Below are 72089 nucleotides of genomic sequence, written 5' to 3' on the forward strand. Positions count from 1 at the left end.
AACCATGGAAATTAAAACAAAATAAAACTCCTCATGGTATAGTATAAAAAACACATTTAATACACGCATAAAAGAAGGGGGGAAAAGCCTCCGTACCAGAAATATGAGATGTCAAATCACAGAAATATCATGAAATGCAGAAGGAACCCGGGTATGCACTGCCGCTGATAACCATCTGTACCTGGCTGGTAGGTGGCGAGTCTCTCCCCTTTCACTTCTCCAACATGTTCCGACACCTTAGGGTATCTTTATCAAGGTTTTTATTTATTTCCATATAAACTTTACAGAGGATCCATTGAGGTCATTCACACTACAAAGAATAAAATAACATAACAACTGGATCACACACAATCGGAACAAGTTTGGCGCAAAATATAATCACCCTTTTCCTTTTATATGTTTGTATGCTATGCCTGTCCATTCAGGAGCTAATAATTGTGCTTAACCACTTAACTGGTAGCGTCAGATCACATGCGACCGCACCGCCCCACTGTGTCCCCCAGTTTTTGACAAGGAGATCCGTTCTGCAGATGTGCATAATATAATATTTAAATATTTTTTAAAAAACTTATAAAAGTAGAAAAAACAACTATGTGAACGGATTTAAGGGAAGAATCGTCAGCTAAGTGGTTAAAAGAAGCAAGTTAGATTCATTCATGCACCCTGCACTTCTATTACAGGCCCTCCCTGTTGTAGAAAAGTGTGCAAAACTTGTTTCTGATTAACAATGGGAGTGGGTAGTATGTGGGTTATGTGTGAGTGACTTGTGCAGTGCTGGATTACCAAACAGGCAGAGTAGGCACCAGCCTATGGGCTCCATGCCTTTTAGGAGCCCTGCGACAACGTACCTAAATAATATTGATTTGATCCATAGTTGCCAACATCTTGGCTGCTGACTCCGGGAGAGAGCGGCCAGATCGGCTCAGCTGGGGGGTGGTACGGAGGTGTGACTTGTCAAAGGGGCAGGTTGGAGGCGTAACACTATAAAGGAAGGGGGTGGGGTGGGGGGGTGGCCACATTCACGTCATTGTAGCCACACACCCCGCTCTGCAATGCTGAGATTATCGTCATTATGGCTACGATGGCACGATTCATCTAGAAGCGCATGATCGACTGCCCGGACTGCCCACTTTACTTGTGAAATGGGCGGCCGGTATGGGAGTGCCTCTGAATTTGGGAGAGTTGCCTGTTTTTCCGGGGGCCCGGGATGGCCATCTGATTTACTGGAACCTCCCAGCCATTCCGGGAGAGCAGGCAAGTATGATTGGATCTTGAACAAAAATTAAGCTTTCTTAAATTGTTTCCAAGAGATAGAAAAAATGAATCAACTCAAAGAAACAAAAACTTACAGTATTTTCTCTATAGAGTCTTTAATGTATCAACAGTGGCGGATCTTGCCACGGGCAAGCAGTACTTTTGCCCGGGGCGCCGCCTTCCGGAGGGCGCTGGCGCCATCCGGAGGGCGCCGCACCGTGGCAAGATCCGCCACTGCTGCCCGCTGTGTCCCCGTCCGCCTCCGCTGCCCGCTGCCGTCCCCGTCCCCGTCCGCCTCCTGAAGGGAACTAGACGCTATGCGTCTAGTTTCCCTTCCTGGAGAGTAACTTTGCTGAGCGGTGCGCGATGACGTCATCGCGCACCGCACAGCAAAGGTCCTCTCTACGAAGGGAACTAGACGCATAGCGTCTAGTTTCCCTTCGTGGAGAGGACCTTTTGCTGTGCGGTGCGCGGTGACGTCATCGCGCACCGCTCAGCATTCAAGCGGCGCTTTTAATGTACAGGGGGCGTAATTGACCACGCCCCCTGTATTAGGCCACGCCCCATTTCCTGCCCGGGGCGCAGAGCGCCCTTGAACCGGCCCTGTGTATCAATGTAATGTACCCATAACAACTTCATAAACCAAAGACATCAGATTCACATTACAGTTTGTCTCTTAAAAACTCATCTTCTGTCAGCTGTCAGTTCTAACTACAGTATGAACGTGAAATGTACAGTAGTGATGGTCATCTCCATCTAGCGGCCGACGTCGGACGTGCACACAACTAATCACATGCTTTTTCATTTCATTATAGGTTGTAGCATAGAGTGAGTGTAAGGAATGCGTGGAGTGACAGTGCAGAGTTAACATAGCGTATCTCTATTGTTTGGGGGCAGGGGCAATTGCAGGATTTATTGGGTGGGGGGATTTCTGTATGTATGTTTTTCGACAGACAGAGGGCTTCAACTTGTTTATACAGCCTTACAGCCAACAATAGCCATTGCTGGTGTACTCCTGCGATGCTTCGCGTCGGAAATCTAGTTACTGCATTTTTATCAAGACCAGTGGCGGTATTTAAACTGCTAGCTGTCCTCATAAGCTATTGCCATGTCAGAACATTTAAAAAAAAAGCATTTTCCATTTTTTATTTTTTTTTAATATATTAAATTGTTTTTTTCTTTAGCAATGTTTATTTTTCTCATTTTGTAATTCTCAAAATATAAGAAAAAAATTGTTGGCGCTGTCCAATTTAAAAGAGGAATAAGAGTAGGAAAACAGTGGAAGAAAAAGTATAGGGGTGGGAGAATGTACGCCAATAATGCTATTGCAAACACTGTCTCAATAAATAATTTATCTACTTTTTTTAGGTCATTTTATATAGATAGATATTATTGCAAATAACTGACGTGGAAACTGCAGATCACCACGCGCCATTGATGTGAGTGGTGAACATTGGCTACGAAGATACGTCTCCATCTCTGAAATTTTTTGGCATATCAAGGGGGGTTTCTGGGTACTGGCCGTCATTGTGTAGCAGGGCCAGAGCCACAATGAGGCAATTGCATGATCACCCCCACCAGCACGCCCACTTTACCACTGAGCCGACATGGTTACTCCCTCCCAGAGGGAACAACCAGGAAGTCGGCAAGTATGGCAGGGACTGATGTAATGTTGGACGTATTTTACGTAAAATGCACAGGCGTGAAAAAAACAGCTAAAAAATACATATGACACGCAGCTTGCAGACCTGGACATTACTGAACATTTTGCTTCACGCCAGGATGAAATAGTAACAAATGCATACCGCCCAACATGACCTTCTCCAGGAGGGACAAAATGTTCTGCTCCTGGACTTTTCTCTTAATTTATGATTGCAGACACCTGGTTCGAACAGATTAATGGATAAGAAAGGTGTTTCAGCACAGGTGATGGCAATCATAAATTAAGAGGTAAGTCCAGGAGCAGAGAATTCTGTCCCTCCTGGAGAGAGTCATGTTGGGAACAGTGGTGCAAGTAGAAAATATGTCTTATAGGTTCTTAGTGCGCGCGCCAAAAAAATGGGTGTGGCCAAATGGTACGTGGGCGTGGCCAATGAAAATGGGGGCGTAATACACATATAGGGGGGGGGCAGATACACATATGACCCTAATAGTGCCAGATACACGTTGCCCCACAGTGCCAGATATACATTGCCCCAGAGTGCCAGATACACAAATGCCCGCACAGTGCCAGATACACAAATGCCCCCACAGTACCAGATACACAAATGCCCCCTCAGTGCCAGATATACATTGCCCCACAGTGTCAGATACGCATTGCCCCAGAGCGCCAGATACACAAATGCCCCCACAGTGCCAGATACACAAATGCCCCCACAGTGCCAGGTACACAAATGCCCCCACAGTACCAGATATACGTTGCCCCACAGTGGCAGATACACAAATGCCCCCACAATGTCATATATACCTTGCCGTACAGTGGCAGATACACAAATGCCCCCACAGTGCCAGATATACATTGCCCCAGAGTGCCAGATATACATTGGCCCACAGTGCCAGATACACAAATGCCCCCACAGTGCCAGATATATATCGCCCCACAGTGCCAGATATACAAATGCCCCCACAGTGCCAGATACACAAATGCCCCCAGAGTGCCAGATATACATTGCCCCAGAGTGCCAGATATACATTGCCCCACAGTGCCAGATACACAAATACCCCCACAATGCCAGATATGCTTTGCCCCAGAGTGCCCCCCTCCCCTGCTCACCGCTGCCTCTGTTGCTGAATCCCGCTGGCTGCTATGTGAGGGGAGGAGAGTGCAGCGCCTCTCCTACCCCTCAATGCTCGTGAAGTCCGGTCTCCGCAGCTTCGGCGGCGGGTATCTCAAATGAGGCGCCGGTTCGTTAGCCAGTCAGAGCTCGAGGACTGGCAGCCAATCGGGAGCCGCATCTGCTGGTCCATGAGCTCTGATTGGCTAGCAAACCGGTGTCTTATTGAGATCATCCCCCGCCGCCGCAGCCACCCGAGTGGAGACCGGACATCACAGAGAATTGAGGGGTAGGAGAGGCGCTGCGCTCTCCTCCCCTCACATAGCAGCCAGCGAGATGCAGGTATGGTGGACGGCCTGGCGGTACGGCGTACCGGCAGGGAATTTCTTACCGGTACACCGTACTTCCCCGTACCGCTATACTTGCAGCACTTGTTGGGAGGTATGCAAATGCTTCCACTGTTCTGTCACTAAAGGTGCATACACACGGCATACCTCCCAACTGTCCCGATTTTCGCGGGACTGTCCCTTTTTTTGGGACTGCCCCGCTGTCCCACCAGTGGGACGCAGAGTCCCGCGGTGGGGGTGGGGGGGCAGTTGGGAGGCTCCGGCATTCCCTGCTCTGCTTAGCAGAGCAGCGGTGTATAGACCCTGTGAGCATGTGCATAGCGTCTGTTCAGTGGAGACAGAAGGAGAGGGGGCATGCCAGCAGCTCACAGAGTGCTGGGCATGCCTGCTCAGTGACGAAAACGGGGCATAACTCGCGAGTGCGGCCCCTCCAATGAAGCTTGCTGACGTTTTTCGCTGCACAGCGATCAGCTCAAAAGTCGGCAAAACTGCGCATGCGTATGCACTGCAAAGTGCAGCCGCGTCGTACAGGTACAAAGCGGATCGTTGCTGAGCGATGGATTTAACGAAGAATCCATTCACACAGCCGATCACAAGGAGATTGACAAGAAGAGGGCGTTTGTGGGTGGCAACTGACCATTTTCTGGACTGTTTGGAAAATGCAGGCGTGTCCAAGCGTTTGCAGGGTGGGTGTCTGACATCAGTTCTGGGACCAAAAAGACTGAAATGATCGCAGCGGCTGAGTAAGTCCAGAGCTACTCAGATACTGCACAAAATGTTATTGCAGAGCTCGGCTGCAAAGCCGTTCGCACACTTGCAAAGTGAAAATACACTCTCCCGTGGGCGGCGACTATGCGTTTGCACGGCTGCTAAAAGTAGCTAGCGAGCGATCAACTCGGAATGAGGGCCCATGTGCACTGCAGGTGTGGCAGATATAACATTTGCAGAGAAAGTTATGCTGGCCATACACTTGTGCGATGCCCCGTGATGCGACATCGCGGGGCATCGCACCTGAACTGCCAAAGTGATTACCATGCGATCATGCGATAGATCGCATGGTAATCACGTGATGGGCACGTCACCGCCGAGTTAGAGTGGCCTCTGGCCGCTCCCGGCGGGTGCCCATCGCACATCGCAGTGCGATATACCTCATGTGCTTTCAAAACCACATGCGATCGCGATGCGACAAATATTAAGTGCAGCACATAATATCTTGAGACGCGATATTCAACCGGCGTGCCCGCGCATCGCGTCTCAAGGTACTATAATATGCATACAATCCTTCGATTTCTCTCACAGATGTGGTCGAAATCGAAGGATAGCACCGATTATCTCATAAGTGTATGGGCACCATTAGATTTGGGTGGGTTATTTTGTTTCTGTGCAGAGTAAATACTGACTGCTTTATTTTTACACTGCAATTTAGATTTCAGTTTGAACACACCCCACCCAAATCTAACTCTCACTGCACATGTTATATCTGCCCCCCCTGCAGTGCACATGGGAGGTAATTCCAAATTGATCGCAGCAGGATTTTTGATACAATTGGGCAAAACCATGTGCACTGCATGCAGGGTAGGGGGGGGGGGGCAGATATAACGTGCAGAAAGAGTTAGATTTGGGTGGGTTATTTTATTTCTGTACAGGGTAAATACTGGCTGCTTTATTTTTACACTGCAAATTAGATTGCAGATTGAACACACCACACCCAAATCTAACTCTCTCTGCACATGTTATATCTGCCTCCCCTGCAGTGCACATGGTTTTGCCCAATTGCTAACAAAAATCCTGCTGCAATCAACTTGGAATTACCCCCATGGTTTTGCCCAACTGCTAACAAATTTGCTGCTACGATCAGGTTTGAATTACCCTTATGGACTATTATTATTATTATTATCCTTTATTTATATGGCGCCACAAGGGTTCCACAGCGCCCAATTACAGAGTACATAAATAATCAAACAGGAAAACAGCAATTTACAGTTGATGACAGTATAGGACAAGTACAGGGTAAATAAACATAGTTACATCAGCAGATGACACTGGAATAAGTATCAGGTGACAGAAGACTGCTGGATGTGGTACAGTTGAAGATTATTAAAGTACGACAAAGAATAAGCACATGAGGGAAGAGGGCCCTGCTCGTGAGAGTTTACAATCTAAAGGGGAGGGGTAGACAGACAGGGGTGACACAGATGGGGTACATAGAGAACGTGGAACAGAGGCTTATAGACTAAAAAGGCCATATCGGTAGAAAACACATACCTCCCAGGGGCAAACGCAGGATTTTTAGGAGGGGGTTTCCGTACATGTTTTATCTATCTAACATAGGGATACGTTTAATTTGCCGGCTGTCGGGATCCCGGCGATCAGGATACTGATGTTGGAATCCCGAAAGCCAACAATGCCGCTAGCCGGAATCCCGGTGCAACAGGGCTATTCCCACTCCTGGTGTCCACGACACACATAGAGAGGGAATAGATGCTGTGGCGATCGCAGTTAGATACCGAGCCTGCGTGACGAGTGCAGCGAGCCCGCAAGTGGACTCTATAAATCATACTGACCCGTTAATATACATATATCTTTAATAGATAGCCCTGCTCACACACATACATAACCCTGCTGCACTTAGTCTCAGCCTTCCCCACACATGTATGAGCATCACCCTGCACTCAGTCTCAGCCCTCCCCACACATGTATGTGCATCACCCTGCACTCAGTCACAGCCCTCCCCACACATGTATGTGCATCACCCTGCACTCAGTCACAGCCTTCCCCACACATGTATGTGCATCACCCTGCACTCAGTCTCAGCCCTCTCCACACATGTATGTGCATCACCCTGCACTCAGTCTCAGCCCTCCCCACACATGTATGTGCATCACCCTGCACTCAGTCACAGCCCTCCCCACACATGTATGTGCATCACCCTGCACTCAGTCACAGCCCTCCCCACATATGTATGTGCATCACCCTGCACTCAGTCACAGCCCTCCTCACACATGTATGTGCATCACCCTGCACTCAGTCTCATCCCTCCTCACACATGTATGTGCATCACCCTGCACTCAGTCACAGCCCTCCCCACACATGTATGTGCATCAGTGCCGTAACTAGGTATTTTAGCGCTGTGTGCAAGAAATGGCATTGGCTCCCCCCCATGTAAGACAGGAGCAGTGCGCGCCGCAGGCGCAAGAAAAATATATAGGGGCGTGGCTTCGCAGGGAAGAGGCGTGGCCACAAAATAATACCAATTCATACTACTGTGCATAGTAGTCTCCATTATTCAAATTACGCTGCACAGTAGTGCCACTATACCAAGTAGAGCCCCTTTTACACATTACGGCAGTCAGCGTCCCCCTTTTTACACATTATGGCAGACGGCGTGCCTTTTTACACATTATGGCAGACAGCGTCCCCTTTTTTACACATTAGAGCAGACAGCGTCCCCCTTTTTACACATTACGGCAGACAGCATCCCCTTTTTTACACATTACGGCAGACAGCGTCCTCCTTGTTACACATTACGGCAGACAGCGTCCCCCTTATTACACATTACGGCAGACAGCGTCCCCTTTTTGTACACATTATGGCAGACAGCATCCCCCTTTTTACACATTACGGCAGACAGCGTCCCCCTTTTTACACATTACGGCAGACAGCGTCCCCCTTATTACACATTACAGCAGACAGCATCCCCTGTTTTACATATTACGGCAGACAGCGTCCCCCTTATTACACATTACGGCAGACAGCGTCCCCTTTTTGTACACATTATGGCAGACAGCGTCCCCCTTTTTACACATTACGGCAGACAGCGTCCCCCTTTTTACACATTACGGCAGATGGCGTGCCTTTTTACACATTACGGCAGACAGCATCCCCCTTTTTACACATTACAGCAGAAAGCGTCCCCCTTTTTACACATTGCGGCAGACAGCATCCCCCTTTTTACACATTACGGCAGACAGCGTCCCCCTTATTACACATTACGGCAGACAGCGTCCCCCTTATTACACATTACAGCAGACAGCGTCCCCTTTTTGTACACATTATGGCAGACAGCGTCCCCTTTTTACACATTACGGCAGACAGCGTCCCCTTTTTACACATTACAGCAGACAGCGTCCCCTTTTTGTACACATTATGGCAGACAGCGTCCCCTTTTTACACATTACGGCAGACAGCGTCCCCTTTTTACACATTACGGCAGACAGCGTCCCCCTTATTACACATTACGGCAGACAGCGTCCCCTTTTTGTACACATTATGGCAGACAGCGTCCCCCTTTTTACACATTACGTCAGACAGTGTCCCCCTTTTTACACATTACGGCAGACAGCGTCCCCCTTATTACACATTACGGCAGACAGCGTCCCCCGTTTTACACATTACGGCAGACAGCGTCCCCCGTTTTACACATTACGGCAGACAGCGTCCCCCATATTACACATTACGGCAGACAGCGTCCCCCTTATTACACATTACAGCAGACAGTGTCCCCCTTATTACACATTACGGCAGACAGTCCCCCTTATTACACATTACGGCAGACAGCGTCCCCCTTATTACACATTACGGCAGACAGCGTCCCCCTTATTACACATTACTGCAGACAGCGTCCCCTTTTTACACATTACGGCAGCCAGTCCCCCTTTTTACACATTGCGGCAGCCAGTCCCCCTTTTTACACATTGCGGCAGCCAGTCCCCCTTTTTACACATTGCGGCAGACAGACAAGAGAGAGAGAAAGAGAGACAGAAAGAGAGAGAGAGAGATATACTTACCATCTCTCCCGCTGGCAGTCAGGCTCCTCGTGCTGGCAGAGATCCCGGGCAGCCGCTGGGGAGAAGGAGGAGGAGGGAGGGGGACTTGAGCCGCAGCAGCGCTATGTCATTGGTAGCGGCGCCGCTGCAGCACTCCCCTCTCCTTCCATATTGGCTGGTCGCTGCTGAGAATGCTGGGATGAGGGACCCGCATCCCAGCATTCACCGCAGCGCCGGGCAGCCAATACAGAAGGAGAGGGAAGTGCTGCAGCGGCGCTGCTTTCAATGACATAGAGCTGCTGCGGCTCAAGTCCCCCTCCCTCCTCCTCCTTCTCTGCCTTCGGCGCTGCTCTCCCTCCAGCGCGGCGCACGGCATCCAGCAGAGGCGGCATGTAATGAATCAGTTTGACTCATTACATGCCGCTGGCCTTGCGCCCTCAGTGTAACTACATAGGTAGTTACGGCACTGATGTGCATCAACCTGCTGCACTCAGTCAGAGCCCTCCCCACACATGTATGTGTATCACCCTGCACTCAGTCACAGCTCGTGTGAGGAGCACTAGACGTGTAGCATCTAGTTTCCCTTCGTTGGGAGGCTCCTGACAGAATACAGTGCTCATCCCATCAGAGTATAATACAGTATGGAGTGCTCATTCCATCAGAGTATAATACAGTATGGAGTGCTCGTCCCATCAGAGTATAATATGGCATGCAGTGCTCATCCCATCAGAGTATAATACGGTATGGAGTGCTCATCCCATCAGAGTTTAATATGGCATGCAGTGCTCATCCCATCAGAGTATAATACGTATAATACGGCATGGAGTGCTCATCCTATTAGAGTATAATACGGCATGCAGTGCTCATCCCATCAGAGTATAATATAGTATGCAGTGCTCATCCCATCAGAGTATAAGGCAGGCACGCAGTGCTCATCCCATCAGCGTATAATACGGCATGCACTCAGTAGCGGATCTTGCTACGGGCACGCAGGATTTTTGCCAGGGGCGCCGCCTTCCGGTAGGCGCCGCTGCCATGGCAATATCCGCTACTGGTGCCGGTGCTGTGCAGTGTGCAATGAAGTCATCACCCACCCGCACTGCATTGTGGGAGCTGCACATAGATGCTAGAGGTCATAATTGACCTCTAGTGTCTATGCGATGCTATGGGAGAGACGTCATGACGTCTCTCCCATAGATCCGAGGAGCAGCACCGGCGGCCGCAGACGGAGGGCAGCAGCAATCGGAAAGTAGGAGCGGGGATTGTAAGTATTAATTATTATTTTTTTGTAAGCGGCGCAACTAGGGGGCACAACTCTATAGGGGGCTCAGTACTGGGGCAATACTACTGGGGGCACAACTCTACAGGGGGCACTACTGGGGGCAGTACTACTAAGGGCACAGCTACAGGGGCAGTAGCGGATCTTGCCACGGGCAAGCAGGACTTTTGCCCGGGGCGCCCCTTCCGGAGGGCGCCGGTGCCATCCGGAGGGCACTGCACCATGGCAAGATCCGCTGCTGCTGTGCCCCTCGCTGCCCCCCCGCTGTGAAGGGAACTAGACGTGTAGCATCTAGTTTCCCTTCGTGGAGAGGACCTTTACTGTGCGGTGCGCTATGACGTCATTGCGCACCGCACAGCAAAGGTCCTCTCCACGAAGGGCGTCTAGTTTCCCTTCGTGGAGAGGACCTTTGCTGTGCGGTGCGCGATGACGTCATCGCGCACCGCACATCATTTCAGCGGCGCTACTACTACTGTACAGGGGGCGTAACTGACCACGCCCCCTGTATGAAGCCACGCCCATATTGGCCACCCAGGGCGCTAGAAGCCCAAGAACCGGTCCTGACAAGGGGCATAACTGACCACGCCCCTTCTCCATTAAGCCACGCCCATATTGTTCGCCCTGGGCGCCACAAGGTATAGATCCAGCCCTGCATGCAGTGTTCATCCCATCACAGTATAAGGCAGACATGCAGTGCTCATCCCATCAGAGTAAAATACAGCATGCAGTGCTGCTCATCCCATCAGAGTACAAAGCAGGCATGCAGTGCTCATACCATCAGAGGATAAGGTAGGCATGCGGTGCTCATCCGATCAGAGTATAAGGTAGGCATGCAGTGATCAAAAGTGTAAAACAGTCATACAATTGCCAAAGTATAGAAAGAAATTCTGAGGCCTTGGGAAAGTGACCTGCATAAATGCCTATTTCACCAACAAAATGTCAGAATCTGTAGAGTTAAAGGAGCAAAAGTCCAACAAGTCCTGTGATTGGACACTGCTAGTGCTTCTTCCCACCCAGGTGAGGCTTGCTGTAATCAGCTGCTTAGAGGGTGAAGTGGTGCAGTATATAAAACAAATCAAAGAGGTCCAGAGAGGGCTTTGGAGAGTGTATTTGTGGAGTATGGCATTGTTTAACATGTTTGGTAAGTTTTGTGTTAATCTGTCCATTATTGAGGTAGAAATTGGTTTCATAAAATTATTGGTATGTATTTTCTACGTAGACTTGTGGGTTTTATTTGGGTCTATTTTGTGTATCTTGGTATAAATGTGCTTCTAAGGGACCTATTTATCAAGTGTTCTCCTCCAGTCCCCCACCACCACCTTCTGCTTCTTATGTTAAATTTATAAAATGAGGTAGAAATGGCAATTTCTACATAATGTTAAGAGTTGTTGCTATTTACTAATTACCCAATGCAGGAGATTTCACGGAAATAACTCCTGCAGAAGTTTAACTAGTGCTGCAAATCAGTCTCTATTATCAATGGGGACTATGGGGTTAATTCCAAGTTGATCGCAGCAGGAAATCTTTTAGCATTTGGGCAAAACCATGTGCACTGCAGGGGGGGCAGATATAACATGTGCAGAAAGTTAGATTTGGGTGGGTTATTTTGTTTCTGTGCAGGGTAAATACTGGCTGCTTTATTTTTACACTGCAATTTAGATTGCAGATTTAACTCCCCACACCCAAATCTATCTCTCTCTGCACATGTTATATCTGCTTCCCCTGCAGTGCACATGGTTTTGCCCAGCTGCTAAAAAATTTCCTTCTGCGATCAACTCAGAATTACCCCCCATGATCTGATCCTTCCCCTATGTATTGTGCAGTGTCAATTTCCCAGGAGAAGTCTTTCACAAATGTTGCTGCTAGCACTATCTCTGAGTTTACACTTCATACATAGTGGGGATATCTTACATTTTATAATTGGGTCTATTCATGACGCCGTGGAAAGTGTGGTGATGTTGCCCAAGAAACCTTTTCTAATTTGCATACTATACAATTGTATGGAGCAGCTGATTAGTTGCTATGGGTAACTTCTCCACAGGCTCACTTCTCCACCCCTTCTTTTTATTTTTTGCTTCATGAATAGAGTAGACCCCAAGTAGTTAAGGTACAGAAACCATTGCAAACAAAGGGCAGTATAATCTTTAGCAACTCTCCAGACTGTAACCAGCTTTTACAATATAGTTGAGAATTTATCATAGCTTGGAGAGTGATAAAGTACTGACCAGTCAGCTTTTAACTCCCCTCTTACAGGCTGTGTTTGAAAAGTGACAGCTAGTGTCTGGTACTTTCTCTCTATGAGCGTTGATAAATATCCCCTGAAGTTTCCCATTTGGGGCATCTGTTTATTTCTGCGCAAGATCTCAAAAGTGTTTTTAATTTATAGTTTATTCTGCCATGATGTGCCTCCCAACACTGGCAGTGAGCAGATCTGGACAGGGGGCACCCCTGTGTCACATGCAGGCCCAGCGCATATGCCGACTACGTGGCTGGGTTGAGCGCCAGACCTGTGAGGGCGCTGCTGAAATCGGCGTCGCTCTCTGCCACTCACTACCACCTGCCGCTGGCCGCTTACCGCCTGCCAGCCCAATAAAGCCGCCAACCCAGAATAATACTGCTCACTGCCCAGCTGTACCTCTGTGTGTGCGGTGCCTCCGGAGCGGAAGCTGGAGTTTAGAGTAGCTGGTGTCCAGCGCTGCCCTGACGAGAAGCAGTAGGGAAGAAGCTGTACGGGCTGCCTTCACCCAAGTGCTCCCTGGCCCACAGCTAGCTGGCCTCTCTGCAGCTCCCCCCTCCCAGCCCCAGGGTGCTCGGCAGGTCCGGCCACGGCAACACCTGCTTCACTAACATCACGGCCAGGACCGCAAGGACGTGACTGAGCACTTGGCCACGATCCTGCTTTCCCTCTGGATCTTGGAGTACACTCCCCAGCACAGCCGCGAGTTCAAGGTGAGGGACAGTCACAATTTGATTTGAGGGTTATAGTTCTATCCCAGTCCCTTGGGTTTGCCCTATTATAGCTAAAGTACAGGATCTCTGTGGAACTACTCATCCCAGCATGGACAATGCAAACTTCTGGCTGTGATTTGTAGTTCCACAACAGGTTGGGACCCACAAGTTACCTTTCCTATGAGTATACTTAATGTTGACTTCCAAAAAAGGTGATGCTGCCCCATATAGCATTGATTGCACTCACCCTAGGTGTGGTGTTGGCCCCTCTACAATAAGACCGGGTGATGGCCTTGTCTGATTTCTGTATGCTTCATGCAAAACATACAGGGTGTTGCAATGATGAATGGGTTATGGATGACTGTCGCTGGTTAACCTTCATTATATAAAACCATCTACAAGGGAACAATCCAATGGTTTCTCCCACGATGGTCAGCCCTGCTGTATTAATCACTGGGATGAGGGCAGGGCTGCATGGGTGCATTGTGGGGTGGAGCTAGACTGTCCCAACACCAAGCAGAAAAGAAAATGGGGGTGGGGGACTCTGTACTGTCAATGGTGTAGAACCATTGTGTCACTGTCAGAGCCGGCCATAGGTATAGGCAAACTAGGCAATTGCCTAGGGCATTTGATATGCCTAGGGGCATCAGAAGCTTCTGCTGATTAAAATGATATGCAGCATGCCTATATTCTGTGTGTAGCATTTCATATGCAGATACAGCCACAGTCTCACACAGTATATAGGCATGCTGCATATCAGTTTAATCAACAGAAGCTGCTTGTGCATCCTAGCCACATAGCAATGCAAATAAGATGCATTTTCATAAAAAATGATGCCCGGCGTTAGCATTGAGGCAAGATTTGATTGGATACATCTGTATCCAAGCAGAGGCAGAGGTCACAGTGTGAGTGCTGTGTGCATGTGAGTGGGTTGGTTGTGCATGGTAGTAGTGTTCGGAATATGTGTAAGGAGCATTATGTGTGTCATGTAAAACTGCATTAATGTGCAACATATGTGTAGGGGGCACTGTGTGTCATTATGTGTATAAGAGCATTAATAATGTACGGCATATGTGTAAGGGACATTATGTGTAAAAGGGCATTAATAAAGGTTGTCATAATGTGTAAGGAGCATTATGTTTATAAGGACATTAATAATGTGTGTCATATGTGTAAGGGGAATTATGTGTATAAATGCATTACTAATGTGTGGCATTGTGTATAAGGTGCTCTACTATGTGGCGTTGCGTATAGAAAGGGCACTACTGTGTCATCTATTGTGAATAAAGAGCAATATGGTGTGGTGTAATGTGAATAAGGAGCAATTCAGTGTGATGTAATGTGAATAAGGGGCTCTACTGTGAGGAGTAATGTTTAAGGTAAAGTGATACTACTGTGGGATGTAATATGAATTATGGACACTATCACATGATCAAATGTGAATAAAGGTGCAGTACTGTGTGGCGTAATTGGAATTGGGGTTACTATTGTGTGGCCATGCCTCTTGCCAGCAAAAATACACCCCTTTTTGGGCTGTGCGCCAAATGTGCAAACTGTTCCTATTTAAAATATAGGGGGTACAAACACCAAAATAAAGACTGCTATGGGTGAGGGGTGATGGTGCTGGGAAAGAGGTGCAAGGTCAGAGGCGGAACCAGCGGTGGTGCTAGGGGGCACCAGCCAAAATCTTGCCTAGGGCATCATATTGGTTAGGGCCGGCTCTGGTCACTGTCATCAATGGCAAAACAATCTTTCATTGGAGGTTAAGTGTATAACCATTTTTCTCTGACGTCCTAGTGGATGCTGGGAACTCCGTAAGGACCATGGGGAATAGACGGGCTCCGCAGGAGACTGGGTACTCCAAAAGAAAGATTAGGTACTATCTGGTGTGCACTGGCTCCTCCCTCTATGCCCCTCCTCCAGACCTCAGTTAGATTTCTGTGCCCGGCCGAGCTGGATGCACACTAGGGGCTCTCCTGAGCTCCTAGAAAGAAAGTATATGTTAGTTTTTTTATTTTACAGTGAGACCTGCTGGCAACAGGCTCACTGCAACGAGGGACTAAGGGGAGAAGTAGCGAACCTACCTGCTTGCAGCTAGCTTGGGCTTCTTAGGCTACTGGACACCATTAGCTCCAGAGGGATCGACCGCAGGACCCGTCCTTGGTGTTCGTTCCCGGAGCCGCGCCGCCGTCCCCCTTACAGAGCCAGAAGCATGAAGATGGTCCGGAAAATCGGCGGCAGAAGACTTAAGTCTTCACCAAGGTAGCGCACAGCACTGCAGCTGTGCGCCATTGCTCCTCATGCACACTTCACACTCCGGTCACTGAGGGTGCAGGGCGCTGGGGGGGGGGGCGCCCTGAGCAGCAATAAATACACCTTGGCTGGCAAAATAATCACAATATATAGCCCCAGAGGCTATATATGTGATAATTACCCCTGCCAGAATCCATAAAAAAGCGGGAGAAAAGACCGCGAAAAAGGGGCGGAGCTATCTCCCTCGGCACACTGGCGCCATTTTCTCTTCACAGTGTAGCTGGAAGACGGCTCTCCCCTGTAGTTTTCAGGCTCAAAGGGTTAAAAAGAGAGAGGGGGCACTAAATTTAGGCGCAATATTGTTTATACAAGCAGCTATTGGGGAAAATTCACTCAGTGATAGTGTTTATCCCATTCCCTACATTATATAGCGCTCTGGTGTGTGCTGGCATACTCTCTCTCTGTCTCCCAAAAGGGCTGTGTGGGGTCCTGTCCTCAGTCAGAGCATTCCCTGTGTGTGTGCGGTGTGTCGGTACGGCTGTGTCGACATGTTTGATGAGGAGGCTTATGTGGAGGCGGAGCAGATGCCGATAAATGGGATGTCGCCCCCTGTGGGCCGACACCAGAGTGGATGGATAGGTGGAAGGTATTAACCGACAGTGTCAACTCCTTACATAAAAGGCTGGATGACGTAACGGCTATGGGACAGCTGGCTTCTCAGCCTGCGCCTGCCCAGGCGTCTCAAAGGCCATCAGGGGCTCAAAAACGCCCGCTCCCTCAGATGGCAGACAAGATGTCGACACAGAGTCTGACTCCAGTGTCGACGAGGTTGAGACATGTACACAATCCACTAGGAACATCCGTTACATGATCCCGGCAATAAAAAATGTTACACATTTCTGACATTAACCCAAGTACCACTAAAAAAGGGTTTTATGTTAGAGGAGAAAAAGCAGGCAGTGTTTTGTTCCCCCATCCAATGAGTGAATGAAGTGTGAAAAAGCGTGGGTTCCCCCGATAAGAAACTGATAATTTCTAAAAAGTTACTGATGGCGTACCTTTTCCCGCCAGAGGATAAGTTACGCTGGGAGATATCCCCTAGGGTGGATAAGGCGCTCACACGTTTGTCAAAAAAGGTGGCACTGCCGTCTTAGGATACGGCCACTTTGAAGGTACCTGCTGATAAAAAGCAGGAGGCTATCCTGAAGTCTGTATTTACACATTCAGGTACTAGACTGAGACCGGCAGATAGTGCTGCTGCAGCGTGGTCTGTAACCCTGTCAAACAGGGATACTATTTTGCGAACATAAGACGTCTTATATATGAGGGATGCACAGAGGGATATTTTGCCGGCTGTCATCCAGAATTAATGCAATGTCCATTCTGTCAGGAGGGTATTAGAGACCCGACACTGGACAGGTGATGCTGACTTTAAAAGGCACATAGAGCCTTATAAGGGTGAGGAATTGTTTGGGGATGGTCTCTGGGACCTCGTATCCACAGCAACAGCTGGGAAGAAACATTTTTACCTCAGGTTTCCTCACAGCCTAAGAAAGCACTGTATTATCAGGTACAGTCCTTTCGGCTTCAGAAAAGCAAGCGGGTCAAAGGCGCTTCCTTTCTGCACAGAGACGAGGGAATCGGGGAAAAAGCTGCACCAGTCAGCCAGTTCCCAGAATCAAAATTCTTCCCCCACTTCCTTTGAGTCCACCGCATGACGCGGGGGCTCCACAGGAGGTACGGTGGGGGGCCGCCTCAAAAATTTCAGCGATCAGTGGGCTCGCTCACAGGTGGATCCCTGGATCCTTCAAGTAGTATCTCAGGGGTACAGGCTGGAATTCGAGGCGTCTCCCCCCCGCCGTTTCCTCAAATCTGCCTTGCCGACAACTCCCTCAGGCAGGGAGGCTGTGCTAGAGGCAATTCACAAGCTGTATTCCCAGCAGGTGATAGTCAAGGTGCCCCTACTTCAACAAGGACGGGGTTACTATTCCACACTGTTTGTGGTACCGAAACCGGATGGTTCGGTGAGACCCATTTTAAATTTGAAGTCCTTGAACACATACATAAAAAAATTCAAGTTCAAGATGGAATCGCTCAGGGCGGTTATTGCAAGCCTGGAGGAGGGGGATTACATGGTATCCCTGGACATCAAGGATGCTTACCTACATGTCCCCATTTACCATCCTCACCAGGAGTACCTCAGATTTGTGGTACAGGATTGCCATTACCAATTCCAAACACTGCCGTTTGGACTGTCCACGGCACCGAGTGTCTTTACCAAGGTAATGGCAGAAATGTTAATACTCCTTCGAAAAAAGGGAGTTTTTAATTATCCCGTACTTGGACGATCTCCTTATAAAGGCGAGGTCCATGGAGCAGTTGTTGGTCGGAGTAGCACTATCTCGGGAAGTGCTACAACAGCACGGATGGATTCTATACATTCCAAAGTCACAGCTGGTTCCTACCACACGCCTGCTGTTCCTGGGGATGGTTCTGGACACAGAACAGAAAAAAGTGTTTCTCCCGCGGGAGAAAGCCAAGGAGCTGTCATCTCTAGTCAGAGACCTCCTGAAACCAAAACAGGTATCGGTGCATCACTGCACACGAGTCCTGGGAAAATTGGTAGCTTCTTACGAAGCAAAATTCCATTCGGCAGGTTCCATGCAAGAACCTTTCAGTGGGACCTCTTGGACAAGTGGTCGGAATCGCATCTTCAGATGCATCGGCTGATACCCTGGTCCTTGGAGACAGGGTTATCTCTACTGTGGTGGCTGCAGAGTGCTCATCTTCAAGAGGGCCGAAGATTCGGCATACAGGACTGGGTCCTGGTAACCACGGATGCCAGCCTTCGAGGCTGGGGGGGCAGTCACACAGGGAAGAAATTTCCAAGGACTTTGGTCAAGTCAGGAGTCGTCCCTACACATAAATATTCTGGAACTGAGGGCCATTTACAATGCCCTAAGTCTGGCAAGGCCTCTGCTTCAAAACCAGCCGGTACTGATCCAATCAGACAACATCACGGCAGTCGCCCATGTAAACCGACAGGGCGGCATAAGAAGCAGGATGGCGATGGCAGAAGCCACAAGGATTCTCTGATGGGCGGAAAATCACGTCTTAGCACTGTCAGCAGTGTTCATTCCGGGAGTGCACAACTGGGAAGCAGACACGACCGACACCCGGGAGAGTGGGGACTTCATCCAGAAGTCTTCCAACTGTTGGTAAACCGCTGGGAAAGGCCACAGGTGGACATGATGGCGTCCCGCCTAAACAAAAAACTAGATATTGCGCCAGGTTAAGGGACCCTCAGGCAATAGCTGTGGACGCTCTAGTGACACCGTGGGTGTACCAGTCGGTTTATGTATTCCCTCCTCTGCCTCTCATACCAAAGGTACTGAGAATAATAAGAAAACGAGGAGTAAGAACGATACTCGTGGTTCCGGATGGGCCAAGAAGAGCTTGGTACCCAGAACTTCAAGAAATAATATCAGAGGACCCATGGCCTCTACCGCTCAGACAGGATCTGCTACAGCAGGGGCCCTGTCTGTTCCAAGACTTACCGCGGCTGCGTTGGACGGCATGGCGGTTGAATTCCGGATCCTAAAGCAAAAGGGCATTCCGGAGGAAGTCATTCCTACGCTGATAAAAGCCAGGAAAGAAGTAACCGCAAACCATTATAACCGTATTTGGCGAAAATATGTTGCGTGGTGTGAGGCCAGGAAGGCCCCAACAGAGGAATTTCAGTTGGGTCGTTTTCTGCACTTCCTACAGTCAGGAGTGACTATGGGCCTAAATTTGGGTTCCATTAAGGTCCAGATTTCGCCTCTGTCGATTTTCTTCCAGAAAGAACTGGCTTCACTGCCTGGAGTTCAGACATTTGTAAAGGGAGTGCTACATATTCAGCCCTTTTTTTTTGTGCCTTCTGTGGCACCTTGGGATCTCAACGTGGTGAGTTTCTTAAAATCACATTGGTTTGAGCCACTTAAAACTGTGGATTTGAAATATCTCACGTGGAAAGTGGTCATGTTATTGGCCTTGGCTTCGGCCAGGCGTGTGTCAGAATTGGCGGCTTTGTCATGTAAAAGCCCTTATCTGATTTTCCATATAGATAGGGCAGAATGGAGGACTCGTCCCCAGTTTCTCCCTAAGGTGGTATCAGCTTTTCACTTGAACCAACCTATTGTAGTGCCTGCGGCTACTAGGGACTTGGAAGATTCCAAGTTACTGGACGTAGTCGGGGCCTTAAAATGTTATATTTCCAGGACGGCTGGAGTCAGGAAAACTGACTCGTTTTTATCCTGTAGGCACCCAACAAAATAGGTGCTCCTGCTTCTAAGCAGACTATTGCTCGCTGAATTTGTAGCACAATTCAGCTGGAGCATTCTGCGGCTGGATTGCTGCATCCTAAATCAGTAACAGCCCATTCCACGAGGAAAGTGGGCTCATCTTGGGCGGCTGCCCGAGGGGTCTCGGCTTTACAACTTTGCCGAGCTGCAACTTGGTCAGGGGCAAACACGTTTGCTAAATTCTACAAATTTGATACCCTGGCTGAGGAGGACCTTGAGTTCTCTCATTCGGTGCTGCAGAGTCATCCGCACTCTCCCGCCCGTTTGGGAGCTTTGGTATAATCCCCATGGTCCTTACGGAGTTCCCAGCATCCACTAGGACGTCAGAGAAAATAAGATTTTACTCACCGGTAAATCTATTTCTCGTAGTCCGTAGTGGATGCTGGGCGCCCATCCCAAGTGCGGATTGTCTGCAATACTTGTACATAGTTATTGCCTAACTAAAGGGTTATTGTTGAGCCATCTGAGAGGCTCAGTTATATTTCATACTGTTAACTGGGTATAGTATCACGAGTTATACGGTGTGGCTGGTATGAGTCTTACCCAGGATTCAAAATCCTTCCTTATTGTGTCAGCTCTTCCGGGCACAGTGTCCTAACAGAGGTCTGGAGGAGGGGCATAGAGGGAGGAGCCAGTGCACACCAGATAGTACCTAATCTTTCTTTTGGAGTGCCCAGTCTCCTGCGGAGCCCGTCTATTCCCCATGGTCCTTACGGAGTTCCCAGCATCCACTACGGACTACGAAAAATAGATTTACCGGTGAGTAAAATCTTATTTTGGCTTGTAACTGTTGGTGGCCAGCCCTAGAATGGGAATCTGTTCAGTGATCTGCAAAATGTTGTCCCGATCATGAGGTGGTACGATTCCTTCAAATTGGGACTGTACTGCTGGTATGGTTGGCACTCGGGAGGTATGCATAAATGATGTGCAAATAGCTAAAAAAAAAAATGGTCATATGTTCAATCAGGTGGCTAATAGCTTGGGATCCGGTCTGAAGATCGACAGTGTCTAGGTCGACAATGTTTAGGTCGACCACTATAGGTCGACAGTCACTAGGTCGACATGGATGGAAGGTCAACAGGGTTTCTAGGTCGACGTGCTAGGTCGACAGGTCTAAAGGTCGACATGAGTTTTTCACATTTTAGTTTTTCATACTTAACGATCCACGTGGACTACGATTGGAACGGTAAAGTGTGCTGAGCGAAGCGGTAGCGGAGCGAAGGCACCATGCCCGAAGCATGGCGAGCGAGGGGACGCGGTGCACTAATTTGGGATCCCGGTCACTTTACGAAGAAAACGACACCAAAAAAAAAAATCCTCATGTCGACCTTTAGACCTGTCGACCTAGAAACCCTGTCGACCTTCCATCCATGTCGACTTAGTGACTGTCGACCTATAGTGGTTGACCTAAACATTGTCGACCTAGACACTGTCGATAAAACGAACCACACCCAATAGTTTAATAATCACTGCGCATGCGCAAATCTCTCAAATGGCCACGGTAGCTATTTTCCAAGTGACTTGTGTCTGCAGGTCCGCAGCACTCAATGTATAATATATGGGTGCGGTGTGGGACCCCCCCCCCCCCCCCCCCCCCCCCGGACCCAGGGTCCCGTGTGCACCCATTATAGAAACGCTTATGGCAAGATAAGGACATGGAAGAAAATTGTTAATACTCAAGTGACTGATGTAGCTTTGCAAGTGAACAGATCAAAATATTTTGCTGAACAGCTGTAGCACAAGTTCCCATGCCAAAAAAATAAGAATTTACTCACCGGTAATTCTATTTCTCGTAGTCCGTAGTGGATGCTGGGAACTCCGTAAGGACCATGGGGAATAGTGGGCTCTGAAGGAGGCTGGGCACTCTAGAAAGATCTTAGACTACCTGGTGTGCACTGGCTCCTCCCACTATGACCCTCCTCCAAGCCTCAGTTAGGATACTATGCCCGGACGAGCGTACACAATAAGGAAGGATTTTGAATCCCGGGTAAGACTCATACCAGCCACACCAATCACACCGTACAACTCGTGATATGAAACCCAGTTAACAGTATGAAACAACAGAGCCTCTCAACAGATGGCTCAACAATAACCCGATTTAGTTAACAGTAACTATGTACAAGTATTGCAGATAAACCGCACTTGGGATGGGCGCCCAGCATCCACTACGGACTAAGAGAAATAGAATTACCGGTGAGTAAATTCTTATTTTCTCTGACGTCCTAGTGGATGCTGGGAACTCCATAAGGACCATGGGGATTATACCAAAGCTCCCAAACGGGCGGGAGAGTGCGGATGACTCTGCAACACCGAATGAGAGAACTCCAGGTCCTCCTCAGCCAGGGTATCAAATTTATAGAATTTTGCAAATGTGTTTGCCCCTGACCAAGTAGCAGCTCGACAAAGTTGTAAAGCCGAGACCCCTCGGGCAGCCGCCCAAGATGAGCCCACCTTCCTTGTGGAATGGGCATTGACAGATTTTGGCTGTGGCAGGCCTGCCACAGAATGTGCAAGCTGAATTGTGTTACAAATCCAACGAGCAATAGTCTGCTTAGAAGCAGGAGCACCCAGCTTGTTGGGTGCATATAGGATAAACAGCGAGTCAGATTTTCTGACTCTAGCCGTTCTGGAAACATATATTTTCAGTTCCCTGACAACGTCTAGCAACTTGGAGTCCTCCAAGTCCCTAGTAGCCGCAGGCACCACAATAGGCTGGTTCAGGTGAAACGCTGACACCACCTTTGGGAGAAACTGGGGACGAGTCCTCAATTCTGCCCTATCCATATGGAAAATCAGATAAGGGCTTTTACAGGACAAAGCCGCCAATTCTGATACTCGCCTGGCAGAAGCCAAGGCCAATAACATAACCACCTTCCACGTGAGATTTCAGATCCACGGTTTTTAGTGGTTCAAACCAATGTGATTTTAAGAAACTCACCACGTTGAGATCCCAAGGTGCCACAGGGGGCACAAACTGGGGCTGAATATGCAGCACTCCTTTAACAAATGTCTGAACTTCAGGTACTGAAGCTAGTTCTTTTTGAAAGAAAATCGACAGAGCCGAGATCTGTACCTTAATGGAGCCCAGTTTTAGGCCCATATTTACTCCTGCTTGCAGGAAATGCAGAAATCGACCTAGTTGAAATTCCTCCGTTGGGGCCTTTTCGGCCTCACACCATGCAACATACTTCCGCCATATGCGGTGATAATGAGTTGCTGTGACCTCTTTCCTGGCTTTAATAAGCGTAGGAATGACTTCCTCCGGAATGCCCTTTTCCTTCAGGATCCGGCGTTCAACCGCCATGCCGTCAAACGCAGCCGCGGTAAGTCTTGGAACAGACAGGGCCCCTGCTGTAGCAGGTCTTGTCTGAGCGGCAGAGACCACGGGTCCTCTGAGATCATCTCTTGAAGTTCCGGGTACCACGCTCTTCTTGGCCAATCCGGAACCACGAGAATTGTGTTTACTCCTCGCTTTCTTATTATTCTCAATACCTTTGGTATGAGAGGTAGAGGAGGGAACACATAAACTGACCGGTACACCCACGGTGTCACTAGAGCGTCCACAGCTATCGCCTGAGGGTCTCTTGACCTGGCGCAATACCTCTCGTTTTTTGTTTAGGCGGGACGCCATCATGTCCACCTGTGGACGACCCCATTGATTTACAATCATTTGGAAGACTTCTGGATGAAGTCCCCACTCTCCCGGGTGGAGGTCGTGCCTGCTGAGAGTCTGCTTCCCAGTTGTCCCTCCCGGGATGAACACTGCTGACAGTGCTAGTACATGATTCTCCGCCCATCGGAGAATTCTTGTGGCTTCTGCCATTGCCATCCTGCTTCTTGTGCCGCCCTGTCGATTTACATGGGCGACTGCCGTGATGTTGTCTGACTGGATCAGCACCGGCTGGTGTAGGAGCAGGGATTTTGCTTGACTTAGGGCATTGTAAATGGCCCTTAGTTCCAGAATATTTATGTGAAGGGCAGTCTCCTGACTTGACCATAGTCCTTGGAAGTTTCTTCCCTTTGTGACTGCCCCCCAGCCTCGTAGGCTGGCATCCGTGGTCACCAGGACCCAGTCCTGTATGCCGAATCTGCGGCCCTCCAGAAGATGAGCACTCTGCAGCCACCACAGAAGAGACACCCTGGTTCTTGGGGACAGGGTTATCAAGCGATGCATCTGAAGATGCGATTCGGACCACTTGTCCAACAGGTCCCACTGAAAAATTCTGGCATGGAACCTGCCGAATGGAATTGCTTCGTAAGAAGCTACCATCTTTCCCAGGACCCGCGTGCAGTGATGCACCGATACCTGTTTTGGTTTTAGGAGGTCTCTGACTAGAGAAGACAACTCCCTGGCTTTCTCCTCCGGGAGAAACACTTTTTTCTGGACTGTGTCCAGAATCATTCCCAGGAACATTAGACGTGTCGTAGGGACCAGCTGTGACTTTGGGATATTCAGAATCCAGCCGTGCTGGCGCAGCACTTCCTGAGATAGTGCTACTCCCACTAACAACTGTTCCTTGGATCGTGCCTTTTATTAGGAGATCGTCCAAGTATGGGATAATTAAAACTCCCTTTTTTCGAAGGAGTATCATCATTTCCGCCATAACCTTGGTAAATACCCTCGGTGCCGTGGAGAGTCCAAACGGCAGCGTCTGGAATTGGTAATGGCAATCCTGTACCACAAATCTGAGGTACTCCTGGTGAGGATTGTAAATGGGGACATGCAGGTAAGCTTCCTTGATGTCCAGGGATACCATGTAATCGCCCGCGTCCAGGCTTGCAATAAACGCCCTGAGCGATTCCATCTTGAACTTGAATTTTTTTATGTATGTGTTCAAGGATTTCAAATTTAAAATGGGTCTCACCGAACCGTCCGGTTTCGGCACCACAAATAGTGTGGAATAGTAACCCCGGCCTTGTTGAAGTAGGGGTACCCTGATTATCACCTGCTGGGAATACAGCTTGTGAATCGCTGCTAGCACCGCCTCCCTGTCTGAGGGAGCAATCGGCAAGGCAGATTTTAGGAACCGGTGGGGTGGAGCTGTTGGTATAGTGCGATGGATCGATACCATAGGTGTGCAGTGGGGAGCCTTCGATAAAGTATCACCTCAGGAGTTACCTTGTATACAGACAGAACGAGACTTGAGATGTATATCTTGTTTATATAGTACTGAAATAGCAGGATCAATACAACAGGTTTCAGTATCATCAGCTTATCTCCTTCTCCCTCAGAGACTCTTCTAGAAAGACACATGTGAGGTAAAACAAACAAGTACATAACATATGCAACAGACAAACACTACATCTCTGTAACTATACAGCGCCATCTGCTGCCCCTGTACGGTAACTACATGCATATAAACGAAACCATAGTCTGTTGTCCATATTTCAACACCCCTTCTCAACAGACTGGGTTTCTTCAGTTAGACCCATCTTTGACGTAAGTCTCCAATGTCTCTCTCTGGTAAGAGGCTTAGTCATGATATCAGCTGTCATATCTTCTGTTGGGCAATAGTTCAACTCTATAAGACCTTGTTCCTGTAGATCCCTCAGGAAGTGATGCTTGACATCAATGTGCTTGGTTCTTGGGTTCACTCTTTCTGTTTGCGCTAATGCAATGCATCCTTGATTATCCTCATATATCTTGATAGGTTCTTCTTGAGGCATTCCTAGGTCTGATAGTAGTTGCATTAACCATACCACTTCTTGACTTAGTGTGAATGTTTCATCACCTTCTCTTGAGATTTGCATTCCCAAGTAATGCGTTATGTGGCCGAGGTCTTTTGTTTCAAACTGACGGTTTAGTTCTTGTAACAATTCAACTTCGTCCCCTTCTTGTTCGAAACAAACTAGCAAATCGTCCACGTAAATTAATACATAGAACCATCTTTCCTCTATCAACTTTGTGTAGAGACATGGGTCTGCTTTGCTTCTGATGAATCCCTTTTCTGTCAGAACTCCATTTATCTTTGTATTCCATGCTCTTGCTGCTTGTTTAAGACCATATATACTCTTGTTCAGTTTACATACGTGATCTGGGTTCTGAGAATTCACGAAGCCTGGTGGTTGTTCCATGTATATATCTTCCTTTAGTTCGCCATGTAGGAAAGCCGTCTTTACATTGAAATGTTTCACTTTCATACCCTTTATGGCTGCTGTTAGGAGTAAGGTTCTAATGGTAGTGTGCTTCACGACTGGAGCAAACGTTTCATCATAATCTTCTCCAAATTTCTGTGAATATCCTTTAGCAACTTCTCGTGATGCAGGTTCTTGCATGTTAACGGCTTTTGCTTTGTAAGATAAACGTGTAGGTGCTTTTCCCTTGTTTTCTCTTGAAGAGCGTCTCACACCCTCGGATGTACTCTCATGAGTGTCGCTGGTGTTTGTCTTGTGTTGTACTTCAACTTCTTGAATGATCTCTACTTCATCTGTTTCTTTGAATTTGGTGCTTTCTTCTTCTTCAGTAGAGTCTACTGGAGTTATGACATCATCTCGTGTTTCTTCTATGAATGTCACACTGTTGCTTATAACTACTTTTCCAGTTCTTGGATTTAAGATTCTGTAGCCTTTTGAGTGTTCACTATAGCCGACTAGAACTCCCTCTTCTGCTCGGTTCTGCAACTTGCTTCGTTTTTCAGCAGGAATGTAAACGAAGGCTCTGCATCCAAAAACTCTAATGTGCTTTAAGCTGGGTTTCTTACCGTGCCACAGCTCATATGGTGTCTTCCTTACTGCTTTGGAAAGTAGTCTGTTTTGAAGATAGGTGGCTGTTGCTGCTGCTTCACCCCAATATTTATCAGGTAGTCCTGAATCTGTAAGCATGCACCTTATTTCTGTTAGTGATCTGTTTTTCCTCTCAGATACGCCATTTTGCTCTGGTGTATATGGTACTGTCTTCTGATGCTCAATACCGAGTCCTCTTAAGTACCGTTCTATTTTCTGTCCTGTGAACTCGCCTCCATTGTCGCTGCGAAGAGTTAGCATATTCCTCTTGAACCTGTTTCTGGTCATGTTCACATAGTCTTGCAGCTTTTCAAAGACTTCATCTTTACTTTTTATTAGATAAGTGACTGTGAACCTTGAGTAGTCGTCAATGAATGTCAGCATATACCTTTTGTCTCCTACGGTTCGCGTTTTCATAGGTCCGCATACATCACTATGTACCAGGTCTAGTGGTCTGGAAGCTCTGTTTTCACTTTTCTTAGGAATTGTTGTCCTTGTCGCTTTCGCTTTTATGCAACATTGACACTTCATCATTTCTGAACAGTCTGACACTTTGAGATCCCTGGCTAGGTCTCTCTTCTGCATTTCCTTTATGCAATCTGGGTGTCTGTGTCCTAATCTTCTATGCCACTTATGAATACAGTCAGCGTGTTTCTGTGTACTCAGCTTTGCCTGCTGTGCTGCGATGTCCAGACAGTATAAATGTTCTTTTATTCTGGCTGTAGCTAGTGTTTCTCTTCCGTTTTGGATAAAACACTTATTATTCTGAAACTTTACAGTAAGTCCTTTTTCTACTAGATTCTTTACTGATAGCAGTGCTCCCTCAAGCTTGGGAACATATAGCACATCTGTTACGGGTATTTCTGCATAGCTGCCATTACCCTTGGAGCATAGGAATTGACCATTCCCTTTCCCTTCTGCAATGATATTTGTTCCATCTGCTAGGTAGATTGTTTCTTTATGGTTCAAATCAAGTTCAGTAAAGAAGTCCTTGTTGTTTGTCATATGACTAGTCGCTCCTGAGTCTACATACCACTTTTCTGATAATTGAGTTACTGTCGCTTTAAATGTTCCATTCCAATTGTGTGCTCCTGTATCTGTAAGTGTGGCTTTGACTCTTTGTTTGTGTAATCTTTCTGGTGGTTTGTGCTGCTCTGTCTTCCATATGGTGCAATCTCTTTTCAGGTGACCCACTTTCTTGCATCTGAAACATGCTCTTGTTTCCCTGGTGTGTGGCTTAGTGTCCACCATTTTAAGTGCTTTCTCTGTGTCACTTTCAGTATTGCACTCTGTAAGCTCCTTTCTGCGTTGATACTCCTCTATGAGCCTGTTCTTCACAAAGTCTAGTGTGATTTCTGCTTCAGGTCTCATTTCTAGTGCGTTTATTAGTGCACTGTATGTATCTGGTAAACTGCAAAGGAGGATGGCTACTATGTGGTTGCTTTTGATTTCTTCTCCCATTGACCTGAGCTGTATGGTTATCTCTAGTAGTGCACTGATGTGTTCTTGCATTGTCTTGCCTTTATTAAATCTCATTTGATATAATTTTCTTAATAGGAATAGTTTGCTGTTCAAACTTGCTCCTTCATGCACTCTCTGCAAAGCACACCACATGCCTTTAGCTGTACTCTCTTGTCTTATGTGTATAAGCTGTTCATCTTCCACTAGTAAACTTATAGTGGCTCTTGCCTGTCTGTCCTTCTTAATCCACTGCTGATCCTCTCCTTCAGGTCTGTCTGCATTTATAACATCCCATAAATCATCTCTGGTTAATAGCATTTCTACTTTAAACTTCCATATTTGATAGTTCTCATTAGAAAGCTTGCTTGCAGCTAGTCTGAGATCTGTGTAATTTGCCATAACCCTTCCTTGTATAGATCTCTCTATTCTTCTGTGGTATTAAACTTGTTTTACTCACAGTTTTCTTTCCAATGTTCTCCTGGGTTGTTTCTTGTGCGTTACACAGTCTGCTGTCTGCGCCTGCTGGGACTTGCAGTGCGACTCGTGATCTGGATGCTGCTTAGGATGCACTCCTGAAAACTTTATCTTGTATAGACTCCAGTCTGGGCCCATAACCTGTTGGTATAGTGCGATGGATCGATACCATAGGTGTGCAGTGGGGAGCCTTAGATAAAGTATCACCTCAGGAGTTACCTTGTATACAGACAGAACGAGACTTGAGATGTATATCTTGTTTATATAGTACTGAAATAGCAGGATCAATACAACAGGTTTCAGTATCATCAGCTTATCTCCTTCTCCCTCAGAGACTCTTCTAGAAAGACACATGTGAGGTAAAACAAACAAGTACATAACATATGCAACAGACAAACACTACATCTCTGTAACTATACAGCGCCATCTGCTGCCCCTGTACGGTAACTACATGCATATAAACGAAACCATAGTCTGTTGTCCATATTTCAACAGGAGCCGCCTCGAATTCCAGCTTGTATCCCTGAGATACTATTTGAAGGATCCAGGGATCCACCTGTGAGCGAGCCCACTGATCGCTGAAATTCATGAGGCGGGCCCCCACCGTACCTGGCTCTGCCTGTGGAGCCCCACCGTCATGCGGCGGACTTGGAAGAGGAAGCGGGGGAGGACTTTTGTTCCTGGGAACCTGCTGTTTGCTGCAGCCTTTTTCCCCTACCTCTGCCTCTAGACAGAAAAGACCCTCCTTTTCCCCGCTTGTTTTTCTGGGTCCGAAAGGACTGAACCTGATAAAATGGCGCCTTCTTAGGCTGTGAGGGGCCATGGGGTAAAAATGCTGACTTCCCAGACGTTGCTGTGGAAACTAGGTCGGAGAGACCATCCCCAAATAATTCCTCCCCTTTATAAGGCATAACTTCCATGTGCCTTTTGGAATCTGCATCTCCAGTCCACTGGCGAGTCCATAAGCATTTCCTAGCAGAGATGGATAATGCACTTACTTTAGATGCCAGCCGGCAGATTTCCCTCTGTGCATCTCTCATGTATAAGACTGAGTCTTTGATATGGTCAATTGTTAGCAGAATCGTGTCTCTGTCTAATGTGCCAATATTTTCTGACAGTTTATCTGACCACGCAGCGGCAGCACTGCACATCCATGCTGACGCAATAGCTGGTCTAAGTATAATGCCTGAGTGTGTATATAAAGGCTTCAGGATCGCCTCCTGCTTTCTATCAGCAGGTTCCTTAAGGGCGGCCGTATCCTGGGACGGTAGTGCCACCTTTTTAGACAAACGTGTGAGCGCTTTATCCACCCTAGGGGGTGTTTCCCAATGTAACCTATCCTCTGGCGGGAAAGGGAACGCCATTAGTATCTTCTTAGGAATTACCAATTTCTTATCAGGGGAAGCCCACGCTTCTTCACACACCATTTAATTCATCTGACGGGGGAAAAACTACAGGTAGTTTTTTTTTCTCCCCAAACATAATACCCTTTTTTGTGGTACCTGGATGTAAATCAGAAATATTTAACACCTTTCATTGCCTCAATCATGCAGTGAATGGCCTTAACGGGCATTAAATTTGACTCATCGTCGTCGACACTGGTGTCAGTATCCGTGTCGACATCTACTTGTGCCATCTGAGATAGCGGGCGTTTCAGAGCCCCTGATGACTTTTGAGACACCTGGACAGGCACGAGCTGAAGACTCGGCTGTCCCACAGTCGGCATGTCGTCAAATTTTTTTTATGTAAGGAGTCTATACGTGCACTCATTTCCTGCCATAAACTCATCCACTCCGGTGTCTGCCCCCCAGGGGGTGACATCCCTGCTAAAGGCATCTGCTCCCCCTCCACATCATTATCCTCCTCAAACATGTCGACACAGCCGTACCGACACACTCCCACACACAGGGAATGCTCAAACAGAGGACAGGACCCACAAAAAGCCCTTTGGGGGAACAGCGTAAGAGTATGCCAGCACACACCAGAGCGCTATATATATATATATATATATATTCACTCACTCACTCCCCTAATAGCTGCTTTTCAATAAAATATATATACTGCCAAATTTAATGCCCCCCCTCTCTTTTCCCTCTTACTGGTACTGTAGATTGCAGGGAAGAGCCAGGGAGCTTCCTTCCAGCAGGAGCTGTGAGGGAAAAATGGAGCCAGTGTGCTGAGGAGATAGGCTCCGCCCCTTTTTCGCGGCCTATTCTCCCGGTTTTTGTGGAATTCTGGCAGGGGTATTTACCTCATATATAGCCCCTGGGGCTATATATTGAGGTATTTTAGCCAGCCAAGGTGTTTTTATTGCTGCCTCAGGGCGCCCTGCACCCTCAGTGACCGGAGTGTGAAGTGTGTGAGAGGAGCAATGGCGCACAGCTGCAGTGCTGTGCGCTACCTTGGTGAAGACAGAGTCTTCATGCCGCCGATTTTCCGGACCATCTTCTTGCTTCTGGCTCTGTAAGGGGGACGGCGGCGCGGCTCCGGGACCGAACATCAAGGCTGGGCCTGCGGTCGATCCCTCTGGAGCTAATGGTGTCCAGTAGCCTAAGAAGCCCAATCCGGCTGCAAGCAGGCGAGTTCGCTTCTTCTCCCCTTAGTCCCTCGCTGCAGTGAGCCTGTTGCCAGCAGGTCTCACTGAAAATAAAAAAAATCTAAGACTATTACTTTCTAAGAGCTCAGGAGAGCCCCTAGTGTGCATCCAACCTTGGCCGGGCGCGAAATCTAACTGAGGCTTGGAGGAGGGTCATAGTGGGAGGAGCCAGTGCACACCAGGTAGTCTAAGATCTTTCTAGAGTGCCCAGCCTCCTTCGGAGCCCGCTATTCCCCATGGTCCTTACGGAGTTCCCAGCATCCACTAGGACGTCAGAGAAAATCAATGTAATCTGAACAAAAACAGTGAGCCAGGGGGGATATTGCACTTCATTAACTTAGTGGTCCATATCAAAAGGGCATGGGAGCTCTTCTTACAGTCCTGGCAAACAACTGCATGTGATGTTTCAAAACTGCTCTGTATTACGTGCTTGGCGAGTAACTATGGCATAAATTTAGATGGTGTACCTCCTTTATACCTTTTTGCTGTGTTAATAATCCACATATACTTTCAAATGGGATCGGTATGCAAACACTGGAAAGTATGCTGACGGCCACGATACCGACAGGGGAGAGGCAAGTATTCTACCCCCCCCCCCCCCCCTCCTTTACTGCAGCCTAACTCTAACCCTTTCCCCTTAGTGCCTAACCCCCCCCCCCCCCCTCCCCTCTGGGTGTCTCCTAAACCTAATGCTACTGGTAATGCTAGCCTTCAGGATCACGGCTGTCTGTATTCTGTTGTCGTGATGCTGACCTGGTCAGGATTCTGGCATCTGTGTTCACATAGGTGTTGGGATTCTGGTATCGGTATTTCAACTGCCGGGATGCCGACAGCTGGGATCTTGAACGGATACCTTTCAAATGCCTTATGATTCCCGTTCTTATTCCTTTTTTTTTTTTTTTTTTTTAAAGAAAGCTCTATGGGCCCTTTGAACGTTGAGATAGGAGCCCATGGGCTTCTTATTCGGCAAAGCCATCTACAGATGGCTTTGCCTATATGGTCCAAGCTCCAGAATGTATCTCATTTTGGAGCATAGTTCATATGAAAGATGCAGCCAAAACTCAGAAAATGTGATGGGTGCATTCTGAATTAACCAAGGGGTTTGGCTAAAACCATATATTGTTGTGGGTACAGCCAGAGCCGGCCCTAGCCAATTTGATGCCCTAGGCAAAATTTTGGCTGGAGCCCCCTAGCGCCGCCGCTAGTTCTGCATCTGACCCAGTAACGCTCAGGCAGTGGGTCCCACTGGGGGGCTACCCTGTGCCCCTGTGGGCCAGTTCAACCCTGCATAATGCTCCACAGTAATGCCCATAATACACATAATTCCACACAGTAATACACTTTACACATATGCCCCACATTAGTAATGCCAGAGCCAGCTCTAACCAATATGATGCCCTAGGCAAGATTTTGTCTGGTGCCCCCTAGCACCACCGCTGGTTCCGCCTCTGACCTTGCACCTCTTACATTGAACAGTTCGCACATTTGGTGCTCAGCCCAGAAAGGGGTGTGTTTTTGCTGGCAAGGGGCATGGCCGCACAATAGTAACCCCAATTCCAATTACGCCACACAGCAACTTTATTCACATTTGATGATGCGATAGTGTCCATAATTCATATTACATCCCACAGTAGTATCACTTTACCTTATAAACGTTACTTCTCACAGTAGAGCCCCTTATTCACATTACATCACATTGAATTGCTCCTTATTCACATTACACCACACTCTATTGCTCTTTATTCACATTAGACGACACAGTAGTGTCCTACGCAACGCCACATAGTAGAGCACCTTATACACATAATGCCACAGAGTAATGCCCCTTACACATTATTAATGTCCTTATAAACATAATGCGCCTTACACATTATGATAACCTTTATTAATGCCCTTTTACACATAATGTCCCTTACACATATGCTGCACATTAATGCCCTTATACACATAATGACGCACATAGTGCCCCCTACACATTTGCTGCACATTATTAGTGACCCTATACACATAATGACACACATACAGTATTACCCTGTTACACATATGCTGCAGATTATTAATGCCCTTATACACATAATGACACACACAGTGCCCCTTACACATATGTTGCACATTATTAATGCATTTTTACATGACACACATAATGCTCCTTACACATATTCCGAACACTACTGCACAACCAACCCACTCACATGCACACAGCACTCGCACTGCCACTAACACTGTGATCTCTGCCACTGCTTGGATACAGATGTGTCCTCATAAATCTTGCCTCAATGCTAACGTTGATCACTTTTTTTTTTTTATGAAAATGCAGCTTATTTGCATTGCTATGTAGCTAGTAGGCACAAGCAGCTTCTGCTGATTAAAATGGTATGTAGCATGCCTATATACTGTGTGAGACTGGCTGTATCTGCATATGAAATGCTACACACACAATATAGGCATGCTGCATATCATTTTAATCAGCAGAAGCTGCTGATGCCCCTAGGCATATCAAATGCCATAGGCAATTGCCTAGTTTGCCTTTGCCTATGCCTATGGCCGGCTCTGGGTACAGCATAAAAGTGAAGTGATATTGATGCTACATTTTGACGATTGCAAACATCCAAAAATGTTCTCAGCAGTGGAGTGTGAGAACCTTTGGCAACAAAGTGCCTTCCTTATGTAACTTAGTAACTTGTTTTGGTATTTATAAATTCTAGAAAACTTGACACATGAACAGTATATAGAAAACGTAGTCAACCGATGCGCTCTCAACAAAGGGATCTGTCTTGCAGTCCGATAAGTATTGTAGCCCAGTGTTGCAGATTCAGATAATTGCAGCCATACACTGAACGATATTCAGATCAGCTGATGAAACAACTGTTCTGGGTAACTGTCACTTGGTGTATTGGCATAAATGATGAAAGCGAAAAATATATACTCTGCGCTTGATATACACTGTATCTAAAAAGTAGAACTATAGTGTGCAGTCTGTCATGTAGAATAATTGACTCAGTAGACCTTCTAAGATACGTACAAATCAATTTATATTCAATAAAAATTACACAATTTAAACAAACTAGCAGCATATGGTTTGCGACAAATATCTGTTGAGTATTAACCACAATCAATATGGCACACAATGTATTAAGGTTAATTTACTACTTAAAATTAATATACACTGGCGTCCCAGTGTTTAATAAAATGTCCCAGAAGGAATAACTCAGCCTTGTAATGAAGAGCTTCTATAAATGCTGGTGTATATTTACCCATGTGCTGGTTCCTGAGATGTTTAAGTAGACAGGGTCCGTTTGTATAATTATGCACATATATGGGTATAAGCTTCTTAAAACTAATTGCAGCTGATATAAGAATTGCCGTATAATTACCATGGCTCTGTTCCGAGCAATTGGTGATGATAAATAACCTGTACGTGGAACTCCAAAGAACTCTCTCCTTGTCACGGGTGTTAGACCTCACTGCGGAGGCCAGCAGCAGTCACTCAGTGCGGGCAAACGGAGTCTTGGACGTCAGCGGTATGATACAGGAATCGAAAGCAATGCTCCAGCTGAGAGCCGCCGGTTGAAGCGCCCGGCTTGTATCAGACCGTGGTAAATCGAGGCTGTGGAGAGCTGTGTGCGGGCTCGAATTAGCGGGTCAATTCCAAACAACTCCACAGCCTCGATTTACCACGGTCTGATACACGCCGGGCACTTCAGCCGGCGGCTCTCAGCTGGAGCATTGCTTTCGATTCCTGTATCATACCGCTGACATCCAAGACTCCGTTTGCCCGCACTGAGTGACTGCTGCTGGCCTCCGCAGTGACGAGTAGAGAGTTCTTTGGAGTTCCACGTACAGGTTATTTATCATCACCAATTGCTCGGAACAGAGCCGTGGTAATTATACGGCAATTATTATATCAGCTGCAATTAGTTTTAAGAAGCTTATACCCATATATGTGCATAATTATACAAACGGACCCTGTCTACTTAAACATCTCAGGAACCAGCACATGGGTAAATATACACCAGCATTTATAGAAGCTCTTCATTACAAGGCTGAGTTATTCCTTCTGGGACATTTTATTAAACACTGGGACGCCAGTGTATATTAATTTTAAGTAGTAAATTAACCTTAATACATTGTGTGCCATATTGATTGTGGTTAATACTCAACAGATATTTGTCGCAAACCATATGCTGCTAGTTTGTTTAAATTGTGTCATTTTTATTGAATATAAATTGATTTGTACGTATCTTAGAAGGTCTACTGAGTCAATTCTACATGACAGACTGCACACTATAGTTCTACTTTTTAGATACAGTGTATATCAAGCGCGGAGTATATATTTTTCTCTTTGTATATTATTTAGTTGGCAACCTAGCTAGTTGTCATACTCGGCTGCTCCTGATACACCTAAATAATTAATTACTACTACTAGCGCCGGAAGATAAACAGTTAGGGACATTTGTCCTATTCTGTTTTTCCTACAAACTTTTTTTCAATAAATTATGAAAGCAGCTGAAAGTCATGATTGATTATCAAACATGGTTGATCACCCTGGCAGTCGCTAAGCTGATTCCATGCTGTAAAGTGCTTATTGTGCCCATGCTCTCAGCTACTTGTGGCATTGCCTACATGATCACACAGGCTATGGGGAGCACTAAGCTGCCATTACACTCAATTCAACTGTTCCAGTTGAAAACTAAACATGCCTGTTGGTGAGCCACCCCCACCACCACCCTGCAAACTGTTATGATCATGAAGGGGCTTATTTTATTATGGCTGTGGTATGTTGGGTAGATTAGATTTAGGTCGACATAGTTTCTAGGTCTACAGGGACTCTAAGTCGACGTGAGGTTTTTTTTTTTTTTTTCTTTTTCGTGTCCTTTTTCTCTGTACAGTGACTGGGAACCCCATTAGTGCACCGTGTCCCCTCACATGGCTCGCCATGTTTCGGGCAAGGTGCCTCGCTCCACTACCGCTGCGCTTGGCACAGGATACTGTTCCCAGTTGTAGTCCACGTGGATCATCAAGTATGAAAAAAAAAAAAATTATATATAATATTTATTACACACACACGAGAAGGTAATGGTGGCACTCAGTCTTTCACAATGGGGTGAATCAAAGCAAATAGTGCATTTATTGTCAACGTTTCGGGGGACGAACCCCCTTCCTCAGGACACTGCAAACTAGTGACAATACAGTGAAAACAACTTAAATACCTCAACTTTCCCGGGTCCCGGGAAAGGTGAGGTATTTAAGTTGTTTTCACTGTATTGTCACTAGTTTGCAGTGTCCTGAGGAAGGGGGTTCGTCCCCCGAAACGTTGACAATAAATGCACTATTTGCTTTGATTCACCCCATTGTGAAAGACTGAGTGCCACCATTACCTTCTCTTCTGCATATTGGGGCTACCATACCCCTAGGAGGGCACCAGAGCGATACCCCTATGGGGACAGTGGAGTGCCGGGCTGCTTCTATGGAAATATATATTATATTATATTATATTATTGAAACTCATGTCGACCTACTTACTGTTAACCAATAGTGGTCGACCTAGACAGTGTCTGCCTAAAGACCGGATCCCGTTCATATAAACAGAAAACAAATTATGTGCCTAAGAATATCTTTGTATTTATTTTTTTTTTTTTTGTATATCGTTTAAGCATTGACTATGTTCTTGTATAAAACCTCATTAAATAGCTTGGTCTCTGATTCTTATCAGATTCATTTTGTCTGTGGATTCGGCTAATCCATAGTACATGTGCTACAGTATATTGTTTGGGTGATAACTGGGATTGACTTGAAGGTCTGATTATAGTGTTGTAGGGAGAACTTATGGCTTCCTGTTTGGCTTGAGTCACTACTGACCCAACTTCTATGATGGCAGAGCCTGAGCATTAATAAGTGTGGAGATAACTGAGTGTAATCATTATTTTGGGCAATAAACAAAGGGGTTGGATGCCCTTCTGTGACACCCAGCATCTCTGAATGCAACATTCAAGCTGGGAGGCCTAAGTAGGCCTGTGACTCACAGAGGTCTCCATCACAATACATAAAGCCTACCTCCCCAGCATGATTCTCTCCAGGAGGGACAAAATTCTCTGCTACTGGACTTTTTTCTTAATTTATGATTGTCTGCACCTTTGTTGAACAGATTAATGGATAAGAAAGGTTTTTCAGCACAGGTGATGGCAATCATAACTTAAGAGGTAAGTCCAGGAGCATTCTGTCCTCCCTGGAGAGGGTCATGTTGGGAGGTATGCATAAACCACTATCTAGCTCTCAGTGACTTGCTGAAAACCGGGTGTAGAACTGCTGACCCTTACCGACGCCGGGATCCCGGCAGCATACCAACGCCGGGATCCCAGCGGGGAGGGGCGAGTGCAGCAAGCCCCTTGCGGGCTCGGTGGCGACCTGCGGTCGCCACGGGTTCTAATCCCACTCTATGGGTGTCATGGACACCCACGAGTGAAAATAGTCCCTGTTGGTCGGCATGCGGACCATCGGGGTAGTGACCCGTCAGGCTGGTGGAGGAGGTCATGTGACTGTCGGTCAGCTGACTGGCGGTCCCATGAATACCACCCCTGAAAACCACGTCATCTCAAGTGACTGCAGATTTAAGGGGTGACCGTCAACATCTAATTAATCCTACTTATCTTGATTTGGCTGTAATCATGATGCAAATGTCTTATGTACTAGGCTTTATATGTAGATTGGCTCTGTTGGCTACAAAGTAAACCGTAAAGTAATATTCATTTATGGTATTAGTAAAATTTGTTGTATTTGACTGTTTGTAGCTGCATTTTACAAACAAACTGTTGGGCTTAGAAGTCCTGCAAGTGTTCAGTAGAAGTCTTTAAGGCCCCCCCCCCCCCCCCCCCCTTCCATGGGGCTATCACATAAGATACAGTTACACATGCATCTATCTCCTCCTTGGTTTTATCTTACAGGGTCCATATTCCAGGCATCAGGCACCAGTTATTCTCCAAATGAAACCTTTGCTGCAGGGAGAGCTCCAAGAGGCAAGTTGAGCAAATCTGACATTGGAACACCCAGCAACTTCAAGTGAGTAGTAGATCTTGATCTAGGTGTGTATGTGTATACACCCTGAGCTAAAAGGGCTACCACATAACATTGCAGTACCCTAATGTTAGGTTTCCATTGTAGAAAGAATACCACAGATGTGTTCAGCTATAGCTACAAAATTTGGTCTTGTTTGAATCAAATTAGATTTTGTTCAAATTATTCTGATCTATACACTACTCGTGACATAGAATTACATACATTCCTACAAAAACTAGAGGTGTCCAAAAACTTATGACTGGTAGTATTATGTTGGACTATTGGGGTTTGATCACAGGCAGAAAGCGCTGAAAGGTTTGGCTGTACTCCAGGGTGCTTTCCCAGAAGCATGATGTAATTGTCTTGGGAGATATCAAATCTTTATTAAGTGATCAAGTTGGTACAGAGCACAATGTATCTAGTAGGGTGGCCAAACCCTGCCCAGCCCACACATCTTCCCAGGAAAGGGAGGTGGATAGGTGGGTCCACTTGCTGCAGGATGGTGAGGTCTGGGTGGCATGCGGCTGGCATCAGGCTGCACAGCGTGATCTGACATCCAGTGAATATGGCAGGGGGAGCTGGGCAGTGTCTGAGCCTCCTGAGGACACAACACGGACGGGGGTGGCTAATCCTTAAATCCCTGGGGTTGACTCCCGGACATTTTTTGGCCAAAATCCTGGGATCCCGCCAATCCCGGGATTGTCCACCATAGTATTAAGTATACAGTGTCTAAATTATTGATAATGTCGGTATTATCTTAGACCGTAAAGCTATACCCCTTTGTACACTATTATCGTTGAGCCGCTATGGCCGCTAGACTACGTGCACATGCTACGCACTTTGTACGCTATTTGCGTACAGAGTCCTGCACGTGGTACGCACTTGGCGTACACACGCTGCGCTGAGTGTACAGAGAACACACAGCGAGCGCACACAATGGATAATCTTTAAACCTTGTTAATGATACAATGTAATGATCTGCTTATACTTTAAACCTTAAGCAGCAAAGTACTGCAATGATGTTATACCTTAAAACCTTAAGTAGCGCTGGCGATAAAAAGTACCCGTAGTGCGTACCCCTTATCAATGCTATACACCTTATACAGATAAATCTACTTTAAAGCCCACGCAGGAAAGTGAAAACACAACACTGTTTGTAGTTGAAACCACAGGGTTCTAAGGCCACCGTGGATTGATTTCAAAAGATAAAAACAATACAATTTATACACTACAGGCTAACAAGTAAATCTAAACAGAATAATGGCTACAGAGAATGTACGTACGTGAGAATATTCGCAAGCGCAACCCGAATCCGGTCCTCCGCTGGTCATACAGATAGCGTTTAGAGTCTTCTGACCGGCCAGGCAACAATGGTCCTTTTATACACAACATGCATACACAATACAATGGTCACTGTAATCTCATTGTTCATTGGACACATAGATATGTCTCCACATTACAGCAAAGGTCATAGGTGGATTTGAAAAGGTGGGGGATGTCTTTTCCAACTGCTCTTGTGGGTGGTATCCTCTGGATTCCCGCCGCATGTGTAATTTACAGTAAATACAGTTAATGTTCATAATCTACTTTTGCACATAACTATACGCAGGAACAAGCGATCTTTCTCTAACACCGGAATGTTACCCTCAAAATACCCTACAGCTGGATAGTAAACATCACCTTCCAACCTTTATCTGATCCTTCCTATCATGCAAAAGCGAATCTCTGTCCAGGAACTGTTTAAACTAATAATACTCACTGACATGGTCCAGGGGAACTATATCTACAATATACGCTATGAGTTAAATATGCAATGTTCTAATAACACACTACACGCTCACAAACTCTGCCGTAAATACCCACATCATGCGCATGATCGCCGGAGCGATCTTGCGCAAATTGCGGATATGTGCACGCACGGCGGACTGAGTGCACGAGCAGCGGGCATGTGCATGGGGTTAGTACAAGGCATATGCATTATATTTTTCGACTTTGACATTATGTACTGAACATGTGCTAGAGGGCAAATACATCAGAGACCAATACAGCAGAGTAGGTTTACACAGTACGCACCAAACATCCTTTTGTAAGTGAGGTCCTGGATGGAAAGCCTCATACCCTCTTTTACTTAAGACCTGGGAAGTTGTTGACTCTATTGCCCAGCAAACTTCTGGGTCCTCAGCATGACCACTGCTAAAAAATCCCAGGTTAATGAGCTTTCACGTGCAAAAGACACTGGATTTTTATGTCTGTGGAAAAGGGGTATAAATGGTCATTGCTTTACACCAATTTAGACATATTCACTTGCTTATACTTAGGGTGATGTAAAGATTAGGTTTACCCCATCAGATGGCATACTGTGTATGTGTATCAAGTGCACTTATCTGCAGGTCTTACTAGGTAACAAAGTGTAAACAAACTCTCTAATCGTTGATACTTGATGTGTTTATGGTAATGACAGCAGCAATTTTTAGCATAAATAAATATTTTTTTTTTATTTTTTAATATACAATTTTTTTTTTTTTCTCCCCCCCCCCCCCCCCCCCTCTGCAGACATGTTACTCACGTCGGATTTGAATCCAAGCCTTGCCTGGATGTAAGTACTGGTCATGTAATAACTTGTCTGTTATGGATTTAGCTTGTTTTAACTAGAGATGTGCACCGGAAACTTTTCGGGTTTTGTATTCGGACACGCTTTGGCAAAACCTCCCTGATTTTTTTTTTTTTTTTTTCTTTCAAAAACAGCTTAAATCATAGAATTTTGATCCTATAGTATTAACCTCCAAAAACCATAATTTTCCCTCATTTCCAGTCTATTCTGAACACCTCACTATTTTCAGTCCTAAAATTTGCACCGAGGTCGCTGGATGACTAAGCTAAGCGACCCAAGTTGGCGGCACAAACACCTGGCCCATCTAGGAGTGGCACTGCAGTGTCAGACAGGATGGCACTTAAAAAAAAAAAAAAAAATAGTCTCCAAACAGCACATGATGCAAAGAAAAGAGAAAAAGTGGTGCACTGTGGTTGCTGGATGGCTAAGCTAAGCAACACAAACACCTCAGTATCACAGGAATTATTTGTTCTAATCAATGGTATTAGTCCAAATCACTGGAAGAGACAAAATCAGAGGGATTATTTGGCAAGATCACTGTAATTAATAATTATAAATCACTGATATTAATTGGTAAAATCTCTCTATCGCCTGCCTAGTGAAGTGGAATCTAGATGGGATTTTGTACCGGGGACACTAACTCCATCAATTGTCTAAATCCCCAATGCACTAATGGTGAAAAACGGGCGCATGTCTAACAGCGCACTGATGATACTGATCACTGATGATACTACGGAGAACTGACACTGAGCAGCGAGAACAGCACTGGACTATTGTACTGTAGTATACTGGTCACCAAAATGCAGCACAGATATTAAGCACTGATCAGGATACTAGAAGTGACACTGTGCAGCAAGATAACGCTATGGCCTACTGTACTGTACAACTATATACTGTTGGTCACCAATGCTGCACTGTACTACTATATATACTGCTCACAAAAATGCGGCACAGATATGGAATGGATACTTGCAGTGACACAGAGCTGCAAGATACAGCAATGGCCTACTGTACTGTACAACTATATACTGTTGGTCACCAAAATGCAGCACACTGAGCACAGATATGGAGCTTTTACAGGCAGAGAACGTAGCCACGTCCTCTCCGTGCAATCTCCAATGCACAAGTGAAAATGGCGGTGACATGCGGCTCTTTTTATATAGAATACGAATCTCGCGAGAATCCGACAGCGGAATGATGACGTTCTGGTTAACCGGGAAGATCCGAGGCTGCCTCAGACCCGTGTAAAATAGGTGAAGTTCGGGGGGGTTCGGATCTCGACGAACCAAACCCGCTCATCTCTAGTTTTAACAGAAGTGGTACTGGCAGGATACAGGCGAGTCTGTAATGAGTCTCCATGTCAAGTGGCTGCTATAGGCTTCTATGTGCACTGTTTGGTACTAACACTTTAAGAAACAGATTAAACAGTCATAAATCTAACACTCTGCTACAAAGTTATTAGAATTTCACTATCTGTAACACTAAACTATAATAGTAGGGACAATGAGAACTTAGAAGGCTTGTGGATGTATACTTGCCTACTCTCCTCCCAGAACGTCGGTGAAATGCGTCATTGTGCCCCTGCTTCATAATGCCGGTAGTGGTGTTTAGTTGTGAACAGGGTCATGTCCACTTGCCTGCACTGCAAATCCTGCACAGTGGCAGCCACAAAGTCAGAATGTATTAGACTTTGTGTGTGTGTACTGTGCAGGAAATGGGAAAACTGAATACTCCAGCTGTTTGCAGCAATAAACATTTCAGCAAATTCTGGTGTTTGACATGTTACACGACTCCCCCCTTTCCATTTGAAAAAACTGGCTTGGATTCTAGATGGCTGATATCAAGATGGTGCCCATGTTCGGTACATACCTTAAAAGAAAGCCTACCTTACTGGAGTATTCAGTTTACCCATCTTCTGCAGTTTTTGAAACAAAAAGGTGTACTGTGACTTTTGAATCACTGTATGTGTGTGTGTATATATGTATGTATGTATGTGTATATATATATATATATATATATATATATATATATATATATATATATATATATATATATATATATATATATATATATATATATATATAATTTTTTTTTTTTTTTCCTTTCTTTAATATACTAGCAGATAAATAACCTGTTCCCATACGTTAAAAGCCATACAGTTATGCTGAGCCAGTAAGTTTGCTACAGGTCTTTTGCTGTCAAATGAACATCTTGTATCCTGTAGGACCTATAGACAAAAGGGCCATCATAACGTATGGCCACACTAGGCACCTGCCCAGGGCATCCATATTCTAGGGGCCTTCAAGCAGTGGAAGGTAGTAAATGCTGCCCAGCCACTATGATTGTGAATTACACACACTCAGATTGGCCAGGCAGCATTCTCTAACTACCGGTCTCCCAGCCTGCAGCCAGACAGTGAATGGCTGTCTGCATGTTGACTGGTTGATAACTCCAGCCATCTGCCAATTAGAGTGCTGACAGCCGTTCACTGTATGGAAGTGTGTGGAGTCAAGATGGGACTAGAGGAGAGGTCGCCTATGTTTTGGGTTGGCTTTTTTATTTTTAAAAGTTGGTATTGTGTGTATTATGAAGATGTTAAGAAATCTGTAACTGGATTTGGATACAGATTGTGGGGATGATTCTGAATCTGGCTTAACTAATGCAGATGGATCATACAGATATCTGCAACACAAGCACTGTCGAAAGCACCTGCAGACTGTGCTTACGCCTGGCCCCACACGGAGACTGACAGTGTAGAATGTCTGACCCATCAGTTAATGGATCACACTTTCTGTGAAACCTGAATTTCTGGGCAGCTACCATGCAAGCACAGGGATCAGATCCATCTTATAGGGGGGTTGTGTAGTGTACAACTTTAGTCAGCTCTTCCCATGTAATGGTAAAGAAAGGACAAGCTCCACCAATGACAGCCAGCCTTTAGGGTGTGTACACACGGTGAGATTTTTTCTTAAGATTTTGACTATATAGTCAAAATCGTAAGAAAAGTTAGTGCAGATCGCAAGGTGAAAGTCACCTTGCGATCCCGATGCGCGGTCCCGCCAGGTCGGCATTGCAAGAAAAGATAGACTGTGCAGGCAAGTCAATCCTTGCTAGATCGGTGTACTATCTAGTTCTTCTCACATGTCAATGACATCTCACATAAGCCAAAATCTCACATAAGCCAAAATCGTAAGCACACATAGTACAGATCTCAAGAAAAGTTAGTCCAAATCTGTCCTATCTGGCCTCCAGGGAGTTCAAGGGAAATCGCAAGTAAAAATAGGACATAGCAAGGATCTCACCGTGTGTACACACCCTAGTCTTGGAAATGTCATTGTTTCCTTGTATGTTATACTGTATGGAAGGGTCGGAAGACTATAGGAATAGAAGACTGATTCTACCACATCTGTGGCTGCTTCTTTAAATGTGTCTAACTATAGAATCTGTGTTCCTTCATGTCCTTTTCATCTGGCTACATATGTGGACTCCTTCCTAACTCTCACTTCAGCTTTTATGGTAACTAAACCGTCTTCTAGACTTTTCTGTGGGAAGGGGTTAGGTTCTAGACTGGCTAATGCTAAAGTCCCCTCATTAGTGGACATGTAGATGTCCCATGCTGCATAGCACTCCAAAAGTTTAAAGGCTACTATATAATTCTGGTTTAGTGTCCCTCTTCTTTGCCTAAATTAATAGTAATTGTTTCATTTCAGGTTTGTTGTGACATCAATGTGAAAGCGCTGTCAGGTGTTGAGGAACGCCTTAGAGACCAGGAGCTGTCCTGTAGGATATTTGAGGTCATTGAGAAGGAAGGTAGCATGGAAGCATTAAGGAGGCAGACACGGAGGATGAGTATGTACTATTAGGAAAAGTTAAATTCTGTAGTAGTACATTGCTGTAGATTAGTCATGAGACCTTTCATACTGTAAATTTATTTTTAGTTTAAAAGTAATTAACATTTTTGTTTACTTTAAAGTATTCTTGTCAGAAGTCTTGCCATGTAGAGTTGATTGGAAGGATGCAGTTATATTAGTTTAGTACAGTACTTAACCTTTGTTCTACTTCTCTCCACAGCATCCGTGGAGAGGCCCAACATACGAACTAGACTCCGATCTCTGTCGTCCTCAAGCTTAACACCATCAAAAAGACAGAACTGTCATGTTGCATCCACACCCAATGCAGCAACAATATCCGATGGCTCTCCTTCAGTTTATCTTACACCTCTAAGCAAGATGTCACCACCACTTCCCACACCCCCATCTATCGCTCACCTCAGGTCAATTGCACCCTTTATGTCTATGCCCCCATATTTAGAAGAGTTGTCTCAAAACTTTTCTCCAGTAAGTAACCCTAATATGCGTTCTAGGTCTAAGAAGATACCTCCTCACCCTCTTCCACAATCCTGTATTGGTAAAACCTCATTGAAAGCCTCACTTCCATCTCTTCCAATGGCTAATCTAACTTCAGAAACATCCAGTTATTCTCGTCCAACATCTCTTCCAACCCAAAATCCTGTGGTCTGCCAAGTTGCTCCTGTACCCCCACCACCTCTTCCTCAACGTATTAAAAAAACTTCTACAGAAGTAGCTATTCCTATCTCTCCTGCATTTCCTTCCTCTGTCCCAAACAGTGAGCCTCTTATGAAGTTTGGCGATGTCCTGGTTCCTCCTCCTCTCCCTCCATTTAGCAAACTCTTACATTCAGGAACAATTGTACCTAAACCCCTCTCCTCAGAATCTCTTCCAGTCACAGATTCTATAAATGGAACAGTTTCACCCTCCCTAGCATTTATGAAGCTATCTTCTAGCAGTAATTTTGGCTTAAGGTCTTCCTCGGAGACCGCTTTAGTTAATGGCTTGGAGCCTCCATGCTTCTCTGACAGCAAGACCATAACCTGTAGCACTGCATCCAAAAGATGGGCGGCTGTGGCCTCCAATAAAGATTTTGATCTGCAAAAAAATTCAACATTATTCCTGGAACAGATCAAACAAGGCATGCAGCTAAAATCTGTAAGTTGTGTGGTTTAATCCTTCGTTCTAACTGTATAAATCAACAATGTAGATTTTTATTTATTTTTCTTCTAATGTGCATACTATTTGGAGTTACTGTAGATAAAATTGTGTATGGCAAACCTATTCAGAGGAACATGGGTTGGTGCACGTGTGTGGTGGGGGAAGTTGTCCAAGTACCTGGGAACCCCAAACCCACCCACCATTGTACCAAATCTATTTTTATATTTTAGAGACTGAGACTGCGGTCTCTGTCTCGGCAAAATCCACAATTGTGGAGCTGCAGCAACAGAGCTCCATAGCTCTCTGCATGCAGAATACCCAGGGGAGTTGCTGGCTGTATATGCTGAACCACAGCAGCTCCCTATATCCTCACAGTGCTGCCAGTCTGCTCTAAGCTCCTGGTATGTATAAATATAGTAATGTACGTTTCTGTGTGCTTGTGTATGAATGTTCATGCGATCTATAAATCCTGTGTTTGCCCCTTGGAACTGACATGGCCATTTAACAGCCCTCCACTCAAATAGCCAGATCCAGTCAATGATTCCTAAACAGTGAAGGGACACTACACCAGTGGTTCTCGACCCTAACCCACAGGTCATGTATTCAGTATTTGTCTATGGTAGCTGGTGGGTTATTAACTCACCCAGCAAAATAAATTAAGTCATCTGTGCCTGATCAAAGAAATCAACAAACATTGGGGCAGATGTATCAAGCATGGAGAAGTGATAAAGCAGTAATTAGGACAAGGTGAGAACACTCCAGCCAATTAGCTGATTGGCTGGAGCGTTATCACCTTGTCCTAATTACTGCTTTATCACTTCTCCATGCTTTATACATCTGCCCCCATGACCTGTTGGTGGTGGTTGAGGACTGGACTTGAGAAACCCTGCTCTAAACTAACACAGATGTTTGAGTACTATTTAAGACGTGTTTACTGTAACTTATCATGGGCCGTCTTTAATTTAGAATAGGTCTTATCTTTTACTTCTCAACTACAATTTGATGTTTAGGTCAGCCAGACTGTGAAAGTGGAGACTGCGGAATGCTCAAACATTGTGTCCGCATTAATGGATGTCATACAAAGACGGAATAAAGCTATACACTCCTCAGGTACGTTACCGGAGCTCTACAGTGTTGCAGGGCTGTAAGAAAGCATGGGGCAGATGTATTAACCTGGAGAAGGCATAAGGAAGTGATAAACCAGTGATATGTGCAAGGTGATAAAGGCACCAGCCAATCAGCTCCAATATGTAAATTAACAGTTAGGATCTGATTGGCTGGTGCCTTTATCACCTTACACACATTACTGATTTATCACTTCCTTATGCCTTCTCCAGGTTAATACATCTGCCCCCATGTTACTGGTGGTGCCACTCTACAAGCAGGTGGTGCCTGCCTGGTCAAGTGCTTATTAGCTGGCCATCTATCTGGCTGCTCCCTCATAGTGACGTTACATGATATACTGCAGCCCTGCAGTGTTGTGTGAAAGCCCCCCTACTCATACTTGCCTACCTGACCCTCTCCATGAGGGAGAAAATGCTCTGTTCCTGGACTTTCCTGGTAATGTATGGTTGCCATCACCTGTGGTGAAACACCTTTCTTATCAATTAACTAGCTCACCACAGGTGATGGCAATCATACATTACCAGGAAAGTCCAGGAACAGAGCATTTTCTCCCTCATGGAGAGGGTCAGGTAGGCAAGTATGCCCCTACTCCTTCCCCCCCCCCATTGCTCCTTTTTAGCACTGGGCAACCTGTTAACCCTTGCACTTTAATCATAGTAATATAACAGCTTTGACTTGTTTGTGAACTTGTTTATAGTATATATCCATAATTTATTTCCCCCCTCAGATGAGGACAACACCGATGATGATGAATGGGAAGACTAGCCTTTCCTCCCAACATGACACTCCATTAAAGTTCTTATGGTTTTATTAATACTGGTATCTGTCGTCCTTTTGTCTTTTTGCTTTTATTGTGAGCACTGAAAATTCTCAGATCTGTGGCAAAATAAATTTGTATATAAATAAACATCATTGTGGTGGGTTTTTTTCTTTTTATTACTACTGTAAGGCGCTCACACTTTTCTACAAAGTAGCATATGAAGATTCCACTTTATTTTTAAAAATAAAGACTCCGGGTCAAAACAAAGTATCTTGGTTTTCATATCCTTTTAAATGCTTATAGACACCATTATCATTATAGTAAAATACTGCAGGTTGTGTATACAGTGTATGTGGTAATGATCCGGACAGGTGCTGCTTATATCACAATAAGAACAATAAGATCAGTGTCATTTTTACTAGTCTGCCTGCAGTAAACCTTTTATACATGTATGACCTCTTGTGGTTGTACAACAGAATGCATGAATGAGTTGACACATGGTTTTAATAAAATGTTACAAGATCACTCTTGTACCTTCCCTAAGAGGCATTATCTATGGTCTTGCAGATCTTGTTTTATGTACTAGTAAAAAAAAAAAAAAAAAAAAAAAATCCCTTGATAGAAGGTAAGACTATGGGGGTCATTCAGATCTGTTTGCTGGGCTGCCAATTTTGCTGCTCTGCGTTCAGATAGTCGCTCCTCCAGGGGGAGTGTAAATCCGCCATGTATGTGTGCGATCCTATGTGTACGTCAAGCTGCTAAACCACTTTGTGTAGCCCAGGACTTGCTCCTACTGTGCAATCACATCTGATTGGGACCAGAGATGATGTCAGACACTCCCTGAAAACGCTTGTATTTCCAGACACTCCCATTAAACGGTCGGTTACAACCCACAAACTGCTTTGTCCTGTCAATCGCCTAGTGAACGCCCATGCAATCGTATTTTTCGCACCATACTGTCGCTGAAAAGCGATGCCCTTTGCTGCTGTCTGACGTGCATTGCGGTGCATGCGCAGTTAGTTCCTGAACGGCCACTGTGTGAAAATGCACAGCAGCAATCAGATCTGAATGTCACCCCCCCCCCCCCCCCTCCATGTTCTAACCATGATATTTTACCAGAGGACTTTGCATACAAAAAATGTTCAAAATACAGGTAATACGTTTTATAGGTGCTAGATTTAAAACACTATGGCAGACCAGATTGGTTCCTTTTTCAGACTTATCCTAACCGAAGACTGGTATCCTCACTCTGAACTGGGATTATCACCAGATATTCCCTCTTTTCTTTATTTAGCAATTCCTTTGTTATGGTACCTCATCCTGATATGTCAACATGGTATGGTAGCTGTTTTTTGCAACTGGTGTGGGTGGCTGGTAGTCCATAGTAATGTTTACATTTTAAATGTGTATTAACAGGTAAAATCTGCTACTATGTCCCCATGACTTCCCATTGGAGGCACTGGCTGCTAATAACCAGACCCAGTCCCAGACGGAGGTGGTTTCTCCCCCTGGGACTGTGATAGAGAGCACTTTACATGGGGACCCACTCACCTGATATTAGGGCTTCCCTACCTGGCTGCAAGGGGCTGCTGCCAATGCAGTCCCTATAAGTCAGCCTGTTTCCTAGTTGTGCGGTGATTAAGCCCAGAGCTGAATTTGGAACTACAACTCGCCCTGGAAATATCTCTAGACGTGGCCTTGTGTGGATAGCAACTACTGTTTGTGGAACCAACTCCAAAGTAGGCAGGATTAGGACATTACTATACATGTGTGGAAGCTGTTGGTTTCAATAGGTTTGGTAGTCTAGTGGACCCAATACTCACAGGCTTGTAACTTGTAGTGATAAACATGAAACATCCATATTCCAAATAACACCCCCCACCACAGTGAGACCAAACTCAATGCCCAAGTATCCCCAGCCGTAGACCCTGAATCAGCCCAGATATTGTTACACACCTACATTACTCCAACTCCTGACCCTTTAACTATTTCAAAATGGTAATTACATACCTCCAATAACAGACTTACAGCATGGTAACCAAGCAAAGATCTCTGCAATACAGATCTACAGCCTGTGGCACTGAGCAATGATATACTTGTATTCTGTGACACTCAAAAGCAATAAGCTTGAATCTGTGTCACTCTGCATCAACAAACTATCTAGTCTGTATGTCACTCGTCGGCAATATGCAGGCAGTCTGTCTCTCAGCCTGCCCCCTTTTATTAATTCTATGTCTCTCAGCTTGTCTCCTCCCCCTCACTCTGGTTTCTCTGTGTCCATCAGTCTCCCCCCTCTGTGTCTCCGTGTTTTTATTTCCAGCCCTACCTTACGGTAGCATCTAGATTCTCTTCGTGCAGAGGACCTTTCCCATAACCCCCCTGGGTCCATGTCACAATCTATTTGGAATAGAAAAGTGTGGCGAGCGAAGCGAGAGACACCGAGCCCGATGCGTGGCGAGCAAAGTGAGCCCGTGAGGGTCCAATGCTGCATAGAAAAAAAAAATACCCCAGATGATCGGAGAACGAAGAAAACATTTAGGAGCTGTAAGGGCGGAAGTTCTCTCATGCCTACTCGTTTTGTCACATCCAGGTCCTTTGCACGAAGGCAACATAGACACAACCACTAAGGAACAAACACCTCCCAAAAATTCCAAGATATTGCACATTTCCACTGGAGCTGGCCGGCAGTAGAGAAACAGAGCATCAGCACTAGGCTGATATGCTGTGGGGTCTGGTAGCGAGCCCCGTAGGGTAAAGCAGGAAGAGAAATAGCAGCACAATCCGTGCCAGGAAAATACTTCTCTCCCCCCCCCTCCCCCTCTCCCCCCCTCCCCCCCCCCCCCCCCCCTCCCAATCATAGTGTGTGACAAAGGCCCAGACAGTGTCCTGTTGTCTACAGTGGACCCTCCCCACTAGGGGTGTCAGAAATTTATAAGTTGGGGAGGGGGTGCAAGAAAGAGCCTCATTTTGGTGTTCCTGGGGGTGGAGCCACCACGGAGGACGACGCAGTACTACTGCGATGAAAAGGAGGCAGCACCACGGTGGGGAGGATATATCTCTGTGCAACCCCCCCCCCCCACATACCCCTTGACCCCTGCACCCACACATCACCCCCCTGCCACTGTCACTACAATGTCCCTTAGCAGGAGAGAGAAACAAAGAGGGTATCAGTGAGGGAGAAAAAGAGGAGCGAGAGATAGGGTGTCAGAGGGGGTCCGTCGGGAACCTGGCAGTTGGAATACTGACGCCGGAATTCCAAAACTATTTGAAATGCTGACACTGGCATCCCGAATAGGGTCTCCAGCCCGGCCCTGGAATCCTGACAGCAGGATCCCGAATGCTCATCCACCGCCACCCTGGAGAGGTAAGCCACAGGGAAAGGGGTCAGGCTGCGGGGGGAGTGTTAGATTGCACCCTGGGTTAGTTAGGTTTAGGCTGCGGGGAGGGGGGTTTGGTTTAGCCACCCCCCCCAGGGAGGGTAGGGTTAATTTGTGGGGGAGGGGTTAGGCTGCGGGAAGGGGAGGTTAGGTTTAGCGACCTCTGGGTGGGAAGGGTTAGAGTTACACTGCGGGGGGTAGTGTAGGTTTAGGCTATGGCCAGGGGGGGAAGGTAGCTATCGGGATGCAGTGGTCGGTATTCTAACTGCCAGCATCCACGCCGCCAGCAAATGAATTCCAACCCTGTCAGAGGGAGGGAGAGAGAAAGACAGAGAGGGGAGCAAGGGAGTGTCTGAGAAAGGAAGACGGAGATACATAGAGAGAGAGGGTGTCGGGGAGACAGACATTACCTGAACAGCACAGCTACAGGACGGTACTGAGAGGATGAGCAGCAGTCAGCCAGCAGGGAATGACATGACCCAAGCTGCTGGGCTGAGCCTGCAGTGCTGGCTATGGGGGTTTTCTTGTGGGTCGCAAGATTTTATTCTGGTAGCCACAAAAGTTCTAGTTACGCCCCTGACAGGAGATACAGGCACACGCAGGACACTGGCATAGTGTGAGTGGCCGCACAGAGACTGCACACTGCCCCCGCCCTTCTGATTACACTCCCCGGGGTGAGGGTGCTAAGGAAACACCAGCAAAGCAGCACCCACAGACCTGGCACAAGCCTTACCCTGTGCTCCTCATTATACCACCAGCAGGGTGGGGGATCAGGGGCTTGTCACACTCCGGGCTCCTGGCTGTGTGCAGTAATAATGTGGTACAGGTCTCTCATGGGGGTGGGGCTACCCAGCATTAGGCCACACCTCCTAAACGGCCATGATTCGCGGCAGCCGTCCCTGGCAAGGTGGGGGTAGTTTATAGCCCCGCTCTCTGAATATGAACTGGGCGTGAGAGCAGGACGGACGGGGTGTGCACTGTGCAGCCACAAATTGCTGCCGCTGCTCACTCCCTGCATTGCACGGAGGTTGTGATTTGCAGTCTTCCAACTGACTGCACATCGCTCCTCCTGCACATTGGTGCCACTCATGTTTGGGGGGGGGGCAGCTGCCCCCTTGCCCCCTTTGTTTCGACGCCTCTGGACCCCTAGATTGAAGGGGTCCCCACTCCCCCAGGGTACCCCGGCCAGGGGTGACTAGTTGGATTTTTGATGCCACGGCCGCAGGGCACTATATAAAAGTGACCCCCGTCTGTGGCATTATCTGTCCAGCTAGTGGAGCCCGGTGCTGGTTTTAGAAATACGGGGGACCCCTACTCTTTTTGTCCCCCGTATTTTTGGAACCAGGACCAGGCGCAGAGCCCGATGCTGGTTGCTTAAATATGGGGGAACCCCTGTCCATTTTTTCCCCATATTTCTGCAACCAGGATCGGCTCAAAGAGCCCGAGGCTGGTTATGCTTAGGAGGGGGGACCCCACGCAATTTTTTTTAAGAAAATAATAGAGATGAGCGGGTTCGGTTCCTCTGAATCCGAACCCGCCCGAACTTCAGGTTTTTTACACGGGTCCGAGCAGGCTCGGATCTTCCCGCCTTGCTCGGCTAACCCGAGCGCGCCCGAACGTCATCATCACGCTGTCGGATTCTCGCGAGGCTCGGATTCTATCGCGAGACTCGGATTCTATATAAGGAGCCGCGCGTCGCCGCCATTTTCACACGTGCATTGAGAGTCATAGGGAGAGGACGTGGCTGGCGTTCTCTCCGTTTAGAGAAGAGAGAGACACAGTATTTTGGGGAGCATTATTAGGAGGAGTACTACTATACTGTATACTACTATACTACTTGCTGAAGTGATATTTATAGATTAGATAGTGTGACTGTAAGTGTATTATCTGACTTGTGGGGGAGACACTGACAGTGGGGAGCAGTTAGAGTCTGAGAGCAGGACTCAGGAGTACATATAACGTACAGTGCACACTTTTGCTGCCAGAGTCAGTGCCACACTGCCATTGTTGTGACCACACTGACCACCAGTATAATAATATATTTTGTGATTGTCTGCTTAGGCCTCGGAGTACTAGTTGCAAGTTGCAACGTGACCTGAAGTGACCACCAGTTTAATAATCAATCACCACCAGTTTAATATATATATATATATATATATAATTGTATATAATATATATATATATATATATATATATATATAATATTGTATACCACCTACCCGTGTTTTTTTTTTTTTTCATTCTTCTTTAGACATACTACTATAGTAGCTTACTGTAGCAGTCTGCGGTGCTGTGCTGACCTGACAGTGTCCAGCAGGTCCGTCACCAGTCATTACATAATAAATATATATAGTACCTGTCCGGCTGCAGTACTAGTGATATTATATTGATTTCATCTCATTATCAATAATTTATCATCCAGTCTAGACTCTATATTAGCAGCAGACACAGTACGTTAGTCCACGGCTGTAGCTACCTCTGTGTCGGCACTCGGCAGTCCATCCATAATTGTATACCACCTACCCGTGGTTTTTTTCTTTTCTTTCTTCTTTGTACATACTACTATAGAGTATAGTAGCTTACTGTAGCAGTCTGCGGTGCTGCTGAGCTGACAGTGTCCAGCAGGTCCGTCATCAGTCATCATTACCTAATAAATATATTATCTACCTGTCCGGCTGCAGTACTAGTGATATTATATATACATACATATATATATTGATTTCATCTCATTATCAATCATCCAGTCTATATTAGCAGCAGACACAGTACATTAGTCCACGGCTGTAGCTACCTCTGTGTCGGCACTCGGCAGTCCATCCATAATTGTATACCACCTACCCGTGGGTTTTTTTTTCCTTTCTTCTTTGTACATACTACTATAGTATAGTAGCTTACTGTAGCAGTCTGCGGTGCTGCTGAGCTGACAGTGTCCAGCAGGTCCGTCATCAGTCATCATTACCTAATAAATATATTATCTACCTGTCCGGCTGCAGTACTAGTGATATTATATATACATACATATATATATTGATTTCATCTCATTATCAATCATCCAGTCTATATTAGCAGCAGACACAGTACGTTAGTCCACGGCTGTAGCTACCTCTGTGTCGGCACTCGGCAGTCCATCCATAATTGTATACCACCTACCCGTGGTTTTTTTTCTTTCTTCTTTGTACATACTACTATAGAGTATAGTAGCTTACTGTAGCAGTCTGCGGTGCTGCTGAGCTGACAGTGTCCAGCAGGTCCGTCATCAGTCATCATTACCTAATAAATATATTATCTACCTGTCCGGCTGCAGTACTAGTGATATTATATATACATACATATATATATTGATTTCATCTCATTATCAATCATCCAGTCTATATTAGCAGCAGACACAGTACGTTAGTCCACGGCTGTAGCTACCTCTGTGTCGGCACTCGGCAGTCCATCCATAATTGTATACCACCTACCCGTGTTTTTTTTTTTCTTTCTTCTTTGTACATACTACTATAGTATAGTAGCTTACTGTAGCAGTCTGCGGTGCTGCTGAGCTGACAGTGTCCAGCAGGTCCGTCATCAGTCATCATTACCTAATAAATATATTATCTACCTGTCCGGCTGCAGTACTAGTGATATTATATATACATACATATATATATTGATTTCATCTCATTATCAATCATCCAGTCTATATTAGCAGCAGACACAGTACGTTAGTCCACGGCTGTAGCTACCTCTGTGTCGGCACTCGGCAGTCCATCCATAATTGTATACCACCTACCCGTGGTTTTTTTTTTCTTTCTTCTTTGTACATACTACTATAGAGTATAGTAGCTTACTGTAGCAGTCTGCGGTGCTGCTGAGCTGACAGTGTCCAGCAGGTCCGTCATCAGTCATCATTACCTAATAAATATATTATCTACCTGTCCGGCTGCAGTACTAGTGATATTATATATACATACATATATATATTGATTTCATCTCATTATCAATCATCCAGTCTATATTAGCAGCAGACACAGTACGTTAGTCCACGGCTGTAGCTACCTCTGTGTCGGCACTCGGCAGTCCATCCATAATTGTATACCACCTACCCGTGGTTTTTTTTTTTTCTTTCTTCTTTGTACATACTACTATAGTATAGTAGCTTACTGTAGCAGTCTGCGGTGCTGCTGAGCTGACAGTGTCCAGCAGGTCCGTCATCAGTCATCATTACCTAATAAATATATTATCTACCTGTCCGGCTGCAGTACTAGTGATATTATATATACATACATATATATATTGATTTCATCTCATTATCAATCATCCAGTCTATATTAGCAGCAGACACAGTACGTTAGTCCACGGCTGTAGCTACCTCTGTGTCGGCACTCGGCAGTCCATCCATAATTGTATACCACCTACCCGTGGTTTTTTTTTTTTTCTTTCTTCTTTGTACATGCTACTATAGTATAGTAGCTTACTGTAGCAGTCTGCGGTGCTGCTGAGCTGACAGTGTCCAGCAGGTCCGTCATCAGTCATCATTACCTAATAAATATATTATCTACCTGTCCGGCTGCAGTACTAGTGATATTATATATACATACATATATATATTGATTTCATCTCATTATCAATCATCCAGTCTATATTAGCAGCAGACACAGCATGGTAGTCCACGGCTGTAGCTACCTCTGTGTCGGCACTCGGCAGTCCATCCATAATTGTATACTAGTATCCATCCATCTCCATTGTTTACCTGAGGTGCCTTTTAGTTGTGCCTATTAAAATATGGAGAACAAAAATGTTGAGGTTCCAAAATTAGGGAAAGATCAAGATCCACTTCCACCTCGTGCTGAAGCTGCTGCCACTAGTCATGGCCGAGACGATGAAATGCCAGCAACGTCGTCTGCCAAGGCCGATGCCCAATGTCATAGTACAGAGCATGTCAAATCCAAAACACCAAATATCAGTAAAAAAAGGACTCCAAAACCTAAAATAAAATTGTCGGAGGAGAAGCGTAAACTTGCCAATATGCCATTTACCACACGGAGTGGCAAGGAACGGCTGAGGCCCTGGCCTATGTTCATGGCTAGTGGTTCAGCTTCACATGAGGATGGAAGCACTCAGCCTCTCGCTAGAAAACTGAAAAGACTCAAGCTGGCAAAAGCACCGCAAAGAACTGTGCGTTCTTCGAAATCCCAAATCCACAAGGAGAGTCCAATTGTGTCGGTTGCGATGCCTGACCTTCCCAACACTGGACATGAAGAGCATGCGCCTTCCACCATTTGCACGCCCCCTGCAAGTGCTGGAAGGAGCACCCGCAGTCCAGTTCCTGATAGTCAGATTGAAGATGTCAGTGTTGAAGTACACCAGGATGAGGAGGATATGGGTGTTGCTGGCGCTGGGGAGGAAATTGACCAGGAGGATTCTGATGGTGAGGTGGTTTGTTTAAGTCAGGCACCCGGGGAGACACCTGTTGTCCGTGGGAGGAATATGGCCGTTGACATGCCTGGTGAAAATACCAAAAAAATCAGCTCTTCAGTGTGGAGGTATTTCAACAGAAAAGCGGACAACAGGTGTCAAGCCGTGTGTTGCCTTTGTCAAGCTGTAATAAGTAGGGGTAAGGACGTTAACCACCTCGGAACATCCTCCCTTATACGTCACCTGCAGCGCATTCATAATAAGTCAGTGACAAGTTCAAAAACTTTGGGTGACAGCGGAAGCAGTCCACTGACCAGTAAATCCCTTCCTCTTGTAACCAAGCTCACGCAAACCACCCCACCAACTCCCTCAGTGTCAATTTCCTCCTTCCCCAGGAATGCCAATAGTCCTGCAGGCCATGTCACTGGCAATTCTGACGATTCCTCTCCTGCCTGGGATTCCTCCGATGCATCCTTGCGTGTAACGCCTACTGCTGCTGGCGCTGCTGTTGTTGCTGCTGGGAGTCGATGGTCATCCCAGAGGGGAAGTCGGAAGACCACTTGTACTACTTCCAGTAAGCAATTGACTGTCCAACAGTCCTTTGCGAGGAAGATGAAATATCACAGCAGTCATCCTGCTGCAAAGCGGATAACTGAGGCCTTGACAACTATGTTGGTGTTAGACGTGCGTCCGGTATCCGCCGTTAGTTCACAGGGAACTACACAATTTCTTGAGGTAGTGTGCCCCCGTTACCAAATACCATCTAGGTTCCACTTCTCTAGGCAGGCGATACCGAAAATGTACACAGACCTCAGAAAAAGACTCACCAGTGTCCTAAAAAATGCAGCTGTACCCAATGTCCACTTAACCACGGACATGTGGACAAGTGGAGCAGGGCAGGGTCAGGACTATATGACTGTGACAGCCCACTGGGTAGATGTATGGACTCCCGCCGCAAGAACAGCAGCGGCGGCACCAGTAGCAGCATCTCGCAAACGCCAACTCTTTCCTAGGCAGGCTACGCTTTGTATCACCGCTTTCCAGAATACGCACACAGCTGAAAACCTCTTACGGCAACTGAGGAAGATCATCGCGGAATGGCTTACCCCAATTGGACTCTCCTGTGGATTTGTGGCATCGGACAACGCCAGCAATATTGTGTGTGCATTAAATATGGGCAAATTCCAGCACGTCCCATGTTTTGCACATACCTTGAATTTGGTGGTGCAGAATTTTTTTAAAAACAACAGGGGCGTGCAAGAGATGCTGTCGGTGGCCAGAAGAATTGCGGGACACTTTCGGCGTACAGGCACCACGTACAGAAGACTGGAGCACCACCAAAAACTACTGAACCTGCCCTGCCATCATCTGAAGCAAGAAGTGGTAACGAGGTGGAATTCAACCCTCTATATGCTTCAGAGGTTGGAGGAGCAGCAAAAGGCCATTCAAGACTATACAATTGAGCACGATATAGGAGGTGGAATGCACCTGTCTCAAGCGCAGTGGAGAATGATTTCAACGTTGTGCAAGGTTCTGATGCCCTTTGAACTTGCCACACGTGAAGTCAGTTCAGACACTGCCAGCCTGAGTCAGGTCATTCCCCTCATCAGGCTTTTGCAGAAGAAGCTGGAGACATTGAAGGAGGAGCTAACACGGAGCGATTCCGCTAGGCATGTGGGACTTGTGGATGGAGCCCTTAATTCGCTTAACAAGGATTCACGGGTGGTCAATCTGTTGAAATCAGAGCACTACATTTTGGCCACCGTGCTCGATCCTAGATTTAAAGCCTACCTTGGATCTCTCTTTCCGGCAGACACAAGTCTGCTGGGGTTGAAAGACCTGCTGGTGAGAAAATTGTCAAGTCAAGCGGAACGCGACCTGTCAACATCTCCTCCTTCACATTCTCCCGCAACTGGGGGTGCGAGGAAAAGGCTCAGAATTCCGAGCCCACCCGCTGGCGGTGATGCAGGGCAGTCTAGAGTGACTGCTGATGCTGACATCTGGTCCGGACTGAAGGACCTGACAACGATTACGGACATGTCGTCTACTGTCACTGCATATGATTCTCTCACCATTGAAAGAATGGTGGAGGATTATATGAGTGACCGCATCCAAGTAGGCACGTCACACAGTCCGTACTTATACTGGCAGGAAAAAGAGGCAATTTGGAGGCCCTTGCACAAACTGGCTTTATTCTACCTAAGTTGCCCTCCCACAAGTGTGTACTCCGAAAGAGTGTTTAGTGCCGCCGCTCACCTTGTCAGCAATCGGCGTACGAGGTTACATCCAGAAAATGTGGAGAAGATGATGTTCATTAAAATGAATTATAATCAATTCCTCCGCGGAGACATTGACCAGCAGCAATTGCCTCCACAAAGTACACAGGGAGCTGAGATGGTGGATTCCAGTGGGGACGAATTGATAATCTGTGAGGAGGGGGATGTACACGGTGATATATCGGAGGATGATGATGAGGTGGACATCTTGCCTCTGTAGAGCCAGTTTGTGCAAGGAGAGATTAATTGCTTCTTTTTTGGTGGGGGTCCAAACCAACCCGTCATTTCAGTCACAGTCGTGTGGCAGACCCTGTCACTGAAATGATGGGTTGGTTAAAGTGTGCATGTCCTGTTTATACAGCATAAGGGTGGGTGGGAGGGCCCAAGGACAATTCCATCTTGCACCTCTTTTTTCTTTAATTTTTCTTTGCGTCATGTGCTGTTTGTGGAATGTTTTTTGGAAGGGCCATCCTGCGTGACACTGCAGTGCCACTCCTAGATGGGCCCGGTGTTTGTGTCGGCCACTAGGGTCGCTTATCTTACTCACACAGCTACCTCATTGCGCCTCTTTTTTTCTTTGCGTCATGTGCTGTTTGGGGAGGGTTTTTTGGAAGGGCCATCCTGCGTGACACTGCAGTGCCACTCCTAGATGGGCCCGGTGTTTGTGTCGGCCACTAGGGTCGCTTATCTTACTCACACAGCTACCTCATTGCGCCTCTTTTTTTCTTTGCGTCATGTGCTGTTTGGGGAGGGTTTTTTGGAAGGGCCATCCTGCGTGACACTGCAGTGCCACTCCTAGATGGGCACGGTGTTTGTGTCGGCCACTAGGGTCGCTTATCTTACTCACACAGCTACCTCATTGCGCCTCTTTTTTTCTTTGCGTCATGTGCTGTTTGGGGAGGGTTTTTTGGAAGGGCCATCCTGCGTGACACTGCAGTGCCACTCCTAGATGGGCACGGTGTTTGTGTCGGCCACTACGGTCGCTTATCTTACTCACACAGCTACCTCATTGCGCCTCTTTTTTTCTTTGCGTCATGTGCTGTTTGGGGAGGGTTTTTTGGAAGGGCCATCCTGCGTGACACTGCAGTGCCACTCCTAGATGGGCCCGGTGTTTGTGTCGGCCACTAGGGTCGCTTATCTTACTCACACAGCTACCTCATTGCGCCTCTTTTTTTCTTTGCGTCATGTGCTGTTTGGGGAGGGTTTTTTGTAAGGGCCATCCTGCGTGACACTGCAGTGCCACTCCTAGATGGGCACGGTGTTTGTGTCGGCCACTAGGGTCGCTTATCTTACTCACACAGCTACCTAATTGCGCCTCTTTTTTTCTTTGCGTCATGTGCTGTTTGGGGAGGGTTTTTTGGAAGGGCCATCCTGCGTGACACTGCAGTGCCACTCCTAGATGGGCCCGGTGTTTGTGTCGGCCACTAGGGTCGCTTATCTTACTCACACAGCTACCTCATTGCGCCTCTTTTTTTCTTTGCGTCATGTGCTGTTTGGGGAGGGTTTTTTGGAAGGGCCATCCTGCGTGACACTGCAGTGCCACTCCTAGATGGGCCCGGTGTTTGTGTCGGCCACTAGGGTCGCTTATCTTACTCACACAGCTACCTCATTGCGCCTCTTTTTTCTTTGCGTCATGTGCTGTTTGGGGAGGGTTTTTTGGAAGGGCCATCCTGCGTGACACTGCAGTGCCACTCCTAGATGGGCACGGTGTTTGTGTCGGCCACTAGGGTCGCTTATCTTACTCACACAGCTACCTCATTGCGCCTCTTTTTTTCTTTGCGTCATGTGCTGTTTGGGGAGGGTTTTTTGGAAGGGCCATCCTGCGTGACACTGCAGTGCCACTCCTAGATGGGCCCGGTGTTTGTGTCGGCCACTAGGGTCGCTTATCTTACTCACACAGCTACCTCATTGCGCCTCTTTTTTTCTTTGCGTCATGTGCTGTTTGGGGAGGGTTTTTTGGAAGGGCCATCCTGCGTGACACTGCAGTGCCACTCCTAGATGGGCACGGTGTTTGTGTCGGCCACTAGGGTCGCTTATCTTACTCACACAGCTACCTCATTGCGCCTCTTTTTTTCTTTGCATCATGTGCTGTTTGGGGAGGGTTTTTTGGAAGGGCCATCCTGCGTGACACTGCAGTGCCACTCCTAGATGGGCCCGGTGTTTGTGTCGGCCACTAGGGTCGCTTATCTTACTCACACAGCTACCTCATTGCGCCTCTTTTTTTTCTTTGCGTCATGTGCTGTTTGGGGAGGGTTTTTTGGAAGGGCCATCCTGCGTGACACTGCAGTGCCACTCCTAGATGGGCCCGGTGTTTGTGTCGGCCACTAGGGTCGCTTATCTTACTCACACAGCTACCTCATTGCGCCTCTTTTTTTCTTTGCGTCATGTGCTGTTTGGGGAGGGTTTTTTGGAAGGGCCATCCTGCGTGACACTGCAGTGCCACTCCTAGATGGGCCCGGTGTTTGTGTCGGCCACTAGGGTCGCTTATCTTACTCACACAGCTACCTCCTTGCGCCTCTTTTTTTCTTTGCGTCATGTGCTGTTTGGGGAGTGTTTTTTGGAAGGGCCATCCTGCGTGACACTGCAGTGCCACTCCTAGATGGGCACGGTGTTTGTGTCGGCCACTAGGGTCGCTTAGCTTAGTCATCCAGCGACCTAGGTGCAAATTTTAGGACTAAAAATAACATTGTGAGGTGTGAGGTATTCAGAATAGACTGAAAATGAGTGGAAATTATGGTTTTTGAGGTTAATAATACTTTGGGATCAAAATGACCCCCAAATTCTATGATTTAAGCTGTTTTTTAGTGTTTTTTAAAAAAAAAACCCGAATCCAAAACACACCCGAATCCGACAAAAAAAATTCGGTGAGGTTTTGCCAAAACGCGGTCGAACCCAAAACACGGCCGCGGAACCAAATACAAAACCAAAACACAAAACCCGAAAAATTTCAAGTGCACATCTCTAGAAAATAACCACTTTCCCACCCCTTCCCACTGATATACATGCACGGATCTCATGGATCCCTGCATGCCTATACAATCACGGATTAAAAAAGCAGGTCTGTTTTTTTTTAGCACTTTTTTACGAGTTGTAATTTTTCACGGCAGTGTTTTATTTTTTTTTGCTTTGCACTTCTTAGTAAATGACCGAGATTCATACTTAAACAGCCGCGTTTTGACCGATGGTGTATTCATTCGTAATTATTTTCATGGACTACCCAAAAAATCCGAATGCCCTCATCACTGCCGTGATTTGAGTTTAGTAAATTACCGAGATGACACTTTGATGAAAAAACGGCATCTCGGTCAAAATCGGGACCTTAGTAAATATACCCCTATGTGTTTAATAATGTGGCTTGTGTTTTCTGTCTAGGGGGTCTATATTGACTATGTGTACTACTACTCCTACAATCTCTGGCAAAATGCCCTTCCTTCCTACAAGTGTAACATATTATTGACCATTAGGGATCTGGGGTTTGGACTGATGGGTCTTTCCTGTATGTGCCAGTATACTTACCGTCCTCAACCTCTCCACCTGTTGTTCTCTGCGCCTAGCACTATTCTTGTGATGTTCAATAGCACACTATCTAAGATTAGCTACTGTGACCCCTTTCCAATTTTGCAAAGAAGTCTGCACCCTGACACTCAATGCCTTATTTAGCCCGTCCATTTGTACAGAGACAGCCACCTCCCATTTGCCGAATTAGTGTTTACCAGTGATCTTATCCAGATGGAGAGTTTTCTATTACTGCAAAGGACAAAAAAAAAAGTTTAACAAGCTTCTAGGTCATGCGAAGTATTCATTCAATCCTTCTCATCCCATATTAAGGGTCTGTACATGGTCCAACAAACATTTCCAAGCTCATCTTGACTAGGGGCATTACTAGGAATGAATACTTCTTATATGGTAACTGAAAGAAATACCCGGGTGTTACCTTGTCTCTGTCCGCTTTCCTACTGGCAAATACTAATGTGCGGACAGGTTTTTCTTCATTTCTTTTTTTTTTTTTTTTGCTTTTACTATATATGTACATGAATGATACCATACTTACCTGTTCCACTGGTCTCAGACATTTCCCCCACAGGCTACTGCTCTTCTTTTACCGGTTGGATACTCCTCTGGGTGCATGATAAATGGCTGAAAACAATCAGGTCACCTTCTCCTCCTAAATAAAACTTCAACATTCATTAGTACATATATAGGTTACAGTCATATTTTTCATATTTTTATTATTTTCTATAGTTTGTATGCTGGCCGGAACTGCTTCCACATCTACATAAGGCGGTGTACTTGCATTCTCTTTTTTTCTTCCTACTTGTTTATTGTTGCTACAAGTTCAAACAGTTCTTATATTTCCATTCTTGTCTTATATGACTTTGGTTAGACATACCACCTGCAATACCTTAGGATCAAACTCACTAACCCCTTTTGCTGCCACAGGTTTAAACAATTTGTATGTCTGACCCTTTGTTTTCGGGATTTTATCAGACATATTTTACTGCTTACATTCTGCAGTACCTCTGGTTCAAAGCTGCCCACCTTAGGGAATGGTACCCTATCTTTGTCAATCATACGTACCCATTCGTCACAATAAACTTCAGCGTGTGGATCATATTTCCCACACATAATAAACCTCGCTGACCCCTTGGGCCGCGGCTCTTCAGCCTGAACCCTGGCTAAACGTCCCTTAGTTGAGCAACTGGCTCCTATAATTTTGGGCCTTTTCCCACAAACACCAAATACTCAATATAAGGTGACGGTGAAAGTTCTACGAGCGCTTTCACCCACTCTCGCCCACGTTGGCCAGTACTACCATACACTGTCGATAGCGAAGGCAATGTACCCAACCTAGGGCCCCTAATTGACCTATATTTACTGGAAGTTTTTAGGAATAGCTTACCCTTTCCAGTAAAGTATCTGTCTTTGGAGATTTTCCTGAGAGAGACCAGCGAAAACTCCCTATGCACTTTTTATATACAAATCACGCTTGCGTATGCTGTATACAGCGCTAATGATACCGCGATTTTACGCAAAAGCTCGTAAAAGGGGTATCAAGTTGCGCTATATATCGCACCCACAAACGCGCGGTCCAATCGCACAGCGTATAGGTACTTGTTACTTATCTGCCGTACGACCACTGGAATCGAATAACAAGCTGCGAAACCTCAGCTGGAGCGTATTAAAAAAAAACTACATGGGTCACACAGTTCATCACAATTCCCTACCATGCTCCTGTGTAAGTCTCCTCACGACTTACGTATTTCAAATCCTATACTAACGTGAGTCAGCCGCCTCACGCCACCAAGCCTCCACTCACTTGGTGTACCGAACGACGGGATCCTGCATTCCGGGGTTCGAATCCACTCACTCCTACGTTCGCTCACTCAAATACACTTTGTTTTTCTGTAGAGAAAATTTTAATTCATTCAGATTGGCAGCTTTAGCCCCAGAGGCAATACAGTTTAAACAAAAGTTTTATACTAATCTGCTTTAGAAACCAAGTAGTTTTGTGCTATTGTAGCCTGGCTACTGTCCCATCTTTGAACTAAACTACACTATTGTGTAATTTGTACTTAGCGCCCGCACTCTTACGCACTTTGCATAAACACGCGACCATGCGTGTCTCTTACGCTGCGTGCGCAGTCCTGTACTTTGTCCGAGACACGTGTACAAAACCCTGCGTCCGCAATAAAACAAATCACACAGCTCTATAAATGTGAACAATACTAATTACTATTGCCCACTAGACACAACTTGTTCTGTATAAACTTTTATGCAGACCTGCGTTTGTGTCTTTACACTTACTTCCTTAAAATACTGTTATTTCAAATTTACCTATATAGCAACAAATGTATCCTATTTCACACAGATCTATAATGACTGCAATAATCTATAATTTAAATGATATGATTCAGATTGGATAACTATCTTGCAGAACATACACTGATATAAATATACACATAATCAGAGGCGGAATTACCGCCAGTGCAACCAGTGCGTTGCACTGGGGCCCGCCTCTGTCCAGGGGCCCAAAGCATGTAATGAGTCAAACTGACTCATTACATGCCGCTGTGTGCTGCGGGCAACCGCTGCCTGCAGCACACAGCCGCCCGGACAGAGAGGAGAGGAGTGCAGCGGTACGGGGGAGAAGGAGGAGGAGGGAGGTGGAGGAGGGAGCCGCAGCAGTGCTTTGCTACTGGTTGAGGCACTGCTGCTGCTGTCCCCCTGCTTCACTATAGGCTGTCTTCCGAGAACAGCCTATAGTGAAGCAGAGGGACAGCAGCAGCAGCGCCTCCACCAATAACACAGCGCTGCTGCGGCTCCCTCCTCCACCTCCCTCCTTCTCTCCTTCCCGGGAATCGTGATCAGAAGCTGCACCGAGGAGCCTGAGCCAGCGGAGAGGGTAAGTATAATTCATTCTTTCTTTCTTTCTTTCTTTCTGTCTTTCTTTCTGTCTTTCTGTCTTTCTATGTGCAAAAAGGGGGACTGTCTGCCGCAATGTGTAAAAAGGGGGATTCTGCCTGCCGCAATGTATAAAAAGGGGCAATCTGCCTGACGTAATGTGTAAAAAGGGGGAATCTGCCTGACATAATGTGTAAAAAGGGGAATCTGTCTGCCGTGATGTGTAAAAAGGGGACGCTGTCTGCCGTTATGTGTAAAAAGTGTTCGCTGTCTGCCGCTATGTGTAACAAGGGCACACTGTCTGCCGTGATGTGTAAAAAGTGTACGCTGTCTGCCGCTATGTGTAACAAGGGCACGCTGTCTGCCGTTATGTGTAAAAAGGGGATGCTGTCTGCCGTTATGTATAAAAAGTGCACACTGTCTGCCGCTATGTGTAAAAAGGGCACGCTGTCTGCCGTTATGTGCAAAAAGGGGATGCTGTCTGCCGTTATGTGTAAAAAGGGGACGCTGTTTGCTGTTATGTGTAAAAAGTGCACGCTGTCTGCCGCTATGTGTAAAAAGGGCACGCTGTCTGCCGTTATGTGTAAAAAGGGATGCTGTCTGCCATTATGTGTAAAAAGGGCACGCTGTCTGCCATTATGTGTAAAAAGGGCATGCTGTCTGCCGTTATGTGTAAAAAGGGGACGCTGTCTGCCATTATGTGTAAAAAGGGGATGCTGTCTGCCTTTATGTGTAAAAAGGGGGACGCTGTCTGCCGTAATGTGTAAAAAGGGGACGCTGTCTGCTGTAATGTGTAAAAAGAGGAATCTATCCGCCGTAAGGTGTAAAAGGGTCTCTACCTGGTGTAGTGGTGCTACTGTGCGGCGTAATTTGAATAATGGAGACTACTGTGCACCGTTTTATGAATTGATATTATTTTGTGGCCACACCCCTTCCCCACGAAGCCACACCACTATGTATTTTTGTGCGCGCCTACGGCGCGCACTGCCCCTGTTTTGCATGCAGGGGTGGGGCTCCGATGACGTTTCTTGCACACAGTGCTAAAATGTCTAGTTACGGCACTGTTGCTAGGTATCCATTTCTCTGGCCCTGAGCAGGTCCCCCTCACCAGATCCTCTCCAGGGGTGAGGGGGTGGACTTGGATGGGGGGGCCCAACGCATTTTGTCGCACCTGGGCCCACCGCTCGCTAGTTCCGCCACTGCACATAATTATAATAATATTATATATATGTATCATTCACTAGCCTTCTATGTGACTCATTTACCCATTCAGTGCTTCTAAATTGCATATCAAAGCTATTTGCTTTTCACTGCTAAGAAAAAGCAGTTACACAGGTTAATTTGCATTTCAATGGCTATCCTATAGCAAACAGAGAGTTAACTAAATCCTGGGAAAGAAGAAGAAAAAAAAGTATTTTTTTTTCTTTTTTGTGTACAATTTCTTACACCAAGCCAAGCATTTATCTCACCATTAACTCTCACTAGGCCCAATTGAAACTATTTGTAATTGACTATGGCATGGGTTAAATAAATGCATTGGTAACTCATAAATGGTGCTTGATGTGACCAAGGAAACTGATTGTTCTGAGCAGACTGAAAATCAGCTATTTAGAAAATGACCTTCCTAAAATGGCCACTGCTCCTCCCCCTTCCACATCCATGAGGTTTACACAAAATGGTGGACAGGCCATGTGGTTAGTCCAAAATGGAGGACAGACCATGCGGCTTCCTTTGGCACAAAGAAATCACACATTATACAAGCACCAGAAGTTATTTTAGGTCTGAATTAAAAAAAACTATATCAAGGCTATGCAGCAACTTTTAAATGTACTTTTAAATCTACTTAACAGATAAACAATCCAATCTGAATCAAACACAATATGACTTATTTGAACTTTGTTTTGCAACAATAAAAATACATTTTAGCATCTTAAATATTATGAGAAACGCATTGTCCCTTGAAATTTCATATCATTGGCTTACTGATATCACAACAATACACACGGATATGATTTTCTCAGCTTTGCGATGCGTCCACCACAAGCTGATCGACCGCAGCGTCGCGTTTGTAATGTACAGTGCATCATTAAGACCATGATATCGCGGACCAGCCCCCATCTGTGAATGCCAAATTGTTTCCTCACAAATATTTAAAATGCCCGCTCTAATATATATTGTAAACACCTGCACATCTTATTACCATTTGCCATGAATGTGTGCTGTACATCGCAAAACACTGCATCCCATAAGAGAAAACAATACACCCACATATTATCTGAGTTCCAAAGCTCATTGATGTATATATTTGTTATTAAAAGGATATGGATTCAATATATTACAATGTACAGAATACACATAATTACATGATTACAACTCACACAGTAAGCAGTTAAAACATACAGTTACAGGCCTGTTACAGTTACAGGCCAGCATACAATACCATTATCCTTAAGTTAAATAAATTTGTCTCTCCATATCACTCTCTCTCTGTAAAATCATGCAGGAACTGGTCTGCCAGCAACTCCATCATCCTCTGAGACAAAACAGCAACTGACTCCTGTGTGATCAGCAATGTGTTATCTAGTATTTGGGGGAGGGGACTTTCTCATCCATGATGAGTCACTGGTTTGTTCGTGTGCTGGAAAGATTCAGCCTTGGGGACATCTGAGGGGCTGGCATGAGCTTCCTGTCCACTACCTGTTTGGAATATCTATTGTTCTAATAAAAGTGATTTTAGCTTTTATACATTTAATCATAACTATTTGTTGCAATGTCCTACAACTTAATAACAAGTATCAAATGAATCTACACATTAATCTGGTTGCTTAAATACCAAATATGACAGGTGTATCTGGCTTCGTTCCCATAATACACATACATGACATTACTTCATTATATATAATTTTAAATCATCATGATGTCTGGCGCTTGATATTATTATAGTTATGTACTGTATGAAATAAGTGTTGAATCCATCTCTGTGGCATGTCCGTGTAAATGAGTGTGTTACCATATATTGCTGTGCTCGCTGCGCGTATTTGCAAGTATAGCGACTCATAATGTGTGTAGTTTGTATGTTCTTTTTATGTAATATTTTTTGACTTCGACACTGACTACTTCTGCCGTCCGTCTTCTGCCGCTGGCGCCGCTCCTCGGATCCATAGGAGTGCATTGACACAAGAGGTCAATTATGACCCCTAGCGTCTATGACTGTCCTAAACTGCCGTGCGGTGCATGGTGACGTCAGGCTCCAGTAGCAGGGAAAGGTCCTCTCCGCGAAGGGAAACTAGACGCTACCTCGCTGCGTGTCTAGTTTCCCTTCGCGGAGAGGACCTTTTCCTAACCACCGCAGCCGCCATCTCCGTCTGGACACAGTACCACCGCAGCCGTCTGGACACAGTAGCGGCTCTTGCCATGGCGGCGGTGCCCCGGGCAAAAGTCTTGCTTGCCCGTGGCAAGAGCTGCTACTGAATAGGAACCCAGGAAGTCTGCATTTTGTGTCCTCACAGTTTATCCTGTTTTCACTTGCTGTAATGAATGTGGATGGAAAAGTAAATCTAATTTGCTTCCTGTGACACTTTCCACTCCTTCTCACAGTGGATAATGGGGGTAATTCAGAGTAGATCGCAGCAGTAAATTTGTTATCAGTTGGGCAAAACCATGGGGGTCATTCTGACCCTTTCGCTCGCTGCTGTTTGTCGCAGCGGAGCGAACGGGTCTCTACTGCGCATGCGCCGGCGCCGTAGTGCGCCGGCGCATGCCAGATGGCCAAAGCCCGTGGCAGGGCTGTGATCGACTCTGCCTGATTGACAGGCAGTGGCGATCGCTGGGTGGGAGGGGGCGAAATGGTGGCATTTGGGCGCCATTTCGTAGGCGCGGTCCGGCCAACGCAGGCGTGGCCGGACCGAACGGGGGGCGGGCCGCAGCAGCTGCATGACGTCACACACAGCCGCTACGGGCTGGGGATCAATGAGTAGCTCCCGGCCACCACGCTAAAGCTGAGCTGGTCGGGAGCTACTCTTGAAGTGCAAAGGCATCGCCGCTATGCGATGCCTTTGCACTTCTGCGGGGGGAGGGGCCGCACTGACATGCGGGATGGGCTAGCCCTGTGCTGGGCGTCACCCCGCATGTCAGTGTGAATGATCGTAGCTGTGCTAACGGTCAACTCGGAGTGATCCCCTATGTGTACTGCAGGTGTGGCAGATATAGCATTTGAAGTGAGAGTTAGATTTGGGTGGGTTATTTTGTTTCTGTGAAGGGTAAATACTGGCTATATTTATTTTTACACTGCAATTTAGATTTCAGTTTGACCACACCCCACCCAAATCTAACTCTCTCTGCAAATGTTACATCTGCCCCCCCTGCAGTGCACATGGTTTTGCCCAACTGCTAACAAATTTGCTGCTGCGATCAACTCTGAATTACCCCCCATAAGGGTAAGAAATTAGGATCAAATCAGTTATCCACTGAGGGACTTCCTGTTCTTGGGCTCAAGGGACTCCCTGTATGTGTGGTAGTATGGCTGAGTTTGATTGAGCTGCTTGCAGGGTGTTTGGGTTGTCATTAGCACAGGATAGGACAAAACACTAGAGTTCATCCATGAAGTTCTTGAGCACAGAAATTCATTTAATTTGGATGGAAGGTAGGCAGGTTTCTACAGGATACTTTATTGCGGCTAGAACACAGTGCATGTATAACACTTAAAGATGCTGTGTGTCAGCTGTCGATATTTCTGGGAATGCAACATATTGTACTGATTGGTGTGTGACTGGAACTATCCACCAATTTGAGTACAGGAACTATTCTGCTAGATTTAAGTGTAAACCAAACTTTTTCTCTAGACCAGAGCCGGCACTAGGCATAGGCAAACTAGGCAATTGCCTAGGGCATTTGGAATACCTATGGGCACAAGCAGCTTCTGCTGATTAAAATGATATGCAGCATGCCTATATTCTGTGTGTGTGACTGCGGCTGTATCTGATTACAAAATGCCACATTACAGTGTATTCCTGGAAATCACTGTAACATAGCATTTCATATGTGTTATGTGAATAAGGAGCAATTCAGTGTGATGTAATGTGAATAAGGGACACTACTGTTAGGAGTAATGTATATAAGATAAAGTGGTACTGCTGTGTGATGTAATATGAATAAGGCACACTATCGCATGATATAATGTGAATAAAGTTGCAGTACTGGGTGGCGTAATTTGAATTGGGGGTACTATTGTGTGGCCATGCCCCTTCCTGGCACGAACACGCCCTTTTTGGGCTGTGCACCGAATGTGTGCACTGTTTCTGTTTAAAATATAAGGGGTAGGAAAACCAAAATAAGGACTGCTATGGGTGAGGGGTGATGGCACTGGGAAAGGGGTGCTGGGTCAGAGGCGGAACTAGCGGCAGTGCTAGGGGGCACCAACCAAAATCTTGCCTAGAGCATCATATTGGTTAGGGACGGCTCTGCTCTAGACATATCATAGAAATGCTATAATAGGCCTTTACTTTGGGGTCTGCATGGTATATCTAACATAGAGTTGGGGTGGTTTGCACTTTAAAACCACCAAAGATTTTAGTGAACTGCAAACTGAAAGTATGTCTTGTATAGAATAGTCCCTCCAGTTTCTGTTACCTAACAGGGAGGGGGGAGGGGGGGGGAGGGAGATCCGGTCTCTAGGTCAACAGTAACTAGGTCGACACTATCTAGGTCGACCACTATTGGTCGACAGTAACTAGGTCAACAGGGTTTCTAGGTCCACAGGATCTCTAGGTCGACATGAGTTTTTCACTATTTATTTTCTTTTTTTTTAACCTTTTCATACTTAACGATCCACGTGGACTACGATTGTAATGGTAATCTGTGCCGAGCGAAGCGGTAGCGGAGCGAAGCACCTTGCCCGAAGCATGGTGAGCGAAGCGAACCATGCGAGGGGACACTGTGGGGTTCCCGGTCACTCTACGAAGAAAACTACACAAAAAAAAACATAAAAAACTCATGTCGCCCTTTTGACCTGTCGACCTAGACCCTGTCGACCTAAAGACCCTGTTGACCTAGAGACCCTGTCGACCTAGTTACTGTCGACCAATAATGGTCAACCTAGACACTGTCGACCTAGTTACTATCTACCTTCCATACCACACCCAACAGGAGGATAGAGGTTATGAGGGAGCAGAGATCTCCTTTAGATCTTTATTATACTCTAATACCGCTTTCAGATTGCTAATGCCATGTTGCACCTGGGAATTGGAAATGGGTCCTTCCCGGGTGTGACTCAGCATTGGACCCTGAGAACTAACGTCGGGGCGTGGTCCATGGCATCATCAGGGGCGGAGGCGGCGCTAGGAGATGAGATCTCTGCACCGCCTCTCCCTCTACAGTGAACGGGTCCCTGGTCGCATCGACCCGGGAAACCCATTCACACTGCACCTGACCCGGTAATAGCCCAGGAATAACCCTTCTTTATTCCCAGGTTGAATTATCGGGCCAGGGGACCCCGGGAATTCGGGACTTACCCTTTCACACCGCACGTTGACCCGGCAATATACTGGGTCGATATCGGGTTATTTGTGTGGTGTGAAAGGGGTATTGGTGAAAGTTGACAGGTGTGATGTATGGGAAGACAAATGCCAAATTAGACCACTTCTTCATGGGTGTGGCTTGCAGACTCCTAAGTAACACACATGCTTTATACAGTTCATGATCCTTTCAGTTCATACCAGCAGCCTGAGATGCAGTTGTTGAATCTGTTATTATCAGCTGTGATGTTGCAGACCAAAACAGACATTCTGGACAAAAAATGACATAAAAAAATATAAAGCTAAAATGTAATAATTGTACTCAGAAAATAATTTTTAAAGAATGTT

At 46.2% G+C, this 72089-nt stretch overlaps 1 protein-coding gene across 1 annotated transcript; it reads left to right on the forward strand.

Moving 5' to 3' along the window:
* The first annotated feature begins 11356 nt into the window (after positions 1–11356).
* LOC134958819 (actin nucleation-promoting factor WASL-like) lies at positions 11357–47924 on the forward strand. Its single transcript, XM_063941537.1, has 8 exons — positions 11357–11561; positions 38161–38275; positions 40826–40868; positions 44594–44732; positions 44955–45156; positions 45247–45889; positions 46903–47002; positions 47745–47924. Exons 1-8 carry the CDS (start codon positions 11357–11359, stop codon positions 47780–47782), a joined length of 1485 nt encoding a protein of 494 aa, XP_063797607.1. The 3' UTR covers positions 47783–47924.
* Positions 47925–72089: the final 24165 nt, after the last annotated feature.

Source organism: Pseudophryne corroboree, chromosome 9 (genome assembly GCF_028390025.1).
Source record: "Pseudophryne corroboree isolate aPseCor3 chromosome 9, aPseCor3.hap2, whole genome shotgun sequence".
Taxonomy (NCBI): domain Eukaryota; kingdom Metazoa; phylum Chordata; class Amphibia; order Anura; family Myobatrachidae; genus Pseudophryne; species Pseudophryne corroboree.

Coding starts and splice junctions, on each gene's coding strand:
- LOC134958819 (XM_063941537.1), top strand. CDS start 11,357: ATGTCAGAATCTGTAGAGTTAAAGGAGCAAAAGTCCAACAAGTCCTGT. Junction 11,562..38,160: donor GGCATTGTTTAACATGTTTG/GTAAGTTTTGTG, acceptor TTTATCTTACAG/GGTCCATATTCCAGGCATCA. Junction 45,157..45,246: donor CCATCTATCGCTCACCTCAG/GTCAATTGCACC, acceptor TATGCGTTCTAG/GTCTAAGAAGATACCTCCTC.